This window comes from Notamacropus eugenii, chromosome 1, assembly GCF_028372415.1.
Source record: "Notamacropus eugenii isolate mMacEug1 chromosome 1, mMacEug1.pri_v2, whole genome shotgun sequence".
Lineage (NCBI taxonomy): Eukaryota > Metazoa > Chordata > Mammalia > Diprotodontia > Macropodidae > Notamacropus > Notamacropus eugenii.
Genome location: NC_092872.1, coordinates 490,823,743 through 490,895,831, shown reverse-complemented (window position 1 = coordinate 490,895,831; position 72,089 = coordinate 490,823,743). Strand labels below are relative to the sequence as shown.

General features: G+C 37.4%; 1 protein-coding gene across 1 annotated transcript; it reads right to left on the bottom strand.

The window, feature by feature from the left end:
• Positions 1-31,544: 31,544 nt before the first annotated feature.
• On the bottom strand, positions 31,545-67,086 carry UBAC1 (UBA domain containing 1). Its single transcript, XM_072632987.1, has 10 exons — positions 66,645-67,086; positions 56,244-56,364; positions 52,013-52,086; positions 49,212-49,319; positions 46,838-46,940; positions 43,737-43,845; positions 42,681-42,906; positions 40,464-40,550; positions 36,897-37,035; positions 31,545-33,669 (listed from the first exon to the last, which is right to left on the bottom strand). Exons 1-10 carry the CDS (start codon positions 66,780-66,782, stop codon positions 33,554-33,556), a joined length of 1,221 nt encoding a protein of 406 aa, XP_072489088.1. The 5' UTR covers positions 66,783-67,086; the 3' UTR covers positions 31,545-33,553.
• Between the last annotated feature and the right edge of the window lie 5,003 nt (positions 67,087-72,089).

Below are 72,089 nucleotides of genomic sequence, written 5' to 3'. Positions count from 1 at the left end.
GGAATGTGGGAACTATTCAGAAGAAGAGAAATTTATCAAAAACCAATTAAGATTTTGTCAGTGCAAACTGGCTGGGGGTTCTAGCCACATGCTTAGTTGAGAATATAGTGCATCAGAGGGAAAAAGAGAATAAATAATTGAGTTAGGAGGCAGCATAAGCAAAACAGGTCAAACCATCCACCCACCATCTTGATCACCATCTCCCTTTGGGCACTGATGGAGATAGCCCAGGACTCTGAACCCAAGAGCCTGGGGAATAGCAGTCTTCCTCAAACCACCCTGCTTGATTCCAACCCAGTCCCTGAAGCTATCAATAAGGGGATAAGTCATTGTAGAGAAGGGGACAACCTTCCTTATCACCACCAACAACAACTGCTGACCAACTGCTACCAACAGGAAGATAGGCACAAGAACCCAGGGAGTGGCAGTTCCTCTCAGCCCAGACCTCACAGTCATTCAGAAAGGCAATTCTTGTGGAAAGGGGGCCAGCCGTACCCACCTATTGCCAACTGCCACTCACAGAGCAGATAAGCCAGCCTAACTGAGGGAGAGACAAAAGTCACAATGCGCAGGCAAACCAAACCACCATCACTTTGACTACCATCTCTCCTTACACCCTGATAGAGAAAGCCTAGGACTTTGAACCCAAGAGCCTTAGGAATAACAATTCTTCCAGTCAAGTTTCTATAGCCATCACTCCAAGAAGCGACTTCTATGGAGAAGAAGCCTTGAAACTGCTCCCATAGCTGCTCTAGCCACATCTAATGGGACTCAAAAAGGAAGTAACTGTCACCAAAGTCCATGGTACTGTCATATATAGTTTAACATTAAAAAAAAATGATTTTATCAATGAGAATAACAGTAAGAGGGATTATCATCATTTTACCTACCACTGCACCCTAAGGACCATGGAACCTTTCTATCTGACTTGGTGGGGAAACCTTCTATGTGTGTTGTCTCCCCCTTTACAATGAGAGTTTCTTAAGGGCAGAGACTGTCTTGCTTTCCTATGTGTATCTCCATAGCTTAGCACAGTGCTTTGCACATAATAAGCACTTAAAATACTTCATTTGTTCATATTTCTCCTCAGATGACAAAAGACATCTCAGGATGCAAGAAAGCAAAGGGTGAGTAAGCATATTTTTCTGTTCAAACTGCTGGCCCCCAATCTTGGCACATAGGAGATATGAAAAAGGAAAACTCTTTGCATGTGGGAAGATGGTACCGAAATAAAGCTGTGCCTCCCCCTCCTCCTCCACCATCACCCTCAAAAGAAGGGAGGAGGAATGAGTTTCAGGAACATGATCAGGACCCACTGGTTCAGTGGATGACTGACAGCTCGGTTTGCTTAGCTCACTATCACCACCTGCTGCTTATTCATATAGATAATAAAATAAAATGGAATTTTTGAAGGAAGTTGTAGAATATAAAAGGTGGAAGTGAGGATGAGTCACACTACAGGCAGCCTATGCAAACTTAAAGTTGGGAAGTATGTTGTGTGGTTTGTCCTTCATTCTCCAAGAGGACCATAACATCAGGAAGATGATGACATGACTTGTAAATGAACTGGATTTGGGTGAGGGAGGGCTGTGCAAAGTCACCAGTCTCACTTTCTCCTCCATAGCTATTTGAGTCCAGTGGCCAAATATAGACCAGGATAACTGAAGATGGCCTAGGATGAAGTGGTTTTTTTAAGCAAAGGTCTTTTCAAGTTCTTACTTTGAGTGAGGCAAAAGGGATGGATCAGAGAAGAGAGAGACCTGAGGCAGGAAGATCACTTAGAAAGCTATTATAATAATCCAGGTGAGAGGTAACAAGAGTGACTTGAGACTGGAGAGATGATAATATTTACCAAAGCAGAATGGATGGGATTTAGCAACTGACTGGAAAGATGGGAAAGGGAAATCTCAAGGATGTTTCTGAGGTTGCAAGCCTAGGTGATTAGAAGGATAGTGATGCCCTTGACAAATATAGGGAAGTTGACATGCTGTATTGAGGATGCCTACAGTACATTTAGTTTGAAATGTCTAATAGTAAGTCAATCCACTAGCATTTATTATGTAACTACTATGTGTTAGATGCTGCATTAAACCCTAGGGATACAAAGAAAGGCAAAATACAGTATTTGTTCTCAAGGAACGTATAGTCTAATGGAGGAGACACCCTAAAAATAATTTTGTACAAATGAGAGATATCCAAGAAAAATTGTAAATAATCAATAAAGGCAAGGCACTAGCACTGGAAAGGCTTGTTGTAGAAAGATGGAATTTTAACTGGGACTTGAAGGAAGCCAGGAAAGACAGGAAGTGGAGACTGAGGAGAGAGAGTATTTCAGGCCTGGGAAATAGTAGGTGAAAATGGAGTTTAGTGATGAAGAGTCTTTTTCAAGGTGCAGCAAGGAAGCCAATATCATTGGAACATAAATCACGTGAAGGGATTTGGGAAGCAGAGTGCAAGAAAACTGGAAAGGTAGGATGAGAAAGGTTGGCCACGTTGTGACATGGGTCAGATCTGTCGTTTAGGAAGCTTAATTTCATCACTGCATCATAGGTAGGCTGGAGTGGGGAAAGACTTGAAAAGCAGGGAGACCAGCCAACAAGCAATTACAATATTCCAGAAATGAGGTGATAAAGATCTGCATCAGAGTGGTGACAGATGAGAGAATGAGTGGTGTACAAGAGATGTTGCAAAGGTAAAATCAACAAGACTTGGCAATGAATTGGATACAGGAGGTGAGAGAGTGAGGCATCAAGAATGACACCGAGGGTGCAAGTGTGGGTGACTGAGAGAATGGTGAGACCCTCAACAGGAATGGGAAAGTTTGGGAGGGAGTATGGTTTAAGAGGAAAGACAGTGAGTTCAGTTTTGAACACCAAATAGGTAATTGGTAAGTAACTAGGACTCAGGAAAGAGACCAGGCAGGATACATATCAGAGGATACCTATCTGTACAAAGATAATAATTGAACTCATAGGAACTGATTAGGTCACCATGTGAAAAGGAGAAGAGAAAGAGAAGGGAAGAAGACCCAGAACAGAGCTTTAGAGTGGCATTTTCAATTAAGGACCAACATATGGATGATGATACAACAAAGGAGATTGAGAAAGGTAAGAGGGAAGTCGAGAGTGCAGTCTCACAAAAACCAGGAAGGAAAGAGTACACAGGAAAAGCAGGTAATCAACCATGTCAAATGCTACAGAAATCTCCAGTAAGACTAAAAAAAGTACTTTGGGTTTGGGAGAAAAGAAATGGGATGAGAGTTTGAGGGGATGATAGGGAGAAGTAACGCTTTTTAAGGAGGAGACCAATACACGTTTGAAGGCAGCAAAGAATGAGCCAGATAAGAAGAGACTGAAAATTAGAGATGACGAAGGATAATTATAGGGACAATCTGCTGGAGGAAATGGAATCAATGATACATATAGAAGGCTTTGGTAAAGAGAAGGGCCATCTCCTCATCAGAGAAGGGAATAAAAGAAGAGAAAATAGGGGATGATGATATCAAGGAATTCTGAGAAATAGAGTAGGAAAGAGGAGGGAAGTGGCAGTGTACGGCTTCTATTTTCTCACTAAAGCATGAGATGAGGTCATTTGCTGAGAGGAGGTAATGTGGGAACTTTGGGGGTAGAAATGGGGTTGGGGGAGGTTTGGAATAGCCATTGTGAGGAGGACAACAGAGAACCAATCAAGAAAAGGTAAAGGATTGCTGTGCAGTAATGATGGCCCAGTTAAGATCAGAGAACATGCATTTGTCATCATCAGGGTTGGGTAACTGCCTCCAGCACTTTTTAGAAATACAAATAGAGCAGAAAAGGCAGATGGGAAGGGTAATCCAGAGTTGGGACTTGAAAAGGTGATAGGACAAGACACCAACAGAGTTGAGGGTAGAAGACTGTGTCAAGTTGACCTGATTAACTCTAATGCCAAGATTCTGAAGGGAACATAATAAGGACAGAGCAAACAGCGAGGGAAGGGGTTACTGGATATTGTGGTGAGGATATACTCTGAGTTTTTTTCTCATGTATGCTTTGAGGTTCTATATTTTTATTTCTTTGCCCTGCTTGTCAATGCACTCTTTTCAAACTCTACCTATGCCAGAGTTGTCAAGAATCCTGAATCCTTACCTTTAACTTCTAGGTAGCTACTAACTTTGACATTAGGCTACAACATGGGGTTCTTTACTTGATTTGGAGTCTATGAATAGATTTTAAGACCATGAACTTGGATGAGAATAAAATTCATCTTTATTTCAACATAATTGGTTTCCTTTGTGATCTTATCTATTTTATTTTATACATTTAAAAACTTTATTCTGAGAAGGAGTCCATAAGCTTCACTGGGTTTCCAAAGGTGTCCATAATGCAAGAAAGGATTATAATCTATCTACTACTATTGGATATGTCACTCTACAGACAATCTGTCAGCCTGTTTGCTGTTCCTTGGACAAACATAACATCCTATGTTGTTCTTTGGACAAACTATATTCAATCCAGTACACTACTAGGCCCCCATGTAAAAACTTTGCAGTTCGGTAGGACCTGACAGAGCTCGGGCTTCCCCAGGTTATCACCCTTAAGATTGCAGGTTTACCCCTCCCCCACCTGGGTGAGGTATCAGTGGAGGATGTTAGCAGAGATGTTCATATTTTTCACAATATTGATATGGGGAGACACGAGTCATACCGATATTATACCAGGCCCATGGAGGATTCACAGGATCTCAGGGTTGGAGGAGACCTGAGAGGTCTGATTTCCTTCCTTTATTTCAAACCTCAAAGGCCTCTTGGAATATTGTGTGAAATGCAGACTCCTCTTGGGCAGCCTACTTATTTTGTCTTTGTATGCCCAGCCTTTAGCACTGTGCCAGGCACACAGAAGGTGCTTAGCAAATACTTGCTGAATTATGAGGACAGCACTTTGTAAACCTTAAGGTGCTACATAATATAAGTTGTTATTCTTCAAGGTTTTTGTTTGAGTTCTCAAAATCTGAGAGTTCCTGGGTTCAATCACTGGCCTCAGCGTGGGGGGGAGAGTTCATCAATAGTATGTTCCTTGGTGAAGCAAGTGGACTCTGTGGATGGACCCAGGCCAGGGGTGCAGGAGATCTAGACTTTGCAAACTTCTCTGCCCCTTGCTGAAGCTGAAGCAAAGAGATAAAGAATAGATGGAATGCCCAGGAAGAAAAAAAAAATGTAGTCAACAGTCTTTCCCAAGCTATCAGTGTGAAGGGATGCTGCAGGGGCCTGCCTAGTGCCCTCTCCAGAGAGGAGGCCCCTATTGCACTTAAATTCCATACAACATGGTACAGATGAGACTCTGCCAGCATGACAGCATAGGCCAGTGGACAACACAGGATAATCCTGGGCATTGAGGAAGCAGATTAAATCAGTTTTGGGTTTGTCACTGACATGCTGTTTGACTTTGAGCAAGTCATTACCCCTCTCCTGGACTCAGTTTCTTTGTATGTAAAATGAGGGGGACTTGATCTCTAAGATCTCATCCAGATGCAGTGGTTTATTAATCTGTTTCCCAACATAAACTCTACTGTGGACCAGGACTTTTCCTGATTCTGCCAGCTGTCAGTACTCTCACTCTCTTGAAATTACTTTACCTGAATATCATGTAAAAATGTAAACTCCTTCTGGGCAGCCTATATTTAGTTTTTTAAGTAAGCTTTAAACTGTACTTTTCTGTGTATAATTCGCCTCCATCAAAGGAATATAAGATCCTTGAGGTCAGGGAGTGTTTTCATATGTGTGTTTGTATCTCCAAAGCCCAACACAGAAGGCATTTAATGAATGCTTGTCAAATAGAAGGCAATGGCTACAACCAAATGATCAAAATGAGAAGCTCTGCAGAACATATGTATATATTATACTTAACTTCTGCAGTAGATATACCAAACATTTGGGATAGGGTAGGACATTCAGATCAAGTACCTGCATGTTGCTATCTTCTGGAAAGCTATGTGGCACTCAGTCCCAAGCATTGAGGATCCTCAATCTTCCTGTGAGATGTTTCTGGGCCCCATCCTGAGATTTCATTTGTAGGAGCCTCTTACTCTCTCTTCCAGTGCAAATCAGCAACTGTTTTGCAACTTATAGTCTTAGCAAGTTACCTGGGAGGTTAAGTTAACTGAGAGGTTAAGAGATTTGCCTAGGGTCACACAGCCAGTATGTTTCAAAAGTAGGACCTGAATCCAGGTTCCTGACCTAGGCTGGCCCTTTATCCACTTAGACCATGCTGCCTCTCTGTATGGACGCAGTAAAGAGGTATCATCACCTCTACTACAATACATTGTACGGAATAAAAATAAAAGTGGATATGACATCTCATATTTTCTATACACTTCACAATTTACAAAATGCCTTCCTCACTTTTTGTGTGGTTGGCCATGAAAGATTTTTATTATCATTTTACAAATGAGGAAACTGAGGCAAAGCAAGGTGAAGATATTCACATTTATAGCCTCAGCTTAATTCAATAATTTAATGCAACAACTTATTAAGCAATTACTATGTCTAAGGCACTATGCTGGGAATATGAAGATGAAAAATCGCACAGTCGTTTGCTTCCAGGGTCATCAGATTGCCTTAAAGTTTAATGTGAGGAATAAGCCAAGTAGAGTTGGCCGGTAGCAAAAAGTGGAGCAGGCTCTTTCCAATATATCACACTGTCTGTGTGGAATCTTGTAGAGTCTGAACTGTTAACAAGTTTCAAGGTAGTCTTTAAAGAAAGAAATAGAAGTTAATCAGTAAAGAAAACGTGAAAGTCAAAAGCAAACCTGTCCCTTTAAATCAGAAAAAAAAATTCCATGTATCAATATAACTTCAACAGTGACCTTTTAACCATACCAGGCTATTACATTTTTGTTAAATTGTTCATTTTTTTAAAAACTTAATTAAATAATCTGAGGTCAAAGACCTTTCTCATGTAGCCGGGTAACAGCTTCTAGCAGAATATACTCTTTGAGTGAACTGATAACAAATGATTGGTTTCACTTGAGTAATTTACTGTTTCTATCACCATCAACTCTGCTTTCTTTGTGACTGCTAATTGAGAGCCCACATGATGTTTCATTAATTGGTACCTTGCATTAAACTGTAACATTACAGAGCTTGCCTCCCCAAACAATTAATTAAAACCTTTCTTATATTAGTAAATTGGAGCCAGGCTAAAGGATGGATGTTAAACCCTTTGGTTTGGTGGGAATGAATAAAGATTGTGCCCACAGATTTCTGTTTCTGAGGAAATTGTAGCATGGAATAATTCTGCTACAAAATACATGTCTTAATCTTTGATCATTTTATTTATTTAAATTATTAAATTTTATTAATTATTAATTTATTAATTATTTTTTTAAATTTTATTTAAGTTCTTAAAATGTATAATGATGATAAAAACATGTCTGCCTAAGGTTACAAAAATAATCTATTAAAATATATTGATACATGGGAATTATTTTTCTGTGTGACTTCAATTAACCGACAAGCATTCCCTCATGGTCTGCTATGTGTCAGGATCTGATGATACAAATACGAAATTGAAACAATTCTTGCCCTCCAGAAGTTTGTGCTTTGGAGGAATGGGAGGGAGAAAGGTTCAGAGAGGAACAACACATTGGCACAATTATTTTTAGCTGCATATCTTGTATTTGATTAAGTTCCATTTAATGTTCGATTTCTATTTTAAAGTCAATTGTCCCATATAAAACCCTGTAACACTGAATCTATTAAAACATCACAATAATATCTTTTCCCTCCAGATCTGTGGCTTCATCATAGCAGGGAGCTCCTAGTGAGGCATTCCCTCTTCCTATGAAGACCGAGACCTTTCCTTGGTCTTGGAAACCATGTAGTCCTGGAAAGCTGCCTGTGTAAACAGAAGCAATGCCCTTGGGGTTTGGCCTGAGGGAAGTTAGGCACAGATAAGCCAAATATAAAGACCCATACAACCACTAAGTCTCTCCAGAAAACTGGTGGTAGGTGAAGAGCAGCCTTTGAAGGAGGTACAAGACCAGTTGGAAGCCAAGGTACAACAAAGGAACTCTTATGCAGAAGAGCAAACTCAGACCTTGCTCTTCCTGGTACTTCTACAGCAATTCTGCAGGTTGGGAAGAAGACTGACTTGCCAGAAATCTTAAGTGTCCCCTTCTGTGTGTGTATGTGAGGGGTGGGTGGGAGTGGGGGTGTTGGGTTGAGGTGCAAATGGATTGGAGGCGGGGGGGGGGGGGAAGGTGGGACTGAGGGGAAGAGAGGATCAACCAGGCAAGTACTATAAGTCTGAGAATACATATATCCATGAGAAACGGGACTTACCAGAGTGATGAGCTGGAGATAACAGAGGGAAGGCACTAGTATTAAGGGGGTCTGGGAAAGGTTTCTTGCAGGAAGTGGGATTTTAGCTGGGACAAAAATGAAGCCAGGGAAGCCAAGGGGAGGAAATTAGAAAGGAAAGAATACCAAGGGGGAGGAGGAATGGGGAGGGAGTAAGAATGGGCAAGGGTGGGAGAGTGGGGCACTGCCAGTGAAAATACCCAGAGTTGGGGGTTGAAGCCAAGATGGCAGAGTAGAAGCAAAGACCTACTAGAACTTCCCCCCCAAGCCCAGTCAAATACCTGTAAAAAAATTACTCTAAACAAATTCTGGAGCAGCAGAACCCACAGAATGACAGAGTGAGGTGAATCTTCAGCCCAAGACAAACAGGAAGGTCAATGGGAAACATCTATCACGTGTTGCTAGGAGCAGAGCACACTCCAGCATGGGTCATACTGGCACAGACAAGACCAGAGCAGACATTGGGGGACTGAATCTCTGGTACCTGTGGTAGTTTCTAGAATTCATAACCCCAAAACGCAGAGGACAAAATGGAAGGTCAGTAGGAAAAAACCTGTCAGACTTGTGTGACAGAGTAGAGTGGTTCAGTCCCAGCCCCAGGGCAGCAGAGTGGGTGGAGGAGGCCGCTGCAGCCACAGCAGGGGCAGAGGCAGTGACTGTTTCTGGACCTCTACACCCACAGATTGCAGGGAGGGATCAAACATCTGACAGTATACCTGCCTAATCCCACTGGAAACAGAGAACTACCTTGACAAGGAGTTTAGAAGTCAAGTAAATGGATGGAGAAATGAGCAAAAACCAGAAAAAGAATCAGACTATAGAATCTTACTTTGGTGAAAAGGAAGACCAAAATGTACATCAAAAGAAGACAATAAAGTTGAAGCTCCTCCATCCAAAGCCTCCAAGAAAAATATGAGTTGGTCTCAGGACATGGAAGCACTCAAAAAGGATTTTGAAAATTAAGTAAGAGAAGTAGAGCAAAAGTTGGGAAGAGAAATGAGAGTGATGCAAGAAAATCATGAAAAATAAGTCAACTGCTTGCTAAAGGTGACCCCCAAAATGCTGAAGAAAATAACACTGTAAAAAAATAGACTAATCCAAATGGCAAAAGAGATCCAAAAAACCAATGAGGAGAAGAATGCTTTGAAAAGCAGAATTAGCCAAATGGAAAAGGAGGTTCAAAAGCTCACTGAAGAGAACAGTTCTTTAAAAATTAGAATGGAACACATGGAAGCTAATAACTTTATGAGAAACCAAGAAATCACAAAACAAAACCAAAAGAATGAAAAAATGGAAGATAATGTGAAATATCTCATTGGAAAAACAACTGACCTGGAAAATAGATCCAGGACAGACAATTTAAAAATTACGGGACTACCTGAAAGCCATGATCAAAAAAAAGAGGCTAGACATCATCTTTCATGAAATTATCAAGGAAAACTGCTCTGATATTCTAGAACCAGAGGGCAAAATAAATATTGAAAGAATCCACCAATCACCTCCTGAAAGAGATCCAAAAAGAGAAACTACTAGCAACATTGTAGCCAAATTCCAGTGTTACCAGGTCAAGGAGAAAATATTACAAGCAGCTAGAAAGAAATAATTCAAGTATTGTGGAAATACAGTCAGGATAACACAAGATCTAGCAGCTTCTACACTAAGGGATCGAAGGGTGTGGAATATGATATTCCAGAAGTCAAAGGAACTAGGACTAAAACCAAGAATCACCTACCCAGCAAAACTGAGTATAATACTTCAGGGGAAAAAATGGTCTTTCAATGAAATAGAGGACTTTCAAGCATTCTTGATGAAAAGACCAGAGCTGAAAAGAAAATTTGACTTTCAAACACAAGAATCAGAGAAGTATGAAAAGGTAAACAGGAAAGAGAAATCATAAGGGACTTACTAAAGTTGAACTGTTTACTTTCCTACACGGAAGATAGTATTTGTAACTCTTGAAACTTTTCTTAGTATCTGGGTAGTTGATGGGATTATACACACACACACACACACACACACACACAGAGAGAGAGAGAGAGAGAGAGAGAGGTGAGTTGAATAGGAAGGGATCATATCTAAAAAAATAAAATTAAGGGGTGAGAGAGGGATATATTGGGAGGAGAAAGGGAGAAATGGAACGGGGCAAATTATCTCTCATAAAAAAGGCAAGAAAAATTCTTTTCAATGGAGAGAAAAGAGGGGGAGGTGAGGGGGGAAAAGTGAAGCTTACTCTCATCACATTTGGCTCAAAGAAGGAATAACATGCACACTCAATTTGGTATGAAAACCTATCTTACTATACAGGAAAGTAGGGGAGAAGATGATAAGTGGGGGGGCATGATGGAAGGGAGGGCAAATGGGAGGAGGGAGCAATCAGAAGTAAATACTCTTGGGGAGGGACAAGGTCAAAAGAAAGAATAGAAGAAATGGGGGGCAGGATGGGATGGAGGGAAATAGTCTTACACAACATTACTATTATGGAAATCATTTGCAAAACTTCACATATATAGCCTATATTGAATTGCTTGCCTTCTCAGTGGGGATGGGTGGGGAGAGAGGAAGGAAGAGAAACTGGAACTCAAAGTTTTAGGAACAAATGTTAAGTATTGTTCCTGCATACAACTGAGAAATAAGAAATACAAGTATGAAGTACGGAAATTTATCTTGCCCTACAGGACAAAAGAGAAGATGGGGATAAGGGAAGAGAGGGATGTTAGAAGGGAGGGAAGACTGGTGAAAGAGGTAATCAGAATGCTTGGTGTTTTGGGGGGTGGGGGGAGGGGAGAGATGGAGAGAAAATTTGGAATTCAAAATTTTGTGGAAATGAATGTTGAAAACTTAAAATAAATAAATAAATAAATTTTAAAAGATTTTTGGAAAAGCTGGAAAGCAGTCTGGCAGAAATTAGGTATAGATCTTACACCGTTTATCAAGATTAGGTCAAAATGGATACATGACCTAGATATAAAGGGAGCTATTCTAAGTAAACTAGAAGAACATGGAAAATACATGTTCTCTCAGACTTATGGATAGAAGAATTTATGACACTAAAAAGAGATAGCAGTGGAAGATATAAAATGGAAAATTTTGATTACACTAAATTTAAAAAGTTTGTACAAATAAAACCAATGTAGGGAAGATTAGAAGGAAAGCAGAAAATTGGGGAAAATTTTTTTGACAGTTTCTCAGATAAAGATCTCATATCTCCAATATGTAGAGAACTTTGTCAAATTTATTAAAATTTGAGTCATTCCCTAACTGATAAATGATCAAAGGATATGAATAAGTAGTTTTTAGAAGCAGAAATCAAAACTACTTTTAGTCATGTGAAAAGTGTTCTAAATAATTATTGATTAGAGAAATGCAAATTAAAAGAACTTTTAGATATCATTTCATACCTATCAAATTGGCTAAAATGACAGAAGGGGAAAATGACAAATGCTGAAGGGGATGTAGAAAAATTGGGACACTAATATACTGTTCGTGGAACTGTAAACTTATCCAAACATTTTTGAGAGCAATTTGAAATTATGCCCAAAGAGTTATAAAATTGTGTATATCCTTTCACCCAGCAATGCCACTATTAGATCTCTTTCTCATGGTGATCAGGGGAAAAGGAAAAGAACCTATATGTTCTAAAATATCTATAGCAGTTCTCTTTGTGGTAGCAAAGAACTGGAAATCAACTGGGGAATGGCTGAACAAGTTGTAGTATGTGATTGTGATGGGATACTACTGTGTGATAAGAATTAATGAGCAGGCTGATTTTAGAAAAGCATGGAAAGACTTGCATGAAATACTGAAGAGTGAAATCAGCAGAGCCAAGAGAACCAAGAGAATGTTGTAATGTGCAGTAACAGCAATATTGTTTGAAGAGTAACTGTGAATGACCAAATTATTCTGATATTATACTCATATCAACTACAAAAGACCTTTGAAGGAAGATGCTCTCCCCCTTCAGAGAAAGAACTGATAAATAGAAATATACATAATATGGTTTTATAGGTACACACACATGTACATATGTGTGTGTTAAATGGTGGCATTCTCTAGTGTGGGGTGGGTAAGGAGGGAGATAGTTTAGAACTTAAAATGTAACCTAAAAATAAATTTTCAAAAAGAAAAAAGGGAGAAAATAAAGTAAAATACTTAACATATGAAAAAAAAAGTTGACAGAAAGTCAATCTCATAGACTCCTTATCTCACCAAAATTCTACACAGTATTTAGGCAATCTCAAAGAAAGTTCCACTTATTAATTAGATCTGGCACTGCTGGATTATTAAATATTGTTAAAGAAATGGTATCACTTAAAATTCTTACTCTAACTGGAACAAAATTAAATATTACCCACAGAGAGGTTTGTGGAGAAGCATATAGAATAGATAAAAATGTTTCATATTGGAGATGATTCTAAAGTTCTCAGTAAACCCTTTCTTCATAAGCAGTTATAAAAAGAAAATCCTTAATAACTTTTTATTTTGAATGCTGATGACCAAATTAGTGGTTTTTACGGGAGACTGAAATTAAGTTTTTTAATTTGTCTAAAAGTCTCCAAACCAAAACAATTCAATGAGTTAAGTTAGAAGAAACTCATTGTGCTTCCATACTATCTTAATTAATGGAGCTACTGGATTTAAAGAGAAAAATATAAATAAGTGATATACCCAAGAAATATGTGACTTAGTAGTAGTGGGGTTAGAATCCAGGTGGTGGGATTCATATTGTGTCCTTTTTTTTCTACTACACTACATCACTTCATGATGTGGTGTTTGTGTGTGCATTTTCTTTGTGTGGTGTAGTATGGGTGTGGGTGTATATATGTGTGTTTGTGGTGTGTATTTTGTATGTGTTTTTGTGTGAATGCATGAGTAGTATAGGCATATGTGTGTTTTGTAGGAATGGAGTGGGGGTGTTTTGTGTATGCATGTGGTATATGTATGCATGTATATGTGTGGGTGTGTGTGTGTGTGTGTGTGTGTGTGTGTGTGTGTGTGTGTGTGTGTGTAGGCCATAGCTGAGCTCTTCCCAGTTCTTTTGTTCTGCTTGGATGCCCCCAAATAGTGCAGTTACTTTCTACCTATGTGACTTTGGCCACTAAGACTCAGTTTCTTCACATGTAAAATGAGGGGCTTGGACTAAATAAGACATTTATGGTATTTTACCTCTTAAAATTCTATGACCTTTTTGCCCTTACAATTCCCTACTTCAAATAGCTCTTTAAGAAAAAAGAAAACCGAATTCCTGACTCTAAACTGAAGAACCAAACGGTCAGAGTTGGAAAGGGGAGCAATGGGGAGGGAGTGCTCTTTTTCCAACATCGTGAGTTCATCTTTGTCTCCTCTCCCGGGGTGCTTGCCTCTTTAAGCAGTTCACAAGGCCAGATGAATGTCCCCCTTCTTACCTCTTGGCTTCTTTTGCTTTCAAAACTGAGAGTTCATTTTATTATGTTTCTTGTTGGAGGCCTAGTGGGTTGGTTTAGGAAGGAAGGCTTCCTGGAGAAGATGGTTTTTTTTGAAAAGGAGTGGGAACAGTAGCAGGCAATGTGGGAGGGGAAACCAAAAGCACAAAGGCCTTTCCCAGGCCTTTGAGGTCCCTTCCAGTGCTAGACCTAGAATCCTATCATCTTCCCCATCCTTTGTCCTAGTTGATGAACTACTTGGAAAATTATCCACCAGATAAATAATAGAATGGGAAGAAAACTCCTCTCCAAAAGTGGGTGGCCAACCAGTACTGAGCAGCATTTGGAGGGTTCACACCTACCTCTCTGCCATCACCTGCCATCTGCCCATTAAGCCTTTCTCTGCACAGATGGAAAAATGAAGTTTTTTAACAGTTTGGTCTGGAAGAAAGTTTTACAAGCTGACAAATCTAATAACTGCACCAACATATTACTTAATGCCATCCCTCCTCCTTTTCTCTTAAAGAATCACCTTTTCTAGGAAGCCTTCCTTCCTAAACCGGCTCTACCTGTCCACAGTACCTGCCCATCCCATCAACACTTCAAGATGATATCATTACTAAACCCAAGGACCCCAGTTTCTGGGATAAGAACTCACTGTTTGACAAAAATTGCTGGGAAAACTGGATGACAGTATGGCAGAAAATGGGCATAAACCAATGCCTGACACCATACACAAGAATAAAGTCCAAATGGATACATGATCTAGGTATAAAGACTGATAATATAAACAAATTAGGGAAGCAAGGAATAGTATATTTGTCAGATTTATGGAGAAATTTTTGACCAAACAAGAGATAGAGAACATTATGATGTGCAAAATGGATAATTTTGATTACATTAAAAGATATCATTACTACTTTAGCCTGGATTTACAGATAGATTGCCTCGTAATGTTTTTGTGTGGTTTCCTGTGTCTTCTCTGCTCTGCATTAGAGCACCACAGAGTGGTACCATCCTGTTTTTTTACTTTCTCTCTGTGCTTCAGGGGTTCTTAACGTGGGATCTATGACTTGTTTTTTAAAAATATTTTGATAACTGTATTTCAACATAATTGGCTACCTTTCTAATACTATATATTTTATTTTATGCATTAAAAAACATTCTGAGAAGTAGTCCCAGAGACTTCTCTAGACTGTCAAAGGGGTCCATGACGCAAAAAAGTTAAAAACCCTTGCTCTGAGCTCTTAATGATCCAATCAACTTTCAGTGATTCATTATTTTTATGTAGATAATGCCAAATCTATATCTTTAATCCTCATTTCTCTCCTGAATCACCAACATCCTACTAGGTATCCCCACCTGAACTCTCAAACTCACAATGTCCAAAACACAAATAAGTGCTTTAGCCATAATCCACTGCATCCTCTGCCCTCCCCTTTCAGTTTCTGTCAAGGCTACCACCATCCTTCCAATCATCCAGATTTGTAACATAGGTGTTATTTTGAGCTGTTTACTCTCTCACCCCACCTCACCCCCCCCCCCATCATTAATCATTTGCTAATCTTATCAATTCTCCCACCATAACCTCTTTTACATCCATCCCTTTCTCTCCATCTATAGAGCCACTAGTTAAGGCCATCATCATCTCCCACCTTGACAAGATTCTGCTCTCTCTCTCTCTCTCTCTCTCTCTCTCTCTCTCTCTCTCTCTCTCTCTCTCTCTCTCTCTCTCTCTCTCTCTCTCTCTCTCTCTCTCTCTCTCTCTCTCCCTCTCCTCTCTAATCCATCCTTTGCACATCCACCAAATTGATCATTATTAAAACATTGTCTAATCCCATCACTCTCCTGCTCAAAGAGCTTCAGAGGTTCTCTATTAAGTCTAGAAGTGTGTACATACTCCTCTCTTTGGCATTTAAAGCCCTTCATAATGTACTTAATCCAAGTCATCTTTCTAGACTGATGACCTTCTACTCTCTGTCATGTTCTGCTTCAGTCAAACTGATCTATTTCCAGTTTCCCATAACATAACATTATAACTCCTGCCTTCATTCCTTTGTCTCCCTCCCATTCTTAGAGTGCTCTCTCCCTACTTCTTTGGAGTCCTCACTTCCCTTTAAGGTTTACCACCTACATGAAGCCTGTCTTGACTTGCCAGTTGTTACTGCTTTACCCCACAAATTACTTTGTATATGTTGCATATCTATTTCTATGAATGTTCCATCCCTCCCACCAAATTCCCAAGAGAATGTAAGCTCTTCAAGGGCACAGATAAATTATATTTTTGTCTTCTTATCCCAATCACCAACCATAGTACCTGAGACATAGTAGTTTCTTAATAAATACATATTGAATAAAATTCTGACTCCAATCAGGATCACAGAATTTAAATGAATTTACTTTCAAGACCAGTGAAGTAATATTTACTAAAGATATATGGGTAGGAGAAGAGAGAAAGGATACAAATGGTGTTCATAGATATTAAGGAAAGCTCTGGAAGGGTTTCAAAGGAGAATTCTGGATTCATATCAAGCTCTTGATCAATGATTCTTCCACAACTTTGGTTTGTGGGCAATCTCTAACAAAAAAATTATATATGATTTTAACAAGAATTAATCTACAATTATGTTTTACTCTTGGCATAGAAATTGTCATACTTCCCAGTATCACTTAGAGCTGAAAACTACCACTTCACCTGCTGTGCATTTTCCATATGGCCAAAGGGAACAGGGAGAATAAATATTACTTCAACTCTTGCTGACAGCCACCTCCTTCTCTCCCCCCCTTCCCCATGGCTTTCACCAGGGATGAAACAAGATCCCCAACAAGACATAAAAAGGCCTGGTTTTCATCATTCTTCTAATTTTAGAGCCTGAGTTGGCAATAGCACCAGCACTGAAACTTTGCTGGTGAATAATTCAGCATAAAAATGCAAGATGTGTGGGTGCTGATGAGAAGTTCAGAAGATTCTGAAGTTGAGATCTTTTAAGGATTAAAAAAACAACAACTGCTCTAAGAAATGAGAATTCCATGAGCTACTTTTCAGTCAAGAACCTTTTATGGATGAGAAGGATGAAATCTCAACAGAAGCAAAAACAAACAAACAAAAACAGCACGTAGAAATTGCTTGGCAGCTGTCCGGGAAAAACTCCAAGCCAGATTTTGTCCACTTGCTCCAGTGTCTCACTCAGCTCTGGCTCCCCAATTCCCAGAGCACAGGCAGATGCTTTGGCAAAGAAACCACCAAAAGCAGATTTCCTTGTCTGGCAAACTTGTCCTGGGTACTCCTGGTGCTTCTTTCCCAGGCTGAGCTGAAATCACCACTCACATCTACAGTCAAGTTGCAGCAAAGTAACCCAAAACTTCCTGCCTGATTAAGTTACACCACTGAGGCAAAACAGAAACACCAGCACTGGCTCCTTCTTATGCTTTTCTGTGCCTTCTTACAAGGCCCTGTAGAAAAACCCAAGTGGTTCAATTTTATAATAAGTTTCTAAGGAGTGGATAGGGACAGGGCAAGTATTTCTCGTGTATTCTATGGCTTATACATCTACAGATTTTAAATTTTAAATAATAATTCACATTTATATGGTACTTAAAGATTTGCCGAATGCTTTTCCTACATTGTCATTTAACCCTTGCAATAACCCTGTGAATGGAATGCATTATCATCCCCATCTTAGAGATGAGGAAACTGAAAGGGTCATGAGTGTTTGAGGCTAAGTTTGATGCGGATCTTTCTGACTCTCCTCTAGGCCTCGCTGCCTCTAAAACCAGTTCTTTGCCCTCTCTGGTCCTCAGATTCCACATTTATAGAATGAGTGTTGGATCAGATTATCTCTACGGTCTCCTCCCTCTGAGACACTGGATTGCCCTACGAATGCTAATTATATAAGGATGTTGATCCCCAGGCATTTGTGATTCTGAATGAAGCTTCATCTTGAATGAACTTGGATTAATGTGAAGAATTCGAATTGAAGGAGATTATAGTTTCTGGGTCCAGGTTATGTTAAAAAATCATTTAAAACATGAAGTTTCCCAAACCTGATCTTCAGTGTCCTCATCTAACAAATGTGGATAATAATACCTGTCTTCCCTACCTCCCAGGGCTGTCATGAGGACCAAATGAGATTCACATCTATTGCATATATTGATAACATAACATATACTTGTGAACCATAAAATGCTATGTAAATATTACTTATTATTGTTAGCATTTAGCCCTGACCGGGGGCCAAAAAACAGATGAAATTTTATTCAGGTCAGTCTTATAACAACTCTTCACTTTCGATTCGTTTCATTCCTTTCATTTTCAATGATGCCTGCCTACACCTTCCTCACTTCAGAGGGTACTGGATCCCCAATGTTACCATATACTCACAAGCTTAGGTACCACCACTAACTATTCTTAGTTCTTTCTGTACTTGACAGATGCTATGTGAGTGCCTCCAAGAACTCCTCACAAGTTCCCACCTGTGCAGTATTTAAAACCTCAGACACCCTCCACACTAAGGCTTGAGAACAAGAGCTGTTTATTGGGTGATTTTCCCGGAGCCGTGTCTCTAAATATCAGTTGAGCTTGTAAGTGACAGCCTTCTGCAAATGAGAGGAGGAGGAACCTGCCACTCTCACTGAAAAAGACTGGGAAACTCGAACACAGATTAGGTGATGTACCCAGCCCCTCAGTCTGCTTGTTACAAGGAGGAGAAGCTCAGCTGGAAATTTATGGCTTTTATTCCCTGACATCTGTTTGGCCAAACCTCAATTCAGAGTTTAATTGTGTAAAATGCCCAGGATTCCAGTTCCAACCTTACCACTAAATATTAGCAAGGAGACTTCTGCCACACCGTGTAATTTCTTTGGACCTATTGCCCCTTCTATAAAATTAGGGGATAAAACTGAATGATCATAAGGTTCTTTCCCTGTTCTAATACCTCCAATTTTTATTACTAAAAATTCACATATCCCTGTTTCTCCCTCTAAAAATAACTGACATTTACATAGCACTTTGAAGGATAAAGCGCTTACATGGAGGATTTGCTTTAAGGTTTAACAACCTGTAAGGGAAGAATTGCACCTCCATTTTATAGATAAGGACACTGGGGTTCAGGGGGATCAGAGAGGTGAAATAACTTGCCTATGGTCACACAGCTATTAAATTTCAGGGGCTGAGTGTCAGTTGAGGTCTTTCTGATTCCACTTCAACATAGACAGTAAGCATTTATTAAGCACTTACAGGCACTGTGCTAAGTTCTGGGGATACAAAGAAAAACAAAAACCAGACACTGCTCTCAAGGATCACTCATTCTAAAGGAAGAGATGACCTGTAAAAAACTAGGGACATACAAGAAATGCACAGAATAGAGAGAGGGTAAACTCTTTGACCCAGTGACACTGACCTCCTCGCAGTTCTACAAAAAAGATACTCCATCTATTGGATCTGGGCATTTTCTCTGGCTGTCCCCTATACCTGGAATACTCTCTGTCTTCATCTCTGCCTCCTGCCTTCCCTGGTTTCCTTCAAGTCCTAGTTTAAATCCCACCTTCTACAGGAAGACTTTCTTAATCCTTTTTAATTCTATATCCTTCTATTAGTCATTTCCTTTTTATCCTGTATATAGTTTATTCATACATGTTTCTTTGCCTGTCTCCCCCTTTAGATTATGACCTGCTTGAGGGTAGGGACTGCTTTTTACCTGTCTTTGTGTTCCTAGTGCTTACCACAGAGCCTGGCACATAAATGCTTACTAATCGACTGACAAAGGAAGGGGGAAGCTAGAAGGTCTAGGAAGCTCCTGCTGCAGAGATTGGGATTTGATCTCATCTCACAGCTTATGCTCAGATTTCTTACAACTTGGTAATTATCATTTGCAGGAAGCACAAAAACTGAGTTTTAAACATGCTCCATGAGCTTCTGATTGATAGTCCTTGAATCCTAGAGTCAGTACTTAAAGGTACTTCCAATCAACTAGTCTAATCCTGTCACTTTATAAATGAAAAAACTGAGGCCCAGCACCACAAAACTAGTTAGTGACAAAGTGAGGACTAGGCAAGGTTTCATGATTTCTAATCCAGGATGTTTTATATTACATCCTATTGTTGGCTGGGCATCAAGGAAAATATTTATTAAAGAATTAATCTGATGACCTCTCTTATCAGTACATAGATGAGAACCTGGAAGATCTGACCTGATGAGAAACTGGAAGTCACTGCCACTGATCTCTGAAAGATTGTGAAGAACAAAAAAATTGTGCTCTGAACGGGGATAGGCAAATAGCCTGATTTTCAAAAAAGGTAAGAGTAGCATCGACAAGGTATAAATCAGGGAACATGATTTTATTTCTGGCAAAAGTCAAGAAGGTATTATTAAAGGTTTGATTTGTTATCTAGTAAGGAAAGGGGCAAAGAGAACCCATCTGGGTTTATTAAGAACAAGTCATGCCAGCCTAACCTCATTTCCATTTTTGATAGGATTACTACACCGGTAGGTCAAAGGAATATCATAATGGACAAAACTTACCTAGATATCAGTAAAGCATTTGACAAAATCGCATATGCTCTCTTTCTGGACAATATGGAGATGTGCTGGCTAAATAATAACATAGGAGGATTCAGAACTGGAAGAAATATGTTGAATGAAGCCAAGTATAAAAATTGGGTTCAAAGTTTTCTAATTTTTGGTTTGTATCTAAGTTTCTTGGATATATCAACATGACAATTGGCTAACCTAAAAATGTAAATTCTCTGGTGTAAAAGGTTCCATATTTGATTTAATAGAAGAGACATAAGATTTGAGCTAACTTTCACTATTTGACCTGGTTATTGGCAAAGCAAACTTTGTGTTGAGTCATTTTGTGTTAGCAGAGAACAGGATCTCTACCAGTGACCCGAACCAGAGAAGCCAGTCAGCTGGAAACTACTCTGAGGTCACACGCGAACTTCTCTGAGGACAAATTGAAAGACATTCGCTACATCAGATGTTTCCAGAAAACCAGATGGCTGTATGAGATGAGATTTCTATGAAATGGACAATTTTTTTTACTATTTACTTTTTCCCTTCATGCCTTTTATCTGTAAGGTCTATTTACTAAAGGCTATTGTGTCCTTTGATTTTGTCAATATACTGATCAATCTCCCCCTTTTCCATCATGAAACCCACAGTTAAGAACCCGTGGTGAAGTATGATATTATTGGTGATATTATATTACCAGTTAGTGATTCATTGAGGAGACCGTCTCTTGATAGAATCAAATGGGGGAGAGAAATGATTGTTTCTCTCTTGTATTTAATGGCTAATTATTGAATTAAGACCAAGGTTTTTACCTTTTTCTACTTCCTCATTCAGAAATCAGCCCCTGTAGGTTACTCAGGCAATCTTTGAAGTGCAGGGATGATACTGGGAGGGAAAACTCAGAAAGCATAGAAATTTTAGTTTAGGTGAATTGATGGCTTCTGGCCGACAGTGTTTTACTCAGGCAGGTCTGGGAAAATGCAGATTCTCTTTTTTGTCAGATGGGATAATATGAATATGGATAATTCTCTTTGACCAAAACTGAGTGATCAAAGTCACTATCCCAGACCCTCATTAGAATAGGTCCACTTTTCATTATAGTATTATTCCCTCATTAATCGTTAACCAATCAGAGTTTATTTCCAACCTCAATAACACCCACTCTTCCAAGGGCATGTAAGTGCTGAGTCGGTTCCATGAGGGGTCTTTGGTCTAAGAGAGACAGCCAAATGACCATCCTTTTATTAATAATCCACTAGCATTATTAATAGAATGATCAATTACCTAGAAACTATGTCTCTCAAACTTCTTATTTGTCACAGTGTGCAAAGAATACTTATTAATGGCTTAATAAAAATTAGAGGGAAGTCTCTAGGAGAATGTCCAAGGGATGATCTGTTCATGACCTTATGCTGGCCAACATTTTTGCCAATAGCATATTAGATGGCATACTCATCAAATCTGATAAAAATACAGGAAAAAAACTAATATTTCTCATAAGATTGGGTTCTAAAAAGATCCTAATTTAATAAGAGAAAATTTACTAGAAATAAATGTAAAAATCCTACACAGGCTTTAAAAAAAATCCACTTCACACAAACTAGAAAAGGCATAGGTAGATAGCAGTTCCTTTGAAAAAGACCTGGAAACTTTAGTAGAATGCAAACTTAATATGAGTCAAAAGCACAAGATAGCAGTTAAACAAAGTAGTGCATTATTATGATGCCTTAAGAGAGGCAAAATATCCACAACATGGGAGATGTAGTTCCATGAGATGCTTCCCTAGTCAGACCTCAAGACTATAGAATTCCGTTCTTAAGACCTCATATACAGAAGGACATTGATAAGCCAAAGTGTCCAGAGATGAGCAACCAGGAGGATGACGGGGTCTCATAACCACTCTACACAGATAAATTGAAAAGGGGATACTTAGCATAGAGATGACTTTGGGGGACCACGACTATTAATTGTAGTCAAGGCAAGTGCCTCCCTCAGGATAAGCTGATCATCTGAAACCTCACCATCACACAGACTATTGCAGATTCCGCTTTTGATACTCAACACTTCTCAGCTCCCTTAGTTGCCTTTCCCCTCTGACTGAATAAACTCTTCCCAAAGCCTTCCTTCACAGGGGGCTCAGAACTTTCCAGAGAACACTTCATTTTCCACCAGGGGCTCTGCTTGGTTTTGATTCAATGAATATCATGCCCCTATACTGAGTATGATTTGGTAGGGCTCCCTTACCTTCCCCAATTTTTCAGCTTCCTTTTGTGAATTGTCTTCTTCCATTTGATTGTAAGTTTCTTGAGGGATGGTACTGTCTTTTCTCTTATTTGTATCCTCAGTACTTAGCACAGTGCTTGGCACATAGTAGGTATTTAATAAATATTTAATTAATGAATCTACTTAAGATATACCCCATCTCTCCCCTCCACCACACACATACCAAAAAAAAAAACCAAAAAGCAAACAACTGAGAAGTAATTTCAGAGCCGTGTAGAAGTTACTTTTGATTAGTAAAATGGAAATCATGTTGCTTCTCTTTAGAAGTGAGTTTAAGTCCCAACTCTACTACTTACTACCCAAATTACATTAGACAAGTCCCTGAGCCTCTTAACCTATTCCCCTATCTAACTGATGAAAGGTTGGCCTAGATCACATTAGAAGACCCTTCCAGTTCTAAATCTATAATTATCTGGAATTTTAGGTTATTTGTGCCTCTGCTTCCTTTTTTGGACTGTGGCTTATGACATACTTTAGGAGTTTTTGAGAGAAAAAAATTAATAGAATTGGAGAGGCTGGCTAAATTTTTTAAACCCTCACACTCAAAACAGAATTATTTTTTAATTACACAGGACCAAATAACCTGGATTCTCAAAGTATTGACTTACCTAGTAATTTCTAGAGAAGGTGTGGAGATCAGACAGAACCCTGTACAATGGGCTTATAGTATCTCCAAGCAGATAATGAACTCTCTTGTGCTCAAGGTGTTTCCAACAAACATAAGATGTTGATTCAGTTTACGCACTACAACGGTAACTTTTAAAAAAAAGTTGTCCTTCAAATACCCCTATAGTATGCAACAGAGGAAAACTGCCATCATTTCTCTGAGTCCTAAAGTTAAAAGCGTTAGTGTATATGATGCAGAACAATCTAAATTTTTGTCAACTAACAACTTAGTTTCCTAACCTATAAAACAAGGTAGGACATTGAGATGATCTTTAAGGTCCCTTCCTAGCTCTTAAGTTATATGTGCATTCCCTTCTCAAGAATAAGAAAAACGTTTTGAAATTACCTATGTGGTATTCAAAGTAGCATTTTTTTTTTGTGACAGAAAAAAGCAAGAAGAAAAATGAGTGTTGTTGATTGCAGACTGGCTGGACAAACTGTGATACACGGATATAATGAAATGCCATATGAAACAACAAATATGAGGAATTTAGAGAAATATGGAAAGAAGTTTGTGAACTGAAGCAGTAAAGAAGCAGAACTAGAAGAATAACATATACAATGACATTAACGTAAATGAAAACAAAAGGTGGCCTACATTCAGGTTAAATGCAATGACCAATCTTGGTTGCAGAAAACTGATGAGCTACGGATACATAAAGCTTTATACAGCTGATACTAAAAAAATCAATAAAACCTAAAATTAACATCTTCCTAGCAGAAATTTTGGGAATAGGTAGCCAAGTTAATTAAATTTTAAGGCTCCCAGTCAACCTCAAGAGGCAAATAAGACCAGAGAGTGTACCCCATATTCCATGTTTACCTTTATGTGGTCCTTTAGGCTAAATGTGGACTATCTAGAAGTATCAAAGGCTTCCTTGTAATTCTCATCAATCAAAATTTATAGGAATAAATTATTTCAATCTAGAAGGAACCTTAGAGATTACCTGATCAACTATAATTTTACATAAGGCCCAGAGCACTATCTGACTTGGATTAGTCAAACAGCCTCAATTTGAATCCCACTATCATTGTGCTATAGTAGAATACTAAGAGGATCATGGTTCAAATGCTTTCTCTTCCTATTTATTATCTGTATGACCAATCAAGTCCCTTAATTCTCTAAGGCTCAGTTTCCTTATCAATAAAAACGAGAGATAGGATTTGATTCTTAAGGTCCCTTCCAATTTTAAATCTGTTATACTGTGATCAACCACCTACCAGGGATACAAAGTGCCTACTGTGTCAAGGATATAAAAATGAAACCATTCCTTCCCTTGAACTTACACACTTTTGAAACTTGGATTTTTGAATTCACTTAAAATCTCTTTAAGAAATATCACTTCTAAAAATACCTTTAGAATTTTAGATATTATACAGTGGAGGATCTGGGTTTGAATCATAACAACCATTTCTCTGAAACTGTTTTTTTCATCCATTAAATGATTGTGTAAGATCACTGTAGTACCAGCTCTTGGTATTCAACACATTCTCAGCTCCCTCAGTTCCCTTTTCCCTCTGAATAAAGGGGCTGGAGGGCTGAACAATCAACTCCCAAAGCCTTCCTTTACAGAGGGCTCAAAACTTCCCAGATAAACTTCATTTCCCATCAGTGGCTTTGCTTGGACCAAATCTGGGGTCAGTGAACTATTTTTTTTCTTTCACATGACTGCTAAAGGTGTTCATAGCACAAAAAAAATCAAGAACCTCTGCACTACAAGATGATCTCTTAACTGTCATTCTACTTCCTAATCTGTAATCCTGTCTAACAGTCAGAACATTTAAAATGACTAATATCACTGATAGGCCAGTTGATTTAAATACTTTCAAGATTTATCACCTTTTCCCAGTATACACACACAGAGGCATGTTTAGCTACTCTCCAGCTTTATCTCATCTTCCTCCTTTGCATCCCTTTGGACAACCTGTTATTTTCTGACCCTTAAATGTTATGGCCTACTGCCTCCATTCCTTTGCTAAGTCTGTTCCCTTTGCCAGTTTCCCTTTCCTCTGTGGTTATTAAATACCTTTCTATATTTTACAGCAGAATTCATCAGTCTGCATCAAGCCAACTCCTCCATGAAGCCATTCTCTGATTCCCAATCAGTAATGACCTTCTCCTGCCCCCCCAGGTGGCCTATGATGAAATGTGCTACTGACTTCCTCACAGACAGTGATAGGCTCAGGGCATAGAATTCTCTCTCATTACACACATACACACACTCTTACATATATTTTACATATATACATATACATACGTATGTATTTTTAGATATGACCAATGTGAGAATTTATTTTGCTAGACTGTATATTATTCGTTACAGGAATTTTGTTTTTGTTTTTCAGTGGGGAAGAATGAGGTAGGAAAAGAAAATAGATTTTTGTTCATTGAAAAAATTAAATTTTAAAAGTACAAAAAAAGTAATGATCTCTCCTTCTTGAATTTCATATTACATATTACGTGGCAAGTCTCTGATATATAATATTACATGATATCTATGCTGGTGTTTTATCCCTCTACCAAACTGCAAATCCTAAAAGTGCTAGGATTTTGTCTCCTCAGGGCTTAGTATGGTGCTCTACATACAACAGGAATTTAATTGTTTGTGGAATGAACACTTCTAAGTGGCAATTTATCCAGAGCTTAAAGAACAGTTTCCATTCTTAAAATCTATACAAACTAAAAGGAAGATTTTTCAGATCTCCTTGCCCCACAGAAAGAAGACATTTACAAAACTCCAAACTTTATTAATCCATGTTGGCACTACTAACCATCTCCTCTGAGAGTGAGTCCCTGGCAGCAACAATACCAAGAAAGTAAATTGTTTTCAAGTTCCATATCCTGTGGAGTCAGTTACTTCTCTAAAAATCTAATAAAGGCCAGATCTCTCTAAGCCAGGGGCAGGAACCTGTGCCCTTTAGGCCACATGAGATTTCTAGATCCTCAAGTGCAACCTTTTGACTTGAAGCTTTGATTCTATCAAAGGGCTGCACTTGAGGACCTAAGAGAGCCACATGTGGCCTTGCAGCTGCAGGTTCTCCCCTCTTGCTCAAACCAATCTCCCCAGAGGCAACTAGACATAAGATAAAAGAATAGGAACTGTCTCACTATAACTTGTGGTTGAAAAAAAAAAGACAATCTCATTACTCTACAATAAACATCCAATTCCTTCCACTGATTCTATGCACCAGCACTTTCAAAATAGGCTATGGGGTATGGGAAGCCATTTGTTCATTCTAATATAGGGCTCTGCCCAGAATTGCACAGCAACACATCATGAGTCTTTTGGCTAAACTGACTATACCCCTCAGTGCTTTCAATCAAAAGCAAATTTTAATAGAGCCAGTACAGCAGTCACACACACCTAGGGCTAGTTTTAGGTTGAGGTTTATCCCTAGAGCTGGTTTTAGGTAGAGGCTCAGGAAGAAGCCACCTATTTGTTGTGTTATGAAGACTAGCTCTTGCTCAAAAATCTCCCCCATGGGCCTGTAGCAATTCTTGAAATCCTACCATTAGAGTACTGTTTGTTTGGGTTAAAGCATTCTCCCCTAGGGATATGCTTTTATCTATCATTATTACCTCATTTGAATTAAAAACACTCAGAAAAATTCTCAAGGCAACTAGTAGCAAAGAAGAGGTTTCGAAAGTGGAGAGGGTAGATGAAAATTAAAACTGGGCATTTTTCCAGTTAGGTAGGCCTATGTCAGCATTAGGGCACAAAAACCAACTTGGCCAGCTTCACAACTTTGCCTTCAGCAATTCTAGTTTATTCATCACATAACATAGAAGCCTCACCCTAATACAGAGAACTTCTAAAAAGCAAGATAAGACAAGTAAGAGTGTATACCAGATCCATTTCCAGGCTGTAACCTCACTACTTCCAGATTCACTCATTTCATTTAATCTATATGCAATAGCTATAGGCATCAATCATCCATGCCAAATAACTCTGGCGACTCCCTATTACCTCACTAATTGGGCTAAAATTTAGTATTTATGGATATCAAGTCCCATTACAGCTTCATCTTGTTCTTTCACTTCATCCTGAATAAACAAAACTACACATAAGATCCACCACATTCAGATTAACCCTCTTTATTAGTTTATACCTCTCCTCCCTACAACTCTGATGTGTTGGCCATGTTGTTCATATGCAAAATGTATGCTTGCCAAAAAGACTATTTTATGGAGACCTCACAAGGGCAAGTGTTTACAGGGTGGTCAGAAAAATCAATACAAGGACACTCTCAAGGTCTCACTTAAGAACTGTGGAATTGATTGTGTGACATGGGAGACACTGGCATAGATCTGCTCAACGTGGCATGCCCACTTCAAAGAAGGTGCTGTGCTCCAGGAGCCAAGCATAATTGAAACAACTCAAAGGAAATGCAGGATGCACAAATTTAAAGTATCCACCCCAAATGTTCACAGACTATTTGTGTGGTAGAGCATTCCAAGCTCATATTGGTCTCATCAGCCATAGTTGGACACACTGAAACTTGACACTAGCACAGTGGTGTCATTTTGATCCTCTTCGAGAATGAAGGACAACAACCACCATTGCGCCTCCATGATTCATCAAAAACAAAACAAAAACCCCTGCTTCCAAGCAGGTTTGTTGATCAACGCAGATGCAACTATCATCCAATACCATCTCACTGCAATCAAACTATTTATGTAGTTTATGAAGTTACTTTGTGTAATTTTCTCCCCATCAGCTTATACTTAACAGTATTATACCTCCTAGCTATTTAAGGTCTTAGCTTCACACATACATTATGATAGCATCTCAGAGTACGGTGCCTCCTTGTTACTATACACAAAATGTTTTATGATAGTCTTCAAAACAGCTTTAATTCTCTGATGAAGATTTTGCTTTAAAAGGAATATGCACCTATACTACCAAAGAGGTTGTGCTATGAAAGAGCGAACTATCTGGTAAATCATCCCATTTTTGATTCTTTTGATTCTTCATCTCATTTCCTAAGTGTATAAAAGATTCAGCATTCTCAGACCACATCCTATTCTACATCTCTTTAATACCATAATATGCACAAAAAGAAAATGTTGACTTAATGACTTTCCAATTTGTACAGATAAATACATATTTCAGTCTAGAGAACAAAGATTATTAAAATATGGGCCTTTAAAAGTAATGTCTCTTGCAAAAAAATTACTAGCAACTTAAAGAATCAAAAATCTTTTATTTTAATGTTATAAATTTACAACACACCTATCATCACAATGTCAGTTGGTGTGTGTGGAGGGTAGGGGAATTAAAATTCAGTAATTCTAGTCCCCTAGTAAGTTGTGCTAATATAGTTGATAACTACTACCAAAGTTGGAACAATCTATCTTATGAACATGTGTTACCTAGAAAATTTCCTTATGTAGCTGAAATCTGACTTCATTAAAACCCAGCTCAGTAGATTATTATATTTGCTTTCTGGAGGCCAGTAGTATTAGAAAAAAAAACAAAAACACCCAACTACACACACCAAAATGAATTCAAATATTTAGCATTATTACTGGTTGTATAACTAAATCATGTTCCTATCACCATATCTATAAAATGAACTCTGAATTCTAGAGTTTTTACTGTACCCACCCAACTTAAGCTGCCCCAGAGTAACATTAAATCTTAAAACAAGTGTGCATGCCACAGTATCACTGTGTATAAAAGCTATGAGGTTACCAAACCTATGCAATTATTTTTATAACCAGGTAAAATGAAAATGCAGCACTTGAACTACTTTGTGGTCACTGCAAATCTCATTCTGATATATTTTATTAAACCAGCAAAATATTCAAAGTCATCTTTAAAAAATAATACACAGGCATCACCAGCAGCTGTTAACATTTCATTTGGTAGATATTTATACATTGTTCTCCCCCCAAACACCACAAAGGTACAAAAACAATAACCAAATTCAAGTGGAATTTAATGCATTTACATTTATCAAAAGTCCTTCCTTCAGTTTCAGCCAGGGATTGGTGTGTAAGTGCTTAGATCCTAGGGTTGGAAAACTGGTGGAGAGGTAAATATAACACGCCAATTACAACTATAACCTTTTGTTATTACTTAAGACTGAACTAACAGGACAAGTTTCAGCAAAGGAAATGCATGCTGAATAAACCTGCATTTTCAGAATAAGTTAATAGTCTGTGATGAAAAATGCTCATAGGCAACAAACTATTACTATTTTGTGTAGTGAGGGTGAGCTTGATTGTACAAAAAAAGGCGGTGGGGTGGGAAGTAAAACTTCAGACTGGTGAGAATTTTACCAATCTTGTAAGCATCAAATAATAGAGCCAAGAGTCACTGGAACAGGACAACTGCTCCAGTAAAAACCACTGTTGGAAAAGCCCATACCTCAGTTAGAGAGGACAACTGGGATTAGTCCTTAATTCCATCAATATTCTCAAAAGGTTTATTTTTCAAAATAGAATTTAAATAGCCTAGTCATTTTTAGGCAACTGAATTAATTCTTTAGAAGATAAGGAATTATCTTTTCAGATTTAACCTTGGAAGTCAATGAGGAGAAAGTTTTAACCCAAAAAACTGTAACAAGTACATGGCAAGGAGCATTAGATGTGGGTGGGTGAGGTGTTCTGCATGTCCTTCTCTAGCTCCAGTAATAATAACAAGACATCACAATTAGAACTACCTGAGAATATAACTGAAAACAAACAAATACACTTCTTGCTGTGTCCTCTAGAGGTGAGATATGGGAATAGTCCATTGCTAGGGTGATTTTTAGTACCATAATTTAGTGGATACAATATACTACTTGGTACTCCCCAAATCAGGCATCTAAGATCTCATCTAATGGTGTACAGACCTTGGCAAGACTACAAACATTCCTCTCAAATATAAATTCTAAAATTTAGACCCAGTAAGTTATCTTATTTTTGCTTACATTCGTAGTTTTTATACAAAATCCTGTGCACCCTTTCATTAGAAGATACCAATAAACAAGAAAGGAACTCTCACTGAACCTGCCTCTACTGAGGTTGTCTCACAAGTTAATACCAAGTAACCAGTGTTTCAGTAGTAAAATGATTACTGGCTTTTCAAACTGTATTGCATCTTCTACAAAGTTAGTATAAATATGAAGCCCTGAGAACAAACTTTCATATAGAACGCTTCTATTAAAAATATCAAAGCTTTGTGATCTGACAAAATTATAAATTATATATATTAAATAAATAAATACCTTTCCATAATCACATGTAAATATCAAAAGGTAAGATTGTCTATGTCAACCAATAGGATGGTGGAGAACAAGTATAAAATAAGGACAATTCAAAAAGAATCAATACTGTTGAAGATTCATTAGCTATCTTCTTAGTCTTCCTTTCTTTTCCTGTATCTTCTCTCTTTAAGATCAAATGTTGCATATTCCTACCCTACATCTGGCTTGAATGATGCACAGACATGTGGTCGCAGGAAGCTGTATGTTAATATTGCTACGTATGCTAGACTGAACTCTGAAGTTGTAAACATAATTATTCCATCCTTTGTCATGGATTGAGAATGTCAATTTTGACAGTGCACTAAACTATATTTTCCCTGCCAACAAGGTCCCCCACTGGAAACCTCTTTCTATGTCTGCCAAATCCCAACCCAAAATTTAGTAAGAGAATTTTAAAAATTCTCCATCAGTAACATAGGGAATTACCAATATTCCAAATATAGTGGAAAGAGTATAAAAGGTAACCATTGTTTGAATGCCTATTTCCATGGCCCTTCTCTAAACTTCTGCTAAATTGACCACTTGACACACATACCCTTGGCCCTGACTGCATACTAAACGGGTACATATATTAATGGTTTGATTTTACTAGCTTATGTGGCATTGTCTGATAATTTAGTTTGAATCTACATGAAGTCCTTATTCACGCTGAGCTTCCTGCAAAAAAATATATCCCTAGAATATTGTTAATTGTCCAGTATCTAGAAGCAATTAGCTCTACCAAGACAAGTAGTAATCTTCAGAAGCTATAGAGCCCAAATAGTAATTTGCCCTTTTGAAGAGACATACCAAATCAACTACCTTATAGTTTTTCCCTCTCAAATATTTAAAAGATTAACATTCTAAAACAACCTGGATTAAATTTAAGCAAAAAAAAAAAAATACAAGCACACACAAAACCTGAAATGTTTGCTCAGTTTGAGGATATTTTAAAGATGCAGTACTTCTTTGGCTATAAAACAGCTTCCTTTACATAGAAATTCCAGTTTATACAAGCAAATTAAGAATCTAGACTAGACTTATGAAACTAGTTAATTTTCTTAATCAGGGTTCCTGAAAATCTGGATACAGAAGGAACAATGGACTCAGGAAATTTTCACAACCTGGGAGAAGAGGTACTTTAATAAGGGTTACTGTATACTATTTGGATCAATTTTATACAAAGTAAGAATCATTCTGTAGTACAAAAGAAAAATTCCTATTGTACTAAGAGCCAAACTTTACAATGTAACATGAATTTTGTATATCTATGATATTTTGCTCTTTCATAAATATTACATAGAGTCAGACAGATGATGTGTTAGTACTTGGTAAATTATCACTAATTATTTTAGAGGTGCAGCATTTCCCCTACCCCCCTCATTTTTTTTGAAGGGGCAGAGGGAAGTGATTTCTCGTCAGAGATGACTGTATCATTAAATTCCTCACTGATGTAGGTTAGTCACTCTTTGCAAACTGGTAAGATGTTAAAAATACTGACTCGTAAACTTACTATAATGAGTGGGAGAAGTACCAGGGAGAATATTACTTTCTATCAAGAAAGAGGGGAAAAAATGAAAATCATTTATTCCAGATTTTCAAGTTAAAATAAATGAATTAAGGACTTTTGAGTTTAAAAAAAAAAAAAGACCCAGATCCCCAATAGGTCACTTTTAAGTCAAAGCATGGAGAACAAAAATAAGAACAAATTATTAGAGAACAGTTGTATTATAACACTTCATACATAAAGTTCATGAGGGTCTTACATATATTTTTTTTTTCAAAAAAATATGGGAACCAGAAAATGCCTAAAAGAGCTGCAAAAATCATTCTTGATATTTCTGACCTGAAGTTTTAAATCTAAAACCATGAAGATGCCTGGTCAGTGAGATAGAACTGCTCTTCTACAGACTGGTTAACTAGGACTGTCATCTAGCTAAGATAAGATCTCAGCTACTTCTATACTCATTGGCTATTTATGGAAGAATAGTAATTCCACAATGTGTAAGCCAACTAATGCCAGATGATATTTAGGTGCCAATAATCAAGGCAAATATGTTAGTGCATTAAGGCAGATGTTATTCAGCTGCCTTCAAGAGAATGTTAGTAACCAAAACATCCTCAGAAGACAACTACTTCTGGCAATTACAATGAACAGAGTATTTTTTTTTTTATTTAAAAAGAGGGCAAAGAGGCAGAAAAGGTATTAGTCTGTAACATAGCTTGCTTTTCCTTAAGATATATGCTATAGGGGATGTGGATAAATTATGTTCTAATGATTTTTTAAACTCATAAAAAGAAAACAGCCTTTTTGCCATCAAAACTGGCTACATATTAATAAAATCTACCCCTGTAGATATTTAAAAATATTGGTGTGGCAAAATGAACTGTTAGAGAAAAAAATACTGCATCTTTAATACAGTGAGATGTGAGTTGCTTAAAGAAATGTTAACACTTTTTCTTTGGGTACTAGAACAACACTAACACAGAAAATAGGAAAAAAAACTATTTATTAAAGAAATTTAACCTATGAATTAATCTACTTAAATTAGTATGTCTGACATTAACAGTTTGGATTGAAACATGCTCTCTCAAATAATATCTAGATTTTAAAATCAAACTCTAAGGGTCAATTCAAATAGCATTTCATTTTAATAATCATAACTTAATACTCTTTAGAGATGAGTATATCATTTAATTCCTCACTGAAGTGGTCAGTCACTTTTTGTAAACATCGGTCAGATGCTAAAAATACTGACTTGTAAACTACTCTCACAGATTCTTTTTTTAAAGCAATAAGGTATAAAACCAGAGCAGTCATTATTGTCTCAAACAATCCCATGTAAGTTGTTTACATGAGTATTTTTCAAGATATGGATTTTTAATTCAATCTTAACTGAATGCAAACCCTTCTTCCACTACCAATAAATCCATAAGGCAACTACATTTCCAGCTGGCCATAAGCTACACTCTTTCTTGTTTGAGAAGTATAACTAAGAGGGCCTCTAGCCAAATACCAAAAGCTACTTTTCTTCCCCTCCCCCCAAATCCTCGGCTCCTTCTTCTCTGAGGAACCTGAAGCTGTGGGCAGCCAGAGCAGCAGAGTGGAGGGTGTCAATCCCCCTAGGTGCGGTTCAGCGTCTGGAAGATCCTGGAGATCTGCAGCATGACAGGTCCTGTCTCAGGGTCATTCATCCACTGGGTGCTATTTAATGGATTTTCAAGCATATCTTCAAATGCTGTGGAAAGGAAACAATATTCATTTCACTATGTCTTTAGTAAATATTAGCAAGCATGTAGTGATTGTGTTTTGGTTTTTTTTTGAACTACTTTCTAAACATAAAGGGGACATCCTTGGATATAAAGAGTACATATACAGATCAATTAAAGAACAGTAAGTGTTTACTATATTGCCAAGTACTGTGCTTTGAGCTGGGGACACAAAGATAGAAATGAAAAGCCTTCACCTTCAAGAAACTGACATTTTCTCAGGGAAAAGAACGTATATAAGAGTATACATCAAATAAGGGATGGGAATGGGAATCAGACCTGTGATTTCATTGGTGTAGGGGAATTTTCCTACGAGGAAACTTCCTTTATCAATGTTGCTGAGGACATTCTCTGCAACTTACATTCCTAAAGAGTTCCCTAGAGCACTGAGAACTTTAGTCAATCAGTAAGCATTTATTAAGCATCTATTATGTACTAGGCACTGTGCTAAGTGATGGGAAGACGAAAAAAGGCAAAGGACTGTCCTCACTCTCAAGGAGCTCACAGTGAAGTGAAATGTCTAGGTTTACAGTCAGTATGTGGCAGAGATGGGACATGTTCTTCCTGACTTCCTCTCAATATGCCATGATGCCTCTGATATAAAACAAATATAGGGTAATTTTAGGGGTTGGAGGAAGGAGAGTTTTTTGTAGGTGATGGAATCAGGAAAGGCCTCATAACTTTGAGTTGGGTTTTGAAGGAAATTGGAGGTTTTGATTTCCTAAGGTTGATAAGGGAGTGCATTCTAGGCACAAGGGGACAGCCTGTGCAAAGACATGGAATAGGGAGATAAAATATCACATGCAGAATAGCAATAAGGTTAGTTTGGCTGAGACATAAAGTGTGTGAAGGGGAATGATATGTGGTAAGTCTGCAAAGGTGGGCTAGAGTCAAGGACTTAAAATTATACACAAGAGAGTTTACATTTTATCATAAAGATAATAAAAAAGTGCTGGAGTTTACTAAGCAGGGTAGTGGTTTGGTCAGAACCTATGCTTTAACAATATTGCTTTGGCAGTTGTGTGGCTGATCAACTGGAGAGAATGATGAGGGGAGAAGACACAGGACTCTATTATATAAGTTTGCTATTGTATGAATTAAGATTTATGCCATATTATATCTTATCTCCCTCTACATGAATAAAGTAAAAACCTGACAGAGCATGGTTAGCCCATAAGGCAATTATTATTTCTAATGTGTCATAAAAGAGTTGACACACTTCTATTTTCACAATCTCTATTTATATTTAATATTTATTAATATTTAATATTTAATATCTGGACATATCTAAAAAAGTGATTAAATTTTTTCCACCAAATATTCCACATCTGAAATTACAGGCTTCAAATATATTACCAAATTTTGTTTCTATCAAATAAATAAGGGCTGAATATTTTGCAATAACCTATAACTCAAATTTCTTGATTTCCCATGTCAAAACTCAGGAAGTAAAATTTCATTAACCTCCTGATAAGCAATTTAGTAACAATTAACCAACTTACAAGGTTTCATTAGAGTGTTCATTATTAAAATACTTAGTATTTTTTCAAAAGGGAAATTGTACTATTCACCTGATCCAGCACATGGAGCTAAATATAATGCCAAACCAAATTTCTATAATTTAAAATGTGAAAGTGCTGGAAAGTTCTTTCGACCTATAAAATTTCATTTCCCACTAAATTTTCATCAACAAGAATTTTTGTGTCCTTCAAAACATGACAATTTACTTAAAGTACTCAGAAAGCCAGTTAAAATTCAGTTTGACAAGTTGTGATACATGAATGTAATGGAGTAATACTGTGCTGTGAAAAGCAATGAATATGTTAAATAGAGATAATCAGAGGAAGATATAAAATGATACAAAATGAAGTAAGCAGAAGTAGGAAAACTATACACAATGACTACAACAATGTAGAAGGAAAGAACAACGATAAAATAATAGAAACTTAATACTATGGAATTATGATGAATAAGTCTGGCTCCAAAGAAGAGACATGAAAGAGACCCTCTCTCTCCTCCACTTCTTTGTAAGGGAAGAACTAAGAGTGTGGTTCATCACACATAATGTCACATTTTTCCAATGTGTCCGTTAACTTTTGCAAATCTTTTTTTCTTCTTTGTTACAGGTGATAGCTTTTTGGGAAGGGAAGAAAGGAGATACTCATTAGGAAATGTAGATGGTAAAGAAACAAAACACATCAATAAAATTTTATTTTGAAAAATCCAGTTGAAATATTTAAGGGTTGGTACCAAAATAATAATTCCAAGTAATATCACAATGGAAATTATTAACTTGAGGATTGACATGTGAACAAGAAGCTAAATTCTACCCAAATTCAGTTATTAGTACATGTAGATTCACCTAGCCTCAACACATACATTTTATTTTGATGTAGGCATAATACAGATGGGTTTTCTCCAGGAGAGAAACTTTCTTTTTGACTGAGAAAACACAGCTGCACAGCAAGGCAAAGCTCCAAGTAGGTCAAAGTTGTTACTATTTCAGCCTTGACAGATCCAACCTAAAAATCTATGCTAAAAGCTGCAAATGCCATTTAATTCTATATACATTCCTATAGAAATGTATCAAGTGTGTGTTTCCTTTTCTACTTTTTTTTTTCAGATTGTGAAATAAACCACACATAGGTCCTAATCTTTTAATTCAATTCAATCCTTACGGCTAAGATGGTTAATATATACTAGACTGCCACAAATATTGCTAATTAATTCACACGCAAGAGATTTTAAGTGTTAGAAAGTTTCAGGCCAGTTTTTTGTTGTTGTTGTTCTTGGTTTTTTTATCCTATAGAATATGAAACTCTCTAGCATATCTAAATGTCTAAGTCTTTAGATAATCATATTCTGGATTACAAGATCTTGGCCTAAAACATTACAACTCCTCATATTTCTGTAACATCTTAAATGTTACAGAGTATTTTCCTTATCCCAAAGGGAAATGCATATATTATTGGACCATTTCATTGATGGGAAAACTGACACTTAAAGGTTAACTTAAAAAGGTTAAGCAACTTGCCCACAGTAATCATGATATAAAGTGTTAGAACTGGAGAATGCCAGATGGGAAAGGTGATGCTCAAAGGGAGCTGCAAGTATAAATCTTTTCTCAATTTTAAAAAAAAATGATCTTTCTGAATAGCTAAGATTCTATTTGTGTGCAAAATGCTGTAATACTTACCTAACAAGGTTTTAGGATTAGTTAGTCCTAACTGCACAACTGGGTTGTCAAGGATGGCTTGAAAGAGAGGACTATCTGGATCAATTCCCTTATCTAAATCTTCTGGTGAAGGTTTTCTGTCTCCCAGCAGCCATTCACACTGAAAAATTCAGGAGTAGTAGTCATTGGAATTAGCTCCCCAACAAACATAAATTTTATCAATAAGGTGTCAACCACATATATAAAGAATTACTTTTATATGTTCCCAATAAAGAAATATTTTCTAAGTTCTTGAAAAATTCTCAAGGTTTACTAATTGAAAGTAAAAATAAAAATTAAACCAAGTCTAGACTGAAAGTGATGTACCCTGAAGATTAGGCTCTGAAAGAAAAGGAATTATAAATCTGATTCCCATAGTTGCTTCTGCTACTATCATTCAGTTTAACTACCTTGATTTCTCCACTTATAAAATAAGGACAACAGCCTGATCTTCCCCATGCTTCACCTCTCCTAAACCTATTTGTTTTCCTCCTTATCACTTCCAGTGCTTTCTCCTCTCAGTAAATTCTCAATCCATTACCACTACTTTGGACCTACTTTTTTCTCTGCAAAGTATTAACCCTATAGTTTATAAATTCAATGCTACACTGTCTTTGAGTCTCTACTACTGCTCATGTGTTGCCAAGCTCCAAGCCTAGGATATTCCCACTATCTACCTGCTCCTTCTGCTTCTGTTTGAGTGCTAACTGAGGCTAGAGAAAGGAAGTCACAGCACTGTGTTCACTAAAAATTTCTGTTCTCTAATTCTAATCAGGCACTAAACGCAGCAAGACAATCCTTTCACTTCTCCCTAACTAATTCTCTGTAACACTACCCAGACACTCTTTTAAGCCTCAAATACTAAGCTGACAACACATACTTTAGTGGGAAAATAGAGGCTATTTGCTAGGAATCTTCTCTGTATCTTAAAACCCTTTGGCATTACTATTTCATTCTTTCCTCTATTTTACTCTGATCTCTGATAAAGAGGTACATATCGTCATCAAGGACAACTCTTCTCTATGTATCTGTGATCCAATCCCTTCCCAATTCCTCTAGCAGAGTGATCCCAAATTCATCCCCCTACCCTCTCTAATCTTTAATTTCTCCCTATTCTTCCCTACTGCCTATCCTTAAAAAACTTGTACTTAACTCTATTTCCTAAAGCTACCATCTGATAACTCTCTTCCCTTACTCAACCAAGCTCCTACAAAGATGTTCTCTTCTCTCACTCATTTCTAAAGCTTTCACAATAACTTCCAATCTCTAAAACTGCTCTCTCCAGTTACCAATCTCTTAATTGCTAAATTCAATCATCTTTTTCTCAGTTCTCCTCCTTCTTAACTTCTCTGAAATATCTGAAACATTATTAACCACCCCTTGCTTTGTGTTTTCATGACTCTTCTGTCTAACTATTCCTGCTCAGCATCCCAGGCTGGATTATCATTCATATACCACTCCCTGTTTTTGTTCCCCAAGGTTTAGTCCCAGGTCCTCCTCTTCTTTCTACGTGCTCCCTTTTTCTACATCAACACCCCAGTCTCCTACCTTTGGGGTAAGGAGAGAAAACAACATTTCATCTCACCAGGTCTCCCTGCTAGGTCTTTATAGAAAAAAGAGAAATAACCATTTCAATCAAGCACCAGACTCCTCCCTTCCAGGTGAGAGAAGAAACATAATTCTATCATGTTTCCTGCTTGGTCTTTTGTGGTTAAGAGGAATAACACCTTTCCTTTAGCTCCTAACACTTGTCCCCTCACCTGAGATTCCTAAGACCCAGCAAGGACTCCACCCTGAGGCCAAGGTTCTAAGGACAATGAAACCCTCATTTCTCAATTATCAGCAAACTCTCACCCGGTCATACCCTTCCCATCCCATTCTGAACCTCCAATCTCTCATTCTCATTCCCTTCAACCCAACTCCTCCACTGTCCAACTCTAAAGGGACCCAATTCCTTCCAAAGCCTGCTCCATGGGCAACAAAAGTGCTAACATCTTAAATCTTCTTCTTTTCAACTCCTTCTATCTTCTGGTTCTCACTGAGACACTCCCGAATGCGCAACCTCCCTGGCTTCCCTTTCCAGCACTGGCTGCCCTTGCACTCATTTCTCCTTGGACTCACTGATCAAAGTGGGAGATTTAAAATACTCCTTGGTCTCTCCATTGCCACTTTCAGGTTTTTCCTCTATCACTAACACTCAGTAGCTTCTCCTCTTCTAAGGTTCACTCAATGCAGATCTACCACCCAATCAAAATTGTGTCTATTTGTGTCTAATTGTGTCTATAAATCAATATTGTCTATTGACCTCCAGGATATTCCCTTTCCTTCCTCAGTGAATTCAGTGACTAGCTCATGATCTCTCTCCTCTCCAACTCCTGCCTTCATACTATGAGACTTCACTCATACATACTGATACTCCCTAATTTTACAGTTCCTTAACTTACTCATTTCACATTAACTACTCCTCCACCCCACCTCAGACAATACAAAGATGGTTCTACCCTTAATCTTGCCATCACCTGTCAACAAACATGCCCATGTCTACCCAATCCCTCCAAAATCCTCACATCCATCACCAATAGCTGCCATACCATATCTCTTCCTCCTTTTGTGGCTAAACTCCATATGAAGGCTGGCTATAATCAATACCTTCACTTTCTTTCCTCTCATACTCTTAACTCTCTACAGCCTGACTTTTGAACACATCATTCAACTGAAATTGCTCTTGCCAAAGTTACCAAGCTCTCTTAATTGACAAATCTAACGTTTTTTTCCAATCTTCATTCTTTCTGACACCTCATAAAATGCGAGGTATTATCATCCTGGGAAAAATTAATCCTAGGCATGAGGGATGACATGTTGTTATTGCTGTATTTGTCCTTCATTTTCGAAGAAGACCATGACATCAGAGAAATGATGACATGACTTGCAGTTGACTTTGTTTTGAGTGAGGAAGGGCTGTGCAAGGTCACAAACCTCACTTTCTCCTCCTGAGTCATCTGGGTCCAGTGACCAGATATTCATCAGGATGACTGGAGATGGCCCAAGATGCAATGAGACAGATACTCACTTAGAGGGAGGTAATGCCCATTGAGTGAATAGGCTTCTTTAAGAAGCAGTCAGGGAATGGTCCTTTTAATGAACAAAAGAACAAAATAACTACATCAAGCTGAGAGGGAAACAGAAACTGTTACTATTGATAATCACTCTAAGTAAGTCATTAAGTGGAGCATGAGCAGGGACCCACTGTTGTCCAGTCTATGGGTTTCAGAGTACACTGGATTTAAGGTTTTGGGAATGGGAAAGAAGGAAGGAGGGAGGGAGGAAAATTCCTCTAAGTGGGATGACATGTATAGAAACAGGAACAGACAGAATTAGAATAAAAAACAAAAGAAGTACAGTTTGGTTAGAGTAAAGAGTGACATAGGGGAGTACTATTAAATAAGGGGAAAAGAAGTTAACCACACTCTTCAAATTAGGTTTAGAAGAATACGAAGTGAACAAAAATCTCCAATTCAACCAGAAATATTTTAACAATGTGGTACTCACCGCTGCATTTTGCTGGTTGTTGTTTACTTTCAGTGCATCTACCACTTCCTTTTCATCAAATCCCATCTCCATCAGAGCAACGACGGCCTAAATAAGAATTCCACAACTCATTAAATACCACGCTCACTGCGAACAAGTCAGCAAATTCAATGAACAAGTCATCTGACATAGAACTAAACTACTTTGCTTTAACAGTATTTGAGCAGAAGGTACTTCTTTTTAATTTAGTACCACTGCATTTACCATAATAATTTTCTGTTGTAACCTTACTGCAATATAGATTGTATACTGACTATCCAAACAATCTGATAATTACTAAAGCAAATGATGGTATAATGTATAATGATCTTACTAAATGAACATAGGAAATAGCAGTATAGAATCCTCAATGTTCAAATCAGAAAGGACTTCAGACATCATCCAATTCAACTCACTCACTGTAGCTGGATAGGCAGTCAACAAGCATTTATTAAGTACTTTTATGCTAGCCACTAATAAGGTGGCTATGACCCTGAGAGGGGAATTAATTTGTTTAAGGTCAAACAGACAGATAGAGCCAGGAATAGAACTCAGATTTCCTGAGTCATGATCCAGTGTTACTGCCACTGTGCCATGCTGTCTCCTTCACTCAGTAATCTAGGAAAAGATTAGAAAGGAAAGTTTCTTTCCTGCCAAGATTAAACATCAATGAAGAAACTTCTCAGCAACCACAGGTGTCATCACAATATTTCCAGAACTATTTTACTATAAATCATTAAGAGTTTGTATTTTAGAATGATCTTTGCTAAATTAAAGCATAGGACCATTTAAAACTAAGATTTAGAGCCGTGAGGACCCTCAAAGAATGTTAGACATGGAAAGGACATTAAGAGAACATCTGATCCAATCTATTTTAAAAAATGAGGAATGTAAGGGACAGTGCCTGAAACATGTTAATCACTTCATAAGTACTTTATCCATCATGACAGTAAAGTAACTTCTCCCAAAATCATAGTTAGTTAGGGGAAGAACTAGAATTGGGGCTTCTCAACTAAGGTTTTCAAACTCCTAGACTACTAACACATTTTTGAATACATTTAGACTAATCCTAGACAAGTGCATTTTTTACTAACACAGCTACACTATTCTGGAATACATGGCTATTATTTGTTATAACTGTGACAGACTAATCAAGGAGGAAAAGATTTTTCAGCTATCTTATATTTTTAAAATCATTATTAAAGAAGAAAATACTTAGCACATTTCAAATGCCTGCCAGAATGATCAGAATGATGCAAAGAAAAAGTCTTTTTAGGCAGCTTTAGGCTATGTAGTATTAAGTGTACATATAATATTAAGTAATTTGAGAATACTAATTATAATTAGGATGATGATGATAATAGCTAGCATTTATATAGTGACTACTATGTGCCAAGCACTGTGCTAAGCACTTAACAATTATTATCTCATTTGATCCTCAGAACAAGCCTGGAAAGTAGATGCTATTATTATCCCCATTTCACAGATGAGGAAATGGAGGCTAAGTGACTTGCCCAGGGTCACACAGTAGCTGACTGAGGCTAAATTTGAATTCAGGCCTCCAGACCAAGTTCTCTATCTACTGCACCATAAAGCTGCCCCAGAATAAAACTAGAATAAAACAGCTAAGTTAGATAGGCCAAAATAACACACAGAAGTAAAATAAAGCTAGCTCAATAAAATATAATTAAGGGTAATGCCAAGTCTCAAAGATTATAGCCTCTGAAACTGTCATAAGCAAAAAGAAGGTAAATTACTAACAAATCAATTATATTCTTTGATTAGATAACACAAGGCTGTAAGGCATAATGCTACACACAACAAGTGGTCTACAACTCTGACTATGAAGAGGAAAACACAAACTCATAGTGTAGCCCCTTTGCTTCAATCTATTACTTATAGTCAAATGGCATTTTCATTATTGCATAAGAACTGTGTATCAGTACATTATTTTATGCCTTCAAATTCAGGTTCCTAAAAAAAAAAAAAATCATAGGAATTCAAGTTTAAATGAATCGGGTCTATTTGGATTTTAGGCCACAAAATCACTTCATTACTCCTTTTTTCCAAAAGCAGAAACTAGTCTAGGTTAACTAACTAGTGCCAAACATTCTTCCATAAGCATATAAGTAACCAATATCCAGAAGAGCAAGATAAAATGAAACTTTCATTTAGAAGCTGATATCAAACATAACATACTCGTGGATCTGGCCGAAATTCTCTTTTCCTACGGATCTTCTTGAAAATTTCCGTTAGCTCATCCTTGACTTCCTCCCCATCTGTATTAGATCCACCAGAAGCTTGAGAGGAGGAAGAGGCAGCAGCACCTGCAGCTTCTAATGAAGCCTGACCTGGAAGAGGTGTGTCCACAGTTGGATCTTCTGCATGTTCTATCAACCACTCCATGGCTTGTGTTACTGACATGCTGTAAAAAGACAAAAGTTTCTCTAAAACATCAATGGATTAATTGCTCAAGTCTCAGTGAATTTCTTAATTTTCTTTCAGATCCCTAGGAGGGACTTTGTTTTTCCTTTTTAACAGCTCTAATAATGTTAACTGGAACTATCTTTTATATTTACAATTTTAAAGGTATTAAAAATAAATTTAGAGATGCAATGTCACAAGCCCTAGTTTTCTAGGATTCTTGTTGATGTGTCTATGTAGCCACTACAATGCACAAATTCTTTTTAATTTTTAGATTATGAAAGAAATTAAAAAAATTCTAAAGCAATGGTTATAACTATGTAATCAAAGGAGAGAGAATGCAACCCAGGTTCATGTTCAACAGAGGAAGAAACAGTCTATAGACTATTCTTCAGTTTATAAGTTGCTTTTATTCTAAATGTGCACATGAAGAGACAATTAACTTCAAAACAAAAGACTTGAGAATATCAAAGATAGATAATTTTGAGTTGTTGCTATTACACATACACATCCCACACAAACACTCACATGCACATGGAGGAAATAAGAGAATAGATGGAAAAATTTTTCTAATGTTTTAGACTTAATATCTTTACAAAAAAAAATTTTTAAAGGTTTTTTTTTGCTTTGTCTTATAAACCTTATGAGTATAGACAAAACAAGCTGGTATGCACAATTTACAACACTGAGTTATCTGAGTTCTTCCTTGAATTTTTTGTAATGCAAAACAGTTTAAAATCCACGTATTAAAATCTATCCCTTAAAATGGTAGAAGAAGAGAAAGGGTCAGAGGAGAAAAACTCTTTCTTTGACATTTATAAAAATACATACTGATTGAGACGCAGTGCTTTCACAGCTCTGTTCTCAGGGAAGCCCATTTCTGTAAGCTGTCTTAAAGCCACTTCATCTACTCGGTCATCATCATCCTCATCCAACATTGCTATTAGTGAAAAAGAAAAAAGTATGACACAGTGTGAGTATTTACATTGCCTAAGTACATTTTAGATTTAGATAAGACATCATCTAAGTAACTTGAACATGTCTGAAGGGCACAACAATGTTAATGCAACGTTGTTAATGCAGCACATGATAAATGACAGGAATAAATATATATATCTAGAGACAGAGACAAAGAGAGAGCAATCTTTTCCAGTTTACCTACTGAGGGCTATAGGTCACAAAAGGGGGCAGGGGGACAGGCGGAGCCAAGATGGCAGAGTAACAGTATGTACTTCCTAGAGTGTTGCCCCCAAGCCCAGCCAAATACCTATAAAAAATGGCTCTAAACAAATTCTGGAGCTTTAGAACTCACAATGTGATGGGGTGAAGCAAATCTCCAGCCCAAGATAGCCTGAAAGGTCACTGGCAAGTGTCTATTGCGCCACACAGGAGCAGGGCAGCAAGGGCCCGGCCGGCACAGACAAGACCTGAGCAAGCCTTGAGGAGACTGAATCTCTCATACGTGTGGCAGTTTCTAGACTTCAGGACCCCAAAACGCCAAGGACAAATTGGAAGGTCAGTGGAAAAAAAGGACCAGTGTAGGAGAGTGGTGTGGTCCAGCCCCAGGGCAGAAGAGAGGAAGGGGGCGGAAGAATTTGCAGCAGCCACAAGAGCAGCAGGGGCAGAGACAGCCACTATTTCTGGAGCTCTAGGCCCACAGATTGTGAGGGAATCGAGCAGCTGACAGTACACTTCCCATCCCCACTAGAAGCAAAGATCTACCTTGACAAAGAACTCAAAAGTCAAGTAAATAGCTGGGGAAATAAGCAAAAACCAAAAAAAGAATCAGACTATAGAATCTTGCTTTGGAGACAAGGAAGACCAAAACATGCAAACAAAAGACAACAAAGTCAAAGCTCCTCCATCCAAAGCCTCCAAGAAAAATATGAATTGGTCTCAGGCTATGAAAGAGTTCAAAAGGATTTTGAAAATCAAGTAAGAGAAGCAGAGTAAAAACTGGGAAGAGAAATGAGAGTGATGCAAGAAAATTATGAAAAATGAGTCAATTGCTTGCTAAAGGAGACCCCAAAAAATGCTGGAGAAAATAGCACTATAAAAAATAGACTAACCCAAATGGCAAAAGAGATCCAAAACACCAATGAGGAGAAGAATGCCCTATAAAGCAGAATTGGCCATATGGAAAAGGAGGTCCAAAAGCTCACTGAAGAAAATAATTCCCTAAAGATTAGAATGGAGGAGATAGAAGCTAATGACTTTATGAAAAATCAAGAAATTATAAAACAAAACCAAAGGCATGAAAAAATAGCAGACAACATGAACTATCTTATCTCACTGAAAAAACAACTGACCCAGAAAATAGATCCAGAAGAGACAATTTAAAAATTATGGGACTACCTAAAAGCCATGATCAAAAAAAGAAACCTAGACATCATCTTTCAAGAAATTATCAAGGAAAACTGCCCTGGTATTCTAGAACCAGAGGGCAAAATAAATTTTGAAAGAATCCACCAATCACCTCCTAAAAGAGATCTCAAAAGGAAAACTCGTAGGAATACCGTAGCCAAATTTCAGAGCTTCCAGGTCAAGGAGCAAATATTGCAAGCAGCCAGAAAGAAACAATGTGAGTATTGTGGAAATACAATCAGGATAACACAAGATCTAACAGCTTCTACATTAAGGGATCAAAGGGCGTAGAATACGATATTCCAGAAGTCAAAGGAACTAGGATTAAAACCAAAAATCACTTACCCAGCAAAACTGAGTATAATACTTCAGGGGAAAAAAATGGTCATTCAATGAAATAGAGGTCTTTCAAGCATTCTTGATGAAAAGACCAGAGCTGAATAGAAAATTTGAGTTTCAAACACAAGAATCAAGAGATGCATGAAAAGGTAAATAGGAAAGAGAAATCATAAAGGACTTACTAAAGTTGAACTGTTTACATTCCTACATGGAAAGATAATATTTATAACTCTTGAGACTTTTCTCAGTACTAGGGTAGTTGGAGGGATTATATACATATAGACAGAGGACACAGGGTGAGTTGAATAGGAAGAGATGATATCTAGAAAGAATAAAATTAAGGTGTGAGAGAGGAATATATTGGGAGTGAAAAGGGAGAAATAGAATGGGGTAAATTATCTCTCACATAAAAGAGGCAAGAAATAGCTTTCTCAATGGAGGGGAAGAGGGAGGAGGTGAGAGGAAAAAAGTGAAGCTTACTCTCATCACATTTGACTTAAGGAGGTTATAACATGCACGCTCAGTCTGGTATGAAAATCTATCTTACACTGTAGGAAAGTAGGGGAGAAGGGGATATGCAGGGTGTGGGGGGGATGATAGAAGGGAGGGCAAATGGGAGGAAGGGGTAATTAGAAATAAACACTTTTGGGGAGGGACAAGGTTGAAAGAGAAAATAGAATAAACAAGGGGCAGGATAGGATGGAGGGAAATATAGTTAGTCTTTCACATCCTGAGTCTTATGGAAGTTTTTTGCATGATTACACATGTATAACCTATCTCAAATTACATACCTTCTCAGTGTGAATGAGTGAGGAGGGAGGGAGAAAAGTTGGAACTCAGAGTTTTAAAAACAAATGTTAAAAATTGTTTTTACATGCAATTGGGAAATAAGATATACAAGCAATGGGGTATAAGAAAATTTATCTTGTGTTCCAAGAAAATAGAGGGGATGGGAATAAGAGAACGGAGGGGTGTGATAGAAGGGAGGGCAGATTAGGGGAAGGGGTAATCAGAATGCACACTGTCCTGGGGTAGGTGGAGGGGGAAGATGGGGAGAAAATTTGGAACTCAAAATCTCATGGAAATGAATGTTGAAAACTAAAAATAAATAAATAAATTAGAATTTTTAAAAATAGCATGAGGAAATAACATGTTCATTCAATTATTGGACACATATCATTTTTATTAGGTTATAGTTATCTTAAAATAAACTTGGGATGCGATCATACCATTTGCCTTTTTAAATAATTCAACTGCATCTGGGTTCAGTGCTAACAATTTCTGTGCCACCTCTATAAGTGAAACCAAGATCTTCCTGAGTTCTGTCTGGAACTGCAATAATAGAAAAAAAGTATATGATTTCTGCAAGACTCCAAAGAACTGAAATAATTTGATAGCACCATTATTTTATACTAGGATTTTCACGTACAAAAAGATTAATTTATTTAAACTATCAGGTTCAAGTCATCAAAATTATGTTGCTATTTTACATCAAACAGGCCAAAATCTATGAGGGAAAGAAGGTGTTTCTTTCTCTTATTCTTAAACTCAAAAGGAAATGACATATGGAAATTAGCTGAGTAGTTCAAATGTAATCAAATTCTTATTATTTAAATCAGCATGTGCTAACATAGTCTGGAATCCCTAGTGTCCCACAAATCTTTCTGGATCATAATACAAATCTAAAAGCACAAAGTGATGGAACCAGTTGCTAAATATATTGAACAAAAACCTAGCTTTGCTTCATTTAATAAACACAACGTTATGTTAACAGGTTGCTAAGTATTCTGCATATCTCTTCTTTTACTTCATTTAATAAGAGAAAACAGACTTCCCTTAATTTGATGGAACAAACACACACAGATTTCTAATTTCAGTCTTACTAAAATACTGACTTGTCTGAATATCGTCTGCTATAGCAAATGGGTTTTCTAAATTAGAAGGAAGTGATTGTTGGAAAAAAAGTAGAAAGTCCATTTTAAAATGGTTATTATAGGGGTTCTGATATAGCAGAAACTAAATTATATTAATTCTCCCCCCAAATCCCACCGCACCCCCTACCAAGAACTACTGCCTTTCTTTGCATCCCCAGCACATAGCATAGTGTACAGAATATAGTAGGCACTTAATAAATGGTATTTGACTGACACATAGGAGAAGTCCAGAAGAACACAGACCAGGAGTGAGGAACCTGTGGCCTCTTCACCCCTGACATATACCAGAAAATGAGTTTTATCCCAAAATAATTTCACAAAGGAGTCCTACCGTACTTTATGAACTTGGACAACAAAGAGCTTGGAATCATCAGGTTCAATGGAACAGAATAATTTGTCAAGAACACATATGGCAGGCAAACATACACATTGGCCTCTTTAGAGCAATTATGATATCTTGATTAGCAAAGAAATATTTAGACAAATCTCAAGAGAAGTATTTTCTATAATGTGCTTGAGGACGAATGATTCATACCACCACCATATGGGTCAGTTGTTTTTACCAATCTAAGTCAGACACAAAGAAGATAATCAAAGTAGCTGCTATTCAGTCTCTATGCATAAAATTTAATACCTTGGTTTCGGTTGTATCAAAATTAACTTAAAATTAACATCTTCAAATCACCTGAAACTGTGAGGACCAAAATTTTCTACGTAAAATGACTCAAAATTAAGTTATTTCAAAGAAATCTGTATAAAAGCAGTATTCATAACATGAGTGGGAAGTATAGTGTTCAGAAAAGGGGAGAAAATATTGCTACTGTACTCCTCATTAGACCACACCTACAGTATTACATTCCATTTCGTATGTCATATTTTAAGAGGAATTTTGAAAAGGATGGCCTAGTGACAGACAATATGTATCTACCACCTGAGGACCAACATAAGTGAAATTCAAAGAGGTTCATCATTACAGGGTTGGCAATCAAATTATTCATTTATTGGGCCTCACAGACTCATGAAGACTGTCTACTAAGCTATGGTACTCTACTAAGCTAAGATACAAATCTGTATCAGTGGAAGGTTTATTCATATTGATAAACTCATTGATCCCTGAAGTACTGAATTAAGTACTAAAAAGCTAGACCATGTCTAGAAGTAAACAAGATAAGCAAGGGACTAAAATAATTTTATATGAGGAATATTTGAGGAACTAGAGATACTGAGCCTGCAGAAAAGAAGACTTAAGAGAAAATATGATCATTGTTTTAGTTATCTGAAGGGCTATCATGTGAAAGTAAAATTTCTTCTGTGTGGTTCCAGATGGCAGAGTAACAATAGTGACAAGTTAAAGTAAAGCAAATTTTACTGCAATATCAGGAAGAACTTTCTGGTAACTGAGTTGTTTAAAAAGTAAAGAATGAGTTCCTCATAATTAGAAGAGTCCAGGTAGAGCCTAGAAGCCTACAGAATTGAGTTGTGGAAAAAGAATTCACACAAGGTAGTAAAATATCACATTAGTTGACCACTAAGGTCTCCTCCAACACTAAGATTTTACAATTCTACAAAACTGTCAGTATATTCACACAAAATCATCTGAACTTTAAATTTTTTTCACTAGATGGATTCTAGAAATGTATCAAAAGAGGTTATATCTTCAAATACTCACGTCTCTCATGCTGTGATGGGCCACGGTCCTGTCTACACTGTGGGAGGGAATATTTGCTGTTGCTTTGAGAATAGCATCTTTATCTGGAGCTTTCTGTTCTTGTTTTTTCTGAACAGAATTAAGAGACTTAGTAACATAAAACAGAACCATCAAGGAAGGAAAATAAATAAATTTAATAGACAACTGACAAAGCTTAGAAACTGAACTGCCTGGCACATCAACAAATTAAATTTTCTTTAAAACAGATGGATCCAAAGAAGAATTTTCAAATTAATTCTTTGCACTGCTTAGTCACAAAAACATACCAGGGACATATTATTTAGGATATGGAAAAAATGTGATGTCTTAAATTGATTAATGTGACTAGAAATGAGAAATGAGAGAAAGTGAAAAATTAACTCAAAATCATAGCTCTGACTAGGTGGCATAATTCTTGGGACTCTAATCACTTATAATTGGGGATGTGGATACATTAATTTTGGGAAGAGTTATACATAACACTACCTTATATTTATATAACACTTCATAGATTACAAAATGCTTGCTAGTACTGTGGAGTAAAGTATGCAAGGTGAGGAAAATTATGCTCAGAGAGGCTATGTCGTTTGTCTAATGTTACAAAATTACTCAGTGGTACAGTGGGGACTAAAAGTCAGATTTTTTCAAGTCCAACTCCAGTGTTGTTTCTATCACACCACCTTGCCTGTCTTAATCTTATAGATTTATACTCCTTTCCTCTCTACAAATACAACTTTATGATGGGTCATAGAATTTTACATCTTTCATAAAATGTCAAACATACTTCAATGAATTTGTGGTCTCATATATTTCTTCCATAAAATGCAGCTCACAACTCACTCATACCTCATCTTGGGCAATTTCTATCCATGCTCCTACTAAGGTTATACACAAAATAGCTAATGAATATGCATGTCCACTCTCTTTAGGTCAGGGATTCTTAACTGAGGCCTTTCAACTTTAAAAAATTGATATCTAGGTTTTAATATAATTGGTTTCCTTTATAATCCTATTTTATTCACTTAAACATATTATTTTTAAAATGGGTCCAGATTGTCACAGAGGTTCAAGACACAAAAAAGTTAAGAAGATCTAGGACTTTTTAACACACACTGTGGATCCTAGTACAATCCCTAGATGAACACATGATGAAAATGCCAGCTAATTTAATTCTACTTTCCTATGTATTTCTGGTTCAATGAGATTTCTTAAAGTCTATATGCTAAAGGTGAAAGCTAAAAATAAATAGAACTTGAATAATATAGAGCTAAATAGAAGTCATATAAATAGTAAAAGAACAGAAAATTTGCCTGGTAGGTATTAGACATAGGGCCTTAAAGTCTGCATAGTAACAGGAAAAACAGCTTGGCCAATGCTCAAAAAAATAACCAGAGAACTGTCTTTTTCCTTCAGTAATTCTCATCAACAGAGAGTAGAAATGTCTGTATGTGTTTTAGAGACATGGAAGGCAAGAGTTTGGCTGATTCAATGTGTGTGCTGGAGGCCAGGTGCAATTAGAGATAAGAGGTCACACAGTGGCCCAAAGCCACTCCCTCACAATTTGGCCCAACTGGAGATGGTAAGGCAGCTTGATATCTTAAAATAACTCTTTCTGTGTATTGAGTACATGAGCACAGCCCTCTCAATTCTGTCTTAAAATAGTTTGGCCTTACACTTCTCCAGGGGATGACCACTTTCTCTAATCTGTTACAAAGCTTTCTCTACAAACCTTAAGCCATGAAAGATAAGTTAATTTTTTTTTTACTTCAAGAGCCTTGTATTAAATAAATATACACAAATATACTATGAGGGAACCAAGATTTTTTTACCTTCTAAGACAGCTCTTCCTGAATGATCACGTGCCTAGACTCTGGTGTAACAGCAATGTGAAACTATATTTTACTATTGTGCAATTTAGATTTTGTAGCTAATCCTAGAGAACTAGTAGTTTGTTTTTTGGGAGGGTGGTTTTCTTCTGCATCCAGTTTTACTTTATATTTCACTGAAAGTCTATCATTAGATAACAAAATAAGGGAATATATGAACTACAGATCAAATCTCACTGGTGCAGAAGGAGACAAGATTGTCTTCAGAGGACCTGGATTCAAACACCATCTCTGCCACTCACAATGGCTTTAGGGAAGTCACAGATCCTTTCTTTTAGTGATGCATCACTTACTAGCATGCTTGCAGAGCAAGAAAAAAAGAAGGAAAGTAAACCCAAAGTAGTTTAGTTTGTTGTTTCTTAGGTGCCCCAGGAGAAGCAAGGAGAAGGTTGGCAAGATTTCTGGGCTTGGAGTCATAATACCTGGGATTCTAGTCTTACAAGGAGGTACAGTGAAAAGAGCACTATATCTGATGTCAGAGAACCTGGGTTTGAATCCTGACTGCCCCGTATTGGTTAAACAACCTTAATTAAATCACTTCATTCATTGGGCCTCATCTATAAAATGAAGGAGGAGCACTAGATGACCTCAAGGATAGCAGAGATCACCTCTCCTCTCTCCTTTCTTACAGAAGGCAAAACCAGGTCATAGAGCTTGGCTAGTATGTGTCCAGAGGTGAAAAAATTAATTTGTTGACAAAATCAAGGAGTACAGAAAAAGTTATGTAACCATAACAACAAAACACTATATTGATAATCTGCTGGAACTTGAAAATAGTTTTGTCATTCAGACTATTGCTCTGCAATGGTATTAACAAAAAATTTATTTTAACCTGTAAACATCCTCAGACTCTAAGATTTGAAATTAATCAGCAAGTATTTATTATCTGAAACTAACCTTTTCCTCAGCTGAGACATCAGTCATCTTTGGAGGAGGAGGAGGAGCTCGTTTTTTTACCAATAATATGACATCTAAAAGAAAATTATATTTGTCAAAATTATAAAAAATTATACATACATAAAATGCACTTGTGATCATTAAAATGCTGCATTGTCTGGGTGAAAAGACCTGGGTATTCTCTGTGGGTCTCTTCTAAAACCAAGAAGTCTATGGAAACACACCTTTATTATTTACGTAAGACTAATTATACTATATTCATATATACAACTGCATGCAAACTGTGGAAAGTAGTACAGGCAGAAGTTAGTTAACAAAAGTTTTTTAAAAAATTATGACACAGGATTCAGGCTTCACTACAAGCTATTGGGTTTATTATCTCTATGACACTGGTGAAAGTGAGAAGTACTATTTAGGGTCTGCAAAGTTGCAAAAATTTGGTGGATTTACTGATTCTGAAAACTATCTGAAAGGTTGTTAGAATCAATCAATAAATATATTTTATTAAGGGCCTACTTTGTGTCAAACACTGTGCTGGGTACCTGGGATGCAAATACAAAGAATGCATTCTAATAGGGGAAAGAGATACAAATATTTTGTTTTTCAGTCATTTCAGTCATGTCTAACTCTTCCTTCTTGGCAAAGATATGAGAGTGGTTTGCCATTTCCTTCTCCAACTCTTTTAAAGATGAGAAAACTGAGGCAAACAAAGTTAAGTGACTTGTCCCAGGTCACAGAGCTAGTAAGTGTCTGAGGTCACATTTGAACTCAAGAAGATGAGTCATCCTGACTCTAAGACCAGCACTCTATCCACTGTGTCATCTAGCTGCCCACAGACACAAATATTAAGTATATATGAAATAAATAAAATGTTAAACACAAGGTAGTTTGAGAAAGCAGGCACCAAAAGTTGGGAGAAATCAGGAAACACTTCATGTGATGTCTCAGTTGTGTCTTCAGAGAACAGTGTGATTTTGTGAGGTGGAAGTGAGTGAAAAGCCATTTTAGGCAGTGGGAGATAGTCAGAATAAAGACAGACATGACAGTGTCATGTGTGAGGAACAGAGTGACAGCCAGTTTGCCTGGATCACAGAATTCAGAAGGGGGAGTAATGTACCCAAGACTGGAAAGATAGGATAGGAACAGGTTGTGAAAGGTTTTAAAGAAAGGTTTAACAGAAGAGTTTATCTTTTATTCTAGTGACAACAGGAAGCAACTGAAATTTACTGAGTAAGGGAATGACAGATTTGCACTTAGGGAAAATCACTTTAGCAATAGTGTGTAGGATGGATTAGAACAGGGAGGGACTGGAAGCCGAGAAGCCAATTAGGAGGGCATTGCAATAATCAGGGAGAGATATGATGAGAACCTGAACTAAAGTGGCAGCTGTAGACAGAAGGGGTCAGATATCAGAAATGCTATGAAGGTAGAAAAGGCAAGACTTGGCAACTGACTGGATGTGTGGAGTGAGGGAGAGTGAGGAATCAAGAACACTACTGTTGAGAAGCCAGAAGACAGGAAGAATTGCGGTGACTTCAGTAGAAATAGGAAAGTTTAAAAGAGGGGTGAGTTTTAAAGAATTCTGGTTTTAGACGTGTTGGGTTCAGTTTGAAATGCCTAACTGGAATTTGTAATATGTAGTTGAAGCTTAGGAGAGACTAGGATGAATATAGAGATCTTTTAATAATCTGCAAAAAGATAGTAATTTAATCTGCAGAAGATTAAAAAGATCATTAAAAGATCAGAAAAGGGGGCAAAAGAGATCATTAAAAAAGAAAAAGAGAAGAGGACCTAGGACAGAGTTTTAGGAATACTCGGTTAGGAAGTGTGATATGGATGTCAAACCAGTAAAGGAGATGGAGGAGTAGACAGGTAGGAGGAGAACCAGGCACAAGGTAGTATCACAAAAATCCAGAGGAGAGTATTCAGGAGACTCTCCTCTGGTGGTCAACCATTTCAAATACAGCAGACAGATAGAGAAGGATGAAAACTGAGAAAAGACCATAAGATCTGCCAATTAGGAGATCACTAGTATCTTTGGAGAGAGTAGTTTCAGTTGAATGATGATGCTGGAAGCCAAATTGTAAAAGGCTGAGGAGTGAGAGGAGAGGAAATGGAAGCAGGGAACACAGATATCATTTTCTAGAGAAGAGATATAGGGTGATAGTTTGAGGGAATGGTAAGCTCTAATAAAGGTATTTTACAGATAGGGGACACTTGGTCATGTTTGAAGGCAGTTTAGAAACCACTACGCAGGAAGAGGCTGAAGATTCATATAAGAAAGAGGATGACTGAGTTTTCAGTCTGTTAGAGAAAATGGAATGGTATAGGAGCTGGCCTTGGCAAAGAGAAGAGCCACTTTATTACTGGAGATGGGGGATGATGTCAAGAAGTTTTGAGATGAGGAGAATGGGCAAAGATGAAGCTCACATCAGATGGCCTCAATTTTCTCAGTAAAGAGGTGAAGTCTTCAGCTGAAAGAGGAAGGAAGGAAAGCAGTAGGAGAGCTTTAGAATAGCTCCTGTGGAGAGTGAGATGGGGAACCAGTTAGAAAGGAATAAAAGGATTGTTGGGATGTAGTGAGGGTCAGCTGAAGCTGGTCACAAATTTATAATGTGCCTAGTCAATGTGGCTGTGTGAACTCCTCCAGCTCTCTGTTTAGGGGGCAGTGGATGGTGGGAATTATCCAAGAACTGAGGTTTGACAAGATTTGAGCAGCTATAGGACAAGAGGCAAGAAATTTGAGAATAAAGTATAAAAATGAATTGATCAACTATAAGGTCTGAAAAGGGAGGAAAGTGAAGTCAGAGCAGGTGTAATGGCTTGAGAACTTATTGAAGAATGAAGGTTTGAAGGTCTCAATGAAGGCAACGATAAAGGTTAGAAGGGGTGAGGCACAGGGAGAGATGGAATGATAGGTCAGAATTAGATACAAGCATGTCAAGATTTTGATAAAAGAAGTGAAATACATCATCATCATTAGCATTTATAGAGCACATTAAGATTTGGAAATTGCTTTACAAATATCTCATTTTATCCTCACAACAACCCTCAGAAGTAGGGTTTAACAGATGAGGCACAGAGGTTAAGTGACTTGCGAAAGGTCACACAGCTAGTAAATGTCTGAGGATGGATTAAAACCCAGGTCTTCCTGATTCCAGGCCCACTGCTCCATGGGTTGATCATAACCATTCTTATGTGTGAGGAGTCCTTAAAGGTAATTTTGTACAATTATTTCATTTTCCAGATTAGGAAACTGAGGCCCAGAGCATTTGACTTGTCCACAGTTTTATAGGTAGAAAGTAGTAAAGGTGAAATATGAACTAAGGTATTCTGGCTCTAAATCCAGTGGTTTCCATGCTGCCTCCCTAAGGTTAGCACATACATGTATGTATATACATATGTATGTGTGTATCTAGAAGGCAGTCTTATCTAAATCTCAAACAGAAGTTACATATGATAGTTGCTTAATAAGGGCTTATTTGATTTATCTGTCAAACACACACATATATGTAGTAAAGGCTATAGCATGGAAATGATGTTGGGTTCTAAAAGACTACAGAGTCCAAGCCTAACAGGTCTTAGTAAACTGAAAAGTTTTAGTATGAACCCAGCAATGTCCAATATATCTTATGTTCAAGGATCAACTTAGCTAAGTTTATAGAGCCAGCAGGTAACAGAATTTTTCAGCCACAGAGTATTTTGAATTACGAAAAGATACCCCCCAAAACACACATACCCCTTTTGATTATACTTAGGGCATAATAATATGTACAAAGTTTTATAGATATTTAACTTTAACATGTGAACCACATGTTTGTGCTATATGGAACTTTAGAGCTCCAGTCTCATATAATTTATGACTAAATTACTGCCATATGTAAATTAAAAGGTGATTCATATAAAAAGGGTCCCTCTTCCAGTTATAATTATCAAGTTGACTAATCTGCAGAAGCTCCTTCTGTGGCTTATATTTTGCTTTGAAAAATAATTAAACTTCTCATAAAACTTAAGTGTTAAATGTCTATTGTTCAGTTTATATTTTTATCATTTTACACAAATACTTTAGAAAGCAAAAAAAATATTTTTAAACTCAGATCAGCAGGGTTTGGTTTTTTTTTTGCTTTTTCATTCTGATTCTCAGTATTGAGAATTAACAGAAAGCAAATTAATAAAATATCAAATTTCTGTGGAACTGCTATAATGTAGCTTAATCATGAAGCTATCTTACCTTTATCTTGAATGTTTTCTTCTAAGATAGTTTTGGTGTCTGTCAGGACCCTCTCTGAAGCAGCATGTATTAATTTATGATGCGTTACACTTTTGGGATCTTCTAAGTTCCCGTGTACACACTAGAAAAAATTAAAAAAAAAATATAGACCAAGAGAATCAGAAATAACCAGGCTACTGCACTAATCATTGTGGTGATAAAATACAATCCTAGACATGCTCTAAGTCAGCATTTATTAGTTATCCTTTCTAGCTTACAGATAGATAACTATTCAGAGTTAATTTTAATAAGTACTGACTAAGCAAAAGCATTTTTGTATGCTACCAGTTCCGACAAAGGAAAACAACCCAGCTAACTAGACTTCCCAGGAGCTGCTCTGCCATGAGATCTCCCCTGGCTCTTTTACTGCCCCTCCTATCAACACATTCAGCTCTATACCATATGGACCATTTTAGCAATCTAGGTCAACCTCCACTTTTATAAAGTACCTATGGATTGAGAGAGAGGCTGATGTGTTTGAAAGGGCTTCTGGCAGCAACTACTGCTTTCTAGCCCATTCATTCAACTGCTCTATCTTCCTGAATGAAATAATGAACATGAAAGACTCAAAATATATGAACCAGTTGAAATCAGGGGTGCTAAACTTGAAGAAAAGAATATTTAAGGGAATAATGATAGCTATGAGAAGTGGTATGGTATGCTAGAAAGACCATTAGATTTGGAATTGAAGAGATGGGTTCAAATTTTGAGTCTCCTACTTATTATCCATACACAATGGGACAAGTAATAACATCTTTCTAAACCTGTTTCCTCTTTTGTAAAAAAAAAAAAAGAAAAAGAAAAAAGGGTAGGGGGAGTAGACTAAATTATCTTTAAAGTCCTCTTCCTTTCAACTTAGAGTCCTCAGCAACATACATTGACTAAATGAAGTGCTAAAATACAGGTAAACTTTTATGTATGATTTCTTTTTCAGGTGTTGGAGGTGAGGAGTGGAAAAGATACTGTGATTCACGCATTCATTCATCCAGTCAACAAGCTTTATTAATATTTATTATATTAATTTATTGATTTTATTTAATTAAATTTATCAATGATTTAATTTAATTATTTTTATTATTACTAATTTCTTTAATATCAAAATATTTTTTATTAATTTATTTAATTAAATCATCAGTAGATGATTTCTTAATGATTATTAATTACATAATTAATACATTAATTAGATTTATTTGTAAATATTAAATATTTACCATGTGCCAGGCACTACTAAACACTGGAAATAAAAAGGAAGGCAAAATTATAATCCCTACTCTCAGCGAGCTCACATTGTAATGGAAGAGACAGCAAGAAAATAATAACATATACACAAGATATATACAGTGTAAATGAAAAGTAATCTTAGAGGGAAGGTTCCAGTAGCAAGGGAGACCAGGAAAGACCTCCTGTGGAAGGTGTTAAGCTGAGTCTTGAAGGAAATCATAGACAGCTAGAAGTGAGAGGTGAGGAAGGAGAACGTTCCAGTCAGGAGTTAACAGTCAGTACAAATGTGTACCTATTTTTTCACAATCCCCTCCAGCATTTGTCATTTTCTTTTTCTGTTATGTTAGCCAATATGATGAGGGTAAGGTGGTATCTGAGAGATGTTTTAGTTTGTATTTCTCCAATTACTGGTGAGAGAGTTTTTCAAATGGTTATTGACAGTTCTGATTTCTTCCTCTGAAAACTGCCTGTCATACCCTTTGACTGTTTATTATTTAGGAAATGGCTCTTATTTTTGTAGATTTGACACAGTTCTCTATGTATCTTAGAAATGAGACCTTCATTAGAGAAACTTAAAGCTAGTGTAAATGCAAGAGTCAGAAGAGTGAGGAATATGCAATGCATGAAAAGTAGCAAATAATCAATGTAGCTGCACTGTAAGGTGCATTGGGAGAATTAAAGTTCAAGAAGCCTGGAAAGGTAGAAAAGGACAAGGCTATCACGGGCTTTAAATGTCAAAGATTTCATGCTAGCTTACTGAACAGAAGAGTGACATGGTTAGACCTGTACTTCAGGAAGATCACTTTAGTAACCAAGTGAAGTATGGATTGGAGGGGGAGAGAGCTGAAGCAGAGAGACCAATTAGAAGGCTACTACAATAGTTCAGGTGATAAGAGCCTGCACATGGGTGATGGCTATGTGAATGGAGGGAAGGGAATGTATACGAGATATGTTAGGAAGGTTAAAAAAGGTAAAATCTGTTTTGTTTTGAAATGTGTGTAAGAATGTAGAGTGAAGGATGACAGAGGACACCAGCCTGTGTGAGTAGGAGGACAGCAGCACTTTCAAAAATAATAGAAAAGCTGAGATGAGGGAAGGGGTTTCATCAGTGTAAGACACTTCCAGTATGGAAATTCTCTCTACCACTGCAGATCAGCAACTTGACAGCTGTCTGGGACAGAGATAGATGAAATCACTTCTCACAGTCACATAGCCAACATGTGCCAGAACTAAAATTTGAACCAAAGTTTTCCTGACCCTAAGGCCAGACCTCTATCAACAGGACACACTGCCTGTCTTTGATGTATGATACTGTACTGATAATCAGAACCACCTAGGAACAGTTTCCTAAGTCAAGGAAGATACACTCAGCTAAATATGACAAGAGGATTAAGTACAATTAAAAGAGAAAAGTACAGCTTCTCTGCATATTACATAGCTTGTAAATAAACAGAGAATGGCCAGTCAAGCAGTTTTACAAAATTTATATTAAACGTTCTATTTTATATGCTACTAAATATTCTTTTTATACCTATTTATATAGTTTCACATTTAAATTGAATATCCTATTTCAGATAGTAGATAGAAAATTTGCAGTTTTCAAAATATAGATATCATTAGATGAAATGGAATAAATGGTTTTACGAGCACTATCCCCAAACAATCTAAAGATTTTTTTAAAAAAATTAATGTTTTCTCCTTTTTTTTTCTTTCTCCCACACATAAAGGGGAGGGAAAGAGACATCTTTTGAGTCAAAGATGTTACAAATAAAATTATATCTTTAAGTTAAAAATATTCATAAAAAAGGAACCTCATCCACTTAACCACTCTAGCATAATACTGGGAAGAAAAAAGAGTATTTAATAATACTACTAGTCTCTTTCAATTCTGGCACATTCAGCAATTGTCAAACAAAACCTGCATGGAGAATTTAAATTATTTGCTAAAGATCACACAGCAGAATTTAAAGATTTCTATTCACACACAAATTATTTCTTTTTAGCGTTTCTTCCCTAAGTAATATCCTATAACCCCATTTACAATATACCATATGCATATGTAAAATAATGCTTTCTCCTCCCTCTTTAGCAAGTATGATTTGATTCCCTCCTAAGTACCTCTTCCTCACAAAAAAGTTTCAAATATTTTCCTTCCTTCTCATTTCCTCTGACCTTCCTTTCACAATACCTTAAAATAGTGGTAGGTTAGAATTCATTCCTAAAACTAATTTCCAGATATGCATAATTCTAGACAAATCAAAAACAATGGAATCCAGAAAAAAGTCATTTAAAGAGCCTCAATTCTTATTTCGTTAAAAATGAGACAAACCCTTTGTAATCCACCTCAACATTTAAAGTTTGAATTGAGACTGACAACATGATGATGCCATTGTGATAAGTACATGTCCTGTATGCATAATCATCTTTATGTATGATAACATCTTGGCCTGGGTTCATATAGTAGTTCATGATTTCACCTGACATCTATTTTAGCACCGCATTGCAACACATGATAAAATACACCCAGTTCACACTGACTCATCTTTATACAACATGTTCATTGACCTACAGTGATAACGTTCAAGAATATTACTACATAAGTGTACCTAGTTGTATCCATTTAACACATAATGGTTCAAATTTTATAGAGGTAAAAGTAGAGTCACTGAAGGTAATCAGATAAATTCATTAGCTAGACTGAAACTAGGACATGGAACAAAAAGAAAATTTTTATGTTAACATTATAATGAATGTTTATATGAACATTAATATTCTTATAAAAATAAAGGATTTCTTGGTAAGTCCTTTCATTTTCATTTTAACTAAGAAATATAACCAGGACTGAAAAAACTTGCCATGAATAATCAAATGTCATTTGATCAAACATATTTCTAAAATCAATACATAATCTCTCCTCTGACTTTAAAGCCATGACTAAAACTAAATTCTTATTCCTTCATAAAAGCACCCAACTGTAGTTTGAACACAAACCTAGACATAAAACCTATTATAATAGCACCCATATATCTCAGAGGATATAACAGCTTGTTGCTGTTAAGTTGTTTCAGTTTTATCCAACTCTTCATAATCTCATTTGGAGTTTACTTGACAAAGATACTGGAATGGTTTGCCATTTCCTTCTCCGGCCCATTTTTCAGATGAGAAAACCAAGGCAGAGTTGAGTGACTTGCTCAGGGTCACACAGCTGCTAAGTGTCTGAGGTCAGACTTGAATTCACAGTCTTCCTGACTCCAGGTTGGGTGCTCTATCCACTGTGCTTCCTAGCTGCCAGATATCAATAAATTAGGGACATAATCCTTAAGAAACTTTTTTTTCCTCTTAGAAATTTCTTCTCTCATAAGCCAGTGATTCTATAAACGTAGACCTGCAGACTTCTGATTGCTACTGCTCATCCACTTGGCTGTACTATTCAAGTTTATAATTTGTCAGATTCCTTCTAAGACAGATGTGAGTTTTATATAGAAAACTTATGCTGGGCTGGGAAATGCAATCTAGACTTATTTAGAAGAATTCTGCTAAGCATACGCTCATCATATTATGATTGGTTGTAATTGTATGTGTATTAACCATCCTTACTGGAATATAAATTCTGAAGGCAGGAGATGTGACTGATTTCTTCTTTGTATACACAATGTAGGTGGTCAATAAGTGTGGTCTTCCCATTGGAGTGTAAGCTCCTTGAGGGCAGGGATTGTTTTGCTTTTGTTCTCCCAAAATCTAGCACAATGCCTGGGCATAGAATAGGCACTTGATAAATTCTTATTGACTGACTGATACTAGATATGTTGAAATATGTTCAGAAATTAAAGCTCTTCCAAAAAGAGCAATTATTCAACAAATATAAAGTGAAAAGCATACAAAAATGTTATTTGTAATACGAAAATATATACAGGAATTAATAATGGATAAAGAAGCTACAAAAACACCAAAAATGACACTGAATTAAAAGTTAAGAAAAAAATTATTATGCTTATCATTATTAAAGCTAAACAAAAACACTTTAAAACTTAAAATGACATTAGTATTTTCATACTCACATGATTATTAATATTGATTAATTAGGGCTAAGTGGTAAAAGCCCCTAAATATGGGATAGATAATAATGTCAAGTTAAATAGTTTGCTCAGCGTTTTACAACTAATTACCTAATTGACAATATCTTTGCCAGATAAGCCCTGTCACAGATTGGAAAATAAAGATATGGAGACTACTATTTGCCTGACTATAAGCAGGCTACCACATAATTATAATCGGAGATTTTTTAGCCCCTATTAAACAACTATATTTTTCCAATAGTTCAGTTATATAAACTTTATTCTTAATACCTGATATCCATTCCTGACTACTTACCTCTTATGTCTTGAAGCTACTAAAGACAGAGAAACAGTGAAGGTATAATGTTCTATAAACTCTCAAAAACACTTCAGGCATTTTGACATTTTTTTATAAACTGTGACATTTTCTAGAGATATCAGTTTTGTATCATTTTTTTTCCATTATCCTTAGATGGAAACCAGTAAAACAGAATGATTATCAAGACTTTAGAATGAGATAAACATTTAAGTAAAACAGAGGTAAGAGTCAGTCAAATGTTAATATTTATGACACAGAAATGAACTTTTTCCTCTCTGAACCATGAATTAGCTCTGTTCCCACAAACAATAGTTTTGTCTTTTTTTTTTTTACAGTGGGATATTTGAATTATAAAGTTCAGAACCTATCTTATGAAATTTAATTTTCCAATACAAACCTCATACTGGTCTGGTGAGTCTGAACAAGACCTAAGAAATGGAACCTAAGAATGAGTAATCACTATTACATACTAAGCTGTTTTAGAGCAGATCAGGGTGTGGCAGTTAGTTCATAACAAAGATATCTACATTTAGGTCACCAATACAACTCATAACTCTTTCAGCATCAATCATACCCAGCTTAGCTGCACCATGGTTGGTCAAAGTATACACCTAAAGTAATTACAGTCATTGTTACTGACTAGTTAGTGAACTAAATTTTCTAGAGAAGCTTGTTTAACTTCATATTAATGATATGATCTAAATACTGTTTTAGTAACCATGTTTTTAAGTTTAGACAATTAGTTGAGATCCTAACCTATACCTCAAAAATGTCACAGATATTTTTATAACAACTCATAGTACAAGAGGGTTAATTTTGACATCTTTAAAAAGTGTAAGATCTAGAACAAAATGGTGATCTTAGTTTGTAAAAAGACAATTTGGTAAAGGTAATCCTTTCATTAGAATTATTATCATCTTTAAATAACAACATCATTATTAAATTTCTAGATGCTTTGAAAAAGAACGTTCATTTTCTTTCATCAAAGATGGCAGGGATAGGGGAAGAAAATCATTGATAAGCTAAGTATACATCAAAGAAAAAAAAAGAAGGTATGATATAAACTAAAGTACACACTCTGGTATTACTGCTTTGCGGTGTATGTGACATTCAGGAACTGGTTTCCAGGGTGACATTCACATATACAACTTCAGAATTATCACTTCCCTGACTAATGAATTCTGACTTCAGCTAAGGGATAGCTCAAATCCGGTAGAATGGTAAGGGACATGGAGGTGGAAATACTTCTGATTGCTTAGCTATCATTACACAGTAATTTATGTCTCACTCACTCAATGGAAAATACCCTTGGTGGCCTGTTCCATACACCTGGGCAGACTACACAATGAAGAAAAAACTCAAGTTAAAGAATTTAATTAAAAAAACAACAACTACTATCCATTCTAGTACTTGCTAGAATAATAAATTTCAGGAATATACTAATGAGCATCATATCTAAATTGGCTGCCTAATTTACCCTAAGGTGTTCCAGAAATTCATTAACATGTATTTGTGATCAGTGAAGAATTTTCCATTTCCTGTTCCCCTCCATAAAATATCATCATTAGTAATGTAAATCTATATTATCAATTAAAAAGCATCGCTAAACTAAATGTCACTGACAAATAAGCTATTGCCTACTAACCACTTTGCAAGCACTTAATTCAGTTAAAAATTGAAAAAAAAAATTTAAGTAGAAACAATTTTCAAGATCACCTACTATCACAGTAAAGTTATATAAGAAACAATAGCAAAGCCTGGCAGTCATCATACATAGAGACTAAAACATGGCAAGAATAGCAGGTTGTGTCCCAGTTTTTCTAGTTGAAGTGTACACTGATAATTTTCCAGAAATCTAAGGACTATATTGAATCTTCAAGGGAAAAAAAAATCTTAAAGTATAACCTCTAGAACCAGGACATTAAGTATCACTGTCTTGACCTCTACATCTCATTTTTAGCTCACATGTCTTCAATACTTTAAAGTTTACAAAGCCCTTTCTATGAAAACCTTTTGAGGAAAGCAGTATATTATCATCACCATCTTATGAATAAGGGAACTGAGGCTCAGAGGAGGGAAACAACAAGCAAGCTGAGTTAAACAAGAAAGTGAAAGGGCCAGAACTTAAACCAAAACTTCAGACTCAAAATCCATGGCTCTTTTCAATCTGTAAATGCCTTCTCTCTTCCTCCATAGTTCTATAGCAAGTAAATAAACAGTAGCAGGCTACGCTCCATACTTTAGTGGATAACCCTATAAAAATAGCGACTCTGCAGAATAGTTTTCATTAATCTCTGAAAATAACTATAAATCAATGTTTTAGACAGCTACTATAACACCAAGGAATCTCTGGGCTACAATTTACCCATATTTTAACATTCAAGGATAATTAATGTATCACACATAGATTATTACAACATGCATATTCCATAGTCACATATATCTTATAACATGAATATTACATAAAGAAACACTTCACACTAACGGGTTACTGTGGTGACACAATCAACAGCTTTTTTCCCAATTCTAATGAGACAATGGCCTCTGGCACAACACTTTATGTAACATAGTGACAAGTATTGACTAGGCATTTATACATTTGGTCTATGAATTGTGTTATAAAGTTAAAGTTTACAGAAATGAGTAAGTCTCCAGGAATTCGTTTCAGCCATCAGTTATATAATATATGATAGCTACACACATACACACACACTAACTCATTTCATTTGTGTACAATAAATTTAAAAGTGTGGTCACTTCAGAAAATCAGAAATCAGGAATCCATTTTTAGTTTTTTTTCTTAAAGGTAGTAATTTCAAACCAAAGAGGAATGCCTTGAGAGGAGAGGTAACGTTTTAGTGGTTTCAAGTACAGTAGGAAAAAAAAACTAAACCCTGCTGTGGAGAACATGCAACACAAATAACAGTTAACAAGAATAGTCCAAAATGCCAGGTTTTATCGAGACAGTTTTAATGTTTCTATGACTTCATTTAAGTGTGCCTTAAAACACTAACTATGAGTTCATGGTGAAACTGAAAAAAAAATTAAAACTTCACCAGAAAGATAGGAATTGACCTGGACCTGTGATTTCATAGATATAGGAAATTCAGGTTAGGAAATCCTCTTCCCAACAAAGGTCAGCACCTTCTCTGCCTAGAGCACTGAGAGGTTAAGGGTCACACAGTCAGTATGTGTTACAGGCAGAGCCTGAATCAAAGTCTTCTTAACTCTATTCAGGGGGCCATTCTGCCTCTTTATCCCTACTGTGCATCACTGAAAGTGACAGAGGAATATAAAGATCCTTTTCAAAATTTCCTTGAATCATCAAAAGAGTTGAAGCAGATTATGTAATGAGGGTAAGTGTCTAGTGTCCTACCTATCTCCTTCTGTAGTTCATATTACCTCAGAAAAGAAGAAAATAATAGAATGTGAGAACTAGAAAAGTCCTTTAAAGATCATCTGGTGCAAGCATCTTATTTTGCAGATGGAAAAGCTGAGGTCCAGAAAGGCTTTCCCTTGCCTAAAGCTGCACAGCTTGTTGGGAGCAAAGTTAGGACCAGAATCCATTGTACTACAAAAAGAGAAAGAAGAAAAAGCCAGGAGAAGCAGAATGGAGGTGGGTGAAAATGAGTTCACAGACTAAGGATTATTGAACGAGGTCAAAAAAAGATGTCAAAACAAAGGGGGATGAGGTGAAAAACCAGAAGTAAAAGGAGGGAAGGAGGAAAAAGGAAAAGAACTGTAGGAGGAAGAGATATAGAAGACAGATAACAAGAAATGGAAATGTAAGAGGGGAAGAAGGAAAGCAGAAAAGCGATTAAGGAAGGAAAACACAAATGGGCAAAAAGAAATGGAAAAATGAGTTAGATGAGTTTAGAAGTAGTAAGAAGGGCACAGGAAACTATAATTAGGGAGGAGAAATGTGGAAAAAAGGAAAAGGTGTCTAAAACCAGAAAAAATGTGAAAACACTAGAGGAAGGGGTGGGGCTTCTGAATCTCCAGTTCCCTCCCTCTCGGACCATTTTAAATTTAATTATTTTGCATTTTTTACTTTCTTTACATTAACTGTAGCTATATACACACGCATATGTACCTATATGCCTCTCTCTCTTCCTACACACACACACACACACACACACACACACACACACACACACACACACACACACACACACACACACACAGATACACCCCAATAGCTATGCCGATACAAATACAGGTATTATTGCTTACTCCTCCATGAGAAAGTAAGTTCCTTTCTAAAGTAGGGATTGTTTCATTCGTTATTTGTATCGCCAGAACCTAGAACATTGCCTTGGCACATAGTAAGTATCTGATACTTATTGATTATCTGGGGGAATAAGCTGTAAAATGAAGAAAGGAAGAAAAGGGGAGAAAGAGGTTAAATGTAAGAAAAAACAGAAATGGAAAGAAAAGAAAGAAGGAAGGAAGTAGATTAAAAAGGAGAACGAAACTTTAGGAGAAGACGAAAAGCAAAGAGACAAAACTGTAAGTAGGGAAAAGGAGAGAAGGATGGAGTGAAGAAGCATCAGTGAAAACGAGAGTGAGTGAAAAGGAAAGAAAAGGGGGGGGGGGGGTTCAGCGAGGGAAGGAAAATGTAAACGGAGGAGAGAACGGAGGGCAGATCGGCTCTCGGCTGTGCGCCACGGTCGGAAGGAGGGGACGAGGGACGGGAGGCTAGGGCCGGGGGCATGGGGATGAGGGGCGCCCGAGGCAGGGCCCGCCGGCTCGGCGGCGGCTCCTTACGTGTTTGAGGCAGCGCTCCTTGAGCTTCTCCACCGTGGTATCCTCGGTGACCTCCTCCAGCCACTCGGTGCCTTCCATGGTGCAGATGTGAAGCCTCAGGACCTTCCTGGCGAAGATCTTCTCCTCCTGCACGAACATCGCCGCCCTCCCTCGGCTCCGGCCGGGCCCGGGCCTCGCTCGCCTCAGTCTCCCTCGGCCTCAGTCACCGCCGCTGCTGCCGCCTCACACGGCCCTCCTCAGCCGCCCCGGGGCGGGGGGCCCGCGGCCCATGAAGGTCACCGCGGGCGGACGAGCGAGAGAAGCAGAAAAGCTAGTCCCCAAAAACCCCGGTCCCGGCCCCGACCCTGGCTCCCGCCCCGTAGCGACCTGTCACTCGCCGCCCTCCGCCCGCAGCCGTCGCCCTGACTAGCTACCCGCCGCTGCCGCCGCACGCCGGAAGTGCGGGAGGAGGTGCGCCCCGGGGTATTCTGGGAGTTGTAGTCCCAGCTTCGACTCGCCTCAAAGGGATCCCGTGGACCCTAAGAGCAAGAATGCGCGGGATAAGATTTAGAACCGGAAGGGACCTAAGACTAAAGAATATCAGGCTGAAAGACCAACATGAAATAGAAAACGTTACAGCTGCAAGAGAACTTGGAAATAAATAATGTCGTTTTGTAGATGAAGACACTGAGACGCAGGAGGAAAGGGACTTGCCCAAGTTCACAAGGCTAATTCAGTTGGATGAGGAGCCTCTAACCCAGGCTCTGTTTAGACTCCCCTTGGAGCTGTCCAGTTCTGAAAGCAGTCATTTGGAAACGCGATCACATTCTTTGCTGTGGTGACCTTGAGGGAGACACTCAATAGGATTCAATTCAACTTAATATTTGTTCATATGGGCAAGGTGCTGTGTTAGACACTGGGGATACAAAAACAAAACTAACAGCAAACAGTCCTTATGCTCAAAGAGTGTGCATTCCATTGGGAAGATAAGGTATGTACACAAGTAAGTAAATGCAAAATATTCTCAAAGTAATTTAGAGAATGAGAGAGTGCTAATCAATAGGATGAATAGGAAAGGCCTTTAAAATGTGGCATCTGAACTGCTCTTTGAAGAGGAAGCTAAGCAGCTTCTACATTAAGGGATCGAAGGGCTTGGGATATGATATTCAGAGGTCAGAGGAGCTAGGATTAAAACCAAGAATCACCTACCCAGCAAAACTGAGTATAATCCTTCAGGGGAAAAGATGGTCATTCAATGAAATAGAATACTTTCAAGCACTCTTGAAGAAAAGACCAGAGCTGAATAGAAAATTTGACTTACTAACACAAGAATCAAGAGAAGCATGAAAAGGTAAACAGGAAAGAAAAATCATAAGGGACTTACTAAAGCTGAACTGTTTATATTCCTACAAGGAAAGATAATATTTGTAACTCTTGAGACTTTTCTCTGTAATTGGAGGGGTTATATACATATAGACAGAGGGCACAGGGTGAGTTGAATAGGAAGGGATGATATTTTAAAAAGTGAAATTAAGGGGTAAGAGAGGAATATATTGGGAGGAGAAAGGGAGAAATGGAATGGGGCAAGTTATCTCATAAAAGAGGCAAGAATGGAGGGGAAGAGAGAGGAGGTGAGAGGGGAAAAGTGAACCTTACTCTCATCACATTTGGCTCAAGGAAGGAATAACATGCACACTCAATTTGGTATGAAAATCTACCTTACACTATAGGAAAGTAGGAGAGAAAGGGATAAATGAGGGCTAGGGGGGATGATAGAAGGGAGGGCAAATGGGAGGAGGGGGTAATTAGAAGTAAACACTTTTGAGGAGAGATAGCATCAAAAGAGAGAATAGAATAAATAGGGGGCAGGATAGGATGAAGGGAAATATAGTCTTTCACAACATGACTTTTATAGAAGTGTTTTGCATGCCTATATTTGTATAATATATATCAAATTCTTGCCTTCTCAGTGGGGATGGGTGGGGAGGGAGAGGAAAAGAAGTTGGAACTCAAAGTTTAAAAAACGAATGTTAAAAATTGTTTTTACATGCAACTGGGAAATAAGATATACAGGTAATGGGGTATAGAAATCTATCTTGCCCTACAAGAAATCAGATGGAGATGAGGGAAGGGAGGAGTGTAATAGAAGGTAGGGCAGATTGGGGCAAGGAGTAATCAGAATGCACATTGTCTTGGGGTAGGCAGAGGGGAGACATGGAGAGAAAATTTGGAACTCAAAATCTTGTGGAAATGAATGTTGGAAACTAAAAATAAGTAAATAAATTTTAAAAAGAAAGAAAGAAAAGGGAACTAAGGGATTCCAAGAAGTGGAGATGGAAGGAATACGTTCCAAATATGGGAAGACCATTTATGCAAAACATAGAAATGCATGATGAAATGTGTGGGGACCAAGTATTAATTAAGTGGCTAGATAGAGCATCTATTAAGCACTTATGTGCCAAGCAGTGAAGTAAATACTGCGGATACAAATACAAGTATACTTTTGTTGGGAATTGTGGAAGAAATGGATAAAATCTGTGTGCTGTAAGTTTGGGGGAAACATCTCTCCAGAAAAAGTAGCTTTAAAGGTCAAAAGGAGCTACAGGAGTGTGTAAATTTTATTCAACAGGATAAGCCCATTGATTCTATCTGGAAGGAAGCTTCCACTACCTTGGAGACCTAGGTTCTGATAGGATTAGTGACCAGAGTAAACAGGATCCTTGGTAAATCCTTAGACAACAAGTCATAGCTGACTCTTTTTGACCCCATTTTACAGGTTTTCTTGGCAAAGATTTCATTTTGCAGCTGAGAAACTGAGGCAAACAAGGCTAAGTGATTTATCCAGTGTCTGATTTGAACTCATGAAAATGAATCTTCCTGGTTCCAAGCCCAGTGCTCTATTCACTATACCACCAAGTGTAACAATAATTTAAGGTTAATGGAGGGGGTGGGGGAGAAGAGTTAAAGATCTTCCCCACCCATTAACAGGCCTCAATATCTTTTGCTAATTTCTATTGAAGCACTGGATCAGGGGATCTTGCCCTCTTGCTCTGAAAAATGTATAAATACTCTGAGGTGAGGTTTTGTTTTGGGGCTTACTCATTGGAAATGTTTGTTTGGCCAGAGGAGACTCTGGGTAGCTGCTAAGAAGCCCCCCCGACTTTAAAAACCCAGATATTTATTGGTGCTTCTCTCTCTGGTAACTATGTATGTACATTGGTCTGTGAAGTTGGATCTGTCTGTTGATCTGTGATGTATGTATTGCTTCTGGTCAGATAGTTGGAAGCCCTGTCTGTTGATCTTTATTTCTCTGCCTGTATTTTTTCTGAAGTTCAGGGTGCTAACTTTTCCCCCTGAACTAAGTGAATGATACATGTGCTTGATTAAAATAGATTGTTGATCCCTCAAAAGTCATTTTCCTTTTAGAAAAGCAGATCTAAGAACATGTACAACAGGCCCTCCTGTGTATGCCAGGGTCTTTACTGTTACAACTAGCTGCCCAAGAAATGAAGTTAACAAATCCAAACTCCATTTAAAACATCACTTCCCCCAAATCACCTGACATCCTGTCCCTATTATTCAATAAAGGAAGTACCTAAGTTGCCTCAGCTGAGAGATTTCTTATGCCACTGTAAAACTATAAAAACACCTTTTGCTGTGTAAAATCCTATGTATGTATGTACCTCCCTTGGTTCTGTGGCTAGTCACCTATCAACTGCCTACCAGCTGATGATAATGAAACCTTATGTCTTCTAGCCTTGCCTCTTGATTTATAGGCCTTCAGTCAAACAGTCCAAAGTGGGAGGATCTCTGGACTGAATAATTCCTCAATAAGATACAAGTGCAACCACGTTTTTGTTTTGACTGATTCAGGGGTAGTCTCTACCCTCAAAGAACTTACATTCTAAGGAGGAAAGACAATACATAAAGGGGAGTCGTAGAGTTGAGGGGTACTAGATCAATTGCCTATCTCCTTTCTCTGGAAAGAAGATGGAGAAGTTTAGAGAGTGATTGAAGAGAATATGGCCTGAACCCCTCATAAAATGGTAATCTTGGCTAGAGACTCACCAATCAGAAGAGCAAAACTCAAGGCAGAAGTATCTTCAGGGTGGGAAGACAGTTCTCAAGGCGGTTGAGAAGTTAGAAGTCTGGAGACTGAGTGGGCCTCAAGGTAGATTGCTGTGGTAAAGGCACTTTGCCCTAGCTCAGAGGAGTCCAGTGTTTCTCCTCCTTTGACAAATATACAACATGATATTTCACAGTTCAGGGCCCAATTTGCCGTAACTACAAAGTTACTACAGAATTAATGCTAATAACTATTCTTTAAAATAAAGTAGCATTAGATAGTTCTCAGGAGATCATTCTGGCCTTTGCATTCTTTTTCCCTACCAAAGGCCTGCTTGCTGGGGGTATGAAGGCAAAAAACAACAAATGGACCCTGTCCTCAAGGCATAGTCTACTGGTAAAAGACAAAATATACAGATATGTAAATAATAAATACTTTGAAAATGGAAAGAATGTGATGTAAATGGGAAGATCTGGAAAGCTTCAGAAAAGAAGATGTACCTTAAATGAGCCTTGGGGCAAGTGAATGGTAAGAAGGAAGCACATTCCAGGCACAGGAGATAGTATAGACAAACCCTGGGAGAAAGCATGTCAAGTTTGGGGAACAGTGAGGTTGGAGAGAGAATTTAGAACTCAAAATTTTTAAAAATAAATATTAAGAATTGTTTTTAAACATAATTGAACAGCTAACATTCCAGTCTGGTAGGAACATAGAGTATATGAAGAAGAGAATTATGAAATAAAACTGGAAAAAAAAATGTGAAAGTCAGATGGGGATGATTAAATATCAAGTTGAGGAATTTGTGTTTTATCCTAAAAGTAACAGGATTTTTGAGTGCGGGGATTACATAGCCAGACCTGCTTTTAGAAAAGTTTTGGAAAGAAAAAAAAGTCCACTGTAGAAAAGCTGCCTTCCAGCTCTGACTTTCTTTAAGGTCCGTTTTCAGCTCTCATATTCTATATCTTTAAAGCCCTTTCAGCTCTAATATTCTGGGTTCTAAGGCCCGTTCCAGCTCTGACATTCTGTGCCCTAAAATTCCTAGCCCTGACATTTGACAATTGTATCAAGGGGAAGAGGAAAAGAACTGACCACAGAAGTATCATTTCCTTGGATATCCCTGGCCCTCTTCTCCCTGTCCCTCCTCCTTTTCTGGAACTTGATCTGAGCTTCAACTAGGATGGGACAGAAAAGAGGGAGAGAAATGGGACAGAAAGGCTAGAGGTGGCTTTTGGTTCTAACTTCTATGCTGAGCAAGCTCTAGTGGCTGAAGACAGGTTTCATTTTCCAGGACAGCAGCCTGGCTTTGTGCCCCAGCACCAAGAGTTCCCTTGAAAGAAATGGAATCTGTCCTTGGCATTTTCTGTGGAGGAGACCACATGGAAGTATTAGCTTTGCTCCCT

What these genes read in the sequence shown, in the direction of transcription:
- UBAC1 (XM_072632987.1), bottom strand. Translation starts at nt 66,782, where the DNA reads ATGTTCGTGCAGGAGGAGAAGATCTTCGCCAGGAAGGTCCTGAGGCTT. An exon ending in AAAGCACTGCGTCTCAATCA is followed by an intron (nt 42,907 to 43,736) that starts GTATGTATTTTT and finishes GTCTTTTTACAG; the next exon opens with CATGTCAGTAACACAAGCCA. An exon ending in TAATCCTAAAACCTTGTTAG is followed by an intron (nt 33,670 to 36,896) that starts GTAAGTATTACA and finishes TCCTTTCCACAG; the next exon opens with CATTTGAAGATATGCTTGAA.